The 71,475-nt window shown below is 53.3% G+C and overlaps 2 protein-coding genes across 3 annotated transcripts in view; both read left to right on the forward strand.

The window, feature by feature from the left end:
* The first annotated feature begins 455 nt into the window (after positions 1-455).
* Positions 456-25,293, forward strand: tufm (Tu translation elongation factor, mitochondrial). The gene is given in 12 exon segments (XM_069188331.1): positions 456-560; positions 1,708-1,757; positions 3,506-3,659; positions 3,738-3,904; positions 11,487-11,542; positions 11,544-11,634; positions 11,636-11,746; positions 15,029-15,161; positions 21,020-21,124; positions 22,327-22,478; positions 22,575-22,694; positions 23,898-25,293. Coding segments are annotated over 12 exon segments (1,407 nt in total). The 5' UTR covers positions 456-463; the 3' UTR covers positions 24,069-25,293.
* A 13,885-nt stretch (positions 25,294-39,178) lies between these two features.
* Positions 39,179-71,475, forward strand: part of LOC138238244 (sarcoplasmic/endoplasmic reticulum calcium ATPase 1) — a 51,715-nt gene continuing 19,418 nt past the window's right edge. For both annotated transcript variants that reach the window (XM_069188333.1, XM_069188332.1), the window contains exons 1-9: positions 39,179-39,359; positions 47,269-47,286; positions 48,717-48,799; positions 56,726-56,830; positions 58,179-58,317; positions 67,550-67,630; positions 68,291-68,376; positions 69,126-69,423; positions 70,571-70,737. In XM_069188333.1, the coding sequence (XP_069044434.1) occupies positions 39,242-39,359; positions 47,269-47,286; positions 48,717-48,799; positions 56,726-56,830; positions 58,179-58,317; positions 67,550-67,630; positions 68,291-68,376; positions 69,126-69,423; positions 70,571-70,737 (1,095 nt within the window). In that variant the 5' untranslated portion in view covers positions 39,179-39,241. The remainder of the gene's footprint in view (positions 39,360-47,268; positions 47,287-48,716; positions 48,800-56,725; positions 56,831-58,178; positions 58,318-67,549; positions 67,631-68,290; positions 68,377-69,125; positions 69,424-70,570; positions 70,738-71,475) is intronic.

Consider the following 71,475-nt stretch of genomic DNA (forward strand, 5'->3'; position numbering starts at 1 on the left):
TTTTTTCTAACCGCGAATTCCTCGGCTGTGAAGTGTCTATTTCTGTAGCTATTTTAATATTCTGTCTCCTTTTCTGTATTTCTGGTGTTTAAATAAAAACTTATTTAAAAAAAGACTCGTCCCACGCTGATAAAAAAACTAAAGGGATTCATTTGACAACACTGTACTGAACCACTCGAATCCTTCTGAGGAGCTCCTGTCGAGAAGCTTTGACTGCGACAATATTGTTGTATTCAAATTCTTTAAAAATATTGAAAAAAACAAAGTTGCAGAACTAATTTACATAAATCTCTTAGCTATAAGCTTCTTATTTAATATCCCCTTAGTTAATCTTCGTAATGTGACCGGTTCTAGTTGCCCTTGGTTGCTGTATTTTGTCCTTTGTATAATAAAAAAATGGGGGAAAAAAACCCCATCAGGGACACGAAGCCGAAGGGTCCTTTGTGGCTCTTGTCGCGGTTTGATGAGGTCACTTCCGGCCGGTGGAAGCGCTCCACCTGCCCGCAGGACCCTTTCCAAGATGGCTGCGCTGTTGGGACTCCGTGCGTGTGTGAGCTCCGGTAAGTAAGATGACGGCGGCGGACGGGTCGCGACGCTGCTACCCGCCCGGGGTCGGAGCGGCGGGGTGATGAACACGGGGGAAGGCAGGTCCGTGTGAGCTCGGGCAGCCCACGCGTGGGAGAGCGGCCGAGGGACGGAGCCTGCAGTAAAGGTCACGTCTCGTCGCGTCGCGCCAGGGTCTGCGTGTCCGGGGTCCGAGCCCAGCGGCCGGTCCGGTCCGGTCCGGAAAGCAGCGGCGGACTTGATCTAGAGTCCGTGAGCACCGTGCGGCCTGTGTGTGTTTGTGTGTGTGTTTGTGTCATTGAGACTGTGTGTGTGTGTGTGTTTGTGTGCGTGAGAGTGAGTGTGTGTGTTTGTGTGATTGAGACTGTGTGTTTGTGTGCGTGAGAGTGAGTGTGTATGTTTGTGTGCCAGTGAGACTGTGTCTGTGTTTGTGTGTCATTGAGAGTGAGTGTTTGTGTGCCAGTGAGACTGTGTGTGTGCGTGTGAGAGACAAAGTGGAAATGTTGAAAGTCTGTTTTACTATTGAAATTCAACAGCTTTATTGACATCGGTCAGCTTTTAGCATCACGTGGTCTAAGTCATCATTTCCGTACTGAAGATACTCAGATCTATGTCCATATTAAACCCGACACTGATGTGGCTGTCTCTGTTCTCTCTGTGACAAGACTTATTGACACCCCATCAGCTCTGTAGAGCCAGTGCTGTAAACCTGTCTGTGGAGGGTACTGTACCAGAGATCACACACTGTATTATTATTATTGAGAGACAAGCTCACTGTCTGTTCCTCAGGCTGGGACAGGAGATCACACACTGTATTATTATTATTGAGAGACAGGCTCACTGTCTGTTCCTCAGGCTGGGACAGGAGGTCACACACTGTATTATTATTATTGAGAGACAGGCTCACTGTCTGTTCCTCAGGCTGGGACAGGAGATCACACACTGTATTATTATTATTGAGAGACGGGCTCACTGTCTGTTCCTCAGGCTGGGACAGGAGATCACACACTGTATTATTATTATTGAGAGACGGGCTCACTGCCTGTTCCTCAGGCTGGGACAGGATCACTATGTGTGCATTCACCTGTCTCTCTCTCTCTGTGCAGTGTGCGTGTGTACTGACCTGTCTTTCTCTCTCTCCAGCTCTCCAGACCTCAGTCACTGGTCTCCTCCATGGCTCCACCAGGGCAGCAGTGAGTATCGGCCTGCAGTAGCAGGGTCACCAACAGGGGGAGACAGTGAGATGCTCACTTGAGAAATCGTATTCTCCTCGCCTGGATTCTACCCCCCAGCGCAGTCTCACCTCTCTCGGTGCAGTGTGTGTGCAGTAGCCTGTCTGTCTCTCTCTCGGTGCAGTGTGTGTGCAGTAGCCTGTCTGTCTCTCTCTCTCGGTGCAGTGTGTGTGCAGTACCCTGTCTCTCTCCCTCTCTCGGTGCAGTGTGTGTGCAGTAGCCTGTCTGTGTCTCTCTCTCGGTGCAGTGTGTGTGCAGTAGCCTGTCTGTCTCTCTCTCGGTGCAGTGTGTGTGCAGTAGCCTGTCTGTCTCTCTCTCGGTGCAGTGTGTGTGCAGTACCCTGTCTGTCTCTCTCGGTGCAGTGTGTGTGCAGTAGCCTGTCTGTCTCTCTCGGTGCAGTGTGTGTGCAGTAGCCTGTCTGTCTCTCTCGGTGCAGTGTGTGTGCAGTAGCCTGTCTGTGTCTCTCTCTCGGTGCAGTGTGTGTGCAGTAGCCTGTCTGTCTCTCTCTCGGTGCAGTGTGTGTGCAGTAGCCTGTCTGTGTCTCTCTCTCGGTGCAGTGTGTGTGCAGTAGCCTGTCTGTCTCTCTCTCGGTGCAGTGTGTGCAGTAGCCTGTCTGTGTCTCTCTCTCGGTGCAGTGTGTGTGCAGTAGCCTGTCTGTCTCTCTCTCGGTGCAGTGTGTGTGCAGTAGCCTGTCTGTGTCTCTCTCTCGGTGCAGTGTGTGTGCAGTAGCCTGTCTGTCTCTCTCTCGGTGCAGTGTGTGTGCAGTAGCCTGTCTGTCTGTCTCTCTCGGTGCAGTGTGTGTGCAGTAGCCTGTCTGTCTCTCTTTCTCGGTGCAGTGTGTGTGCAGTAGCCTGTCTGTCTCTCTTTCTCGGTGCAGTGTGTGTGCAGTAGCCTGTCTGTCTCTCTCTCGGTGCAGTGTGTGTGCAGTAGCCTGTCTGTGTCTCTCTCTCGGTGCAGTGTGTGTGCAGTAGCCTGTCTGTCTCTCTTTCTCGGTGCAGTGTGTGTGCAGTAGCCTGTCTGTCTCTCTCTCGGTGCAGTGTGTGTGCAGTAGCCTGTCTGTGTCTCTCTCTCGGTGCAGTGTGTGTGCAGTAGCCTGTCTGTGTCTCTCTCTCGGTGCAGTGTGTGTGCAGTAGCCTGTCTGTCTCTCTCTCGGTGCAGTGTGTGTGCAGTAGCCTGTCTGTGTCTCTCTCTCGGTGCAGTGTGTGTGCAGTAGCCTGTCTGTGTCTCTCTCTCGGTGCAGTGTGTGTGCAGTAGCCTGTCTGTGTCTCTCTCTCGGTGCAGTATGTGTGCAGTAGCCTGTCTGTCTCTCTCTCTCGGTGCAGTGTGTGTGCAGTAGCCTGTCTGTGTCTCTCTGTGCAGTGTGTGTGCAGTAGCCTGTCTGTCTCTCTCTCTGTGCAGTGTGTGTGCAGTACCCTGTCTGTGTCTCTCTCTTGGTGCAGTGTGTGTGCTGTAGCCTGTCTCTCTCTCGGTGCAGTGTGTGTGCAGTAGCCTGTCTGTCTCTCTCTCGGTGCAGTGTGTGTGCAGTAGCCTGTCTGTCTCTCTCTCGGTGCAGTGTGTGTGCAGTAGCCTGTCTGTCTCTCTCTCTCGGTGCAGTGTGTGTGCAGTAGCCTGTCTGTCTCTCTCTCTCGGTGCAGTGTGTGTGCAGTAGCCTGTCTGTCTCTCTCTCTCGGTGCAGTGTGTGTGCAGTAGCCTGTCTGTCTCTCTCTCAGTGTCCGGTGTCGCTGGTTGCCGGGCGGAGTGCGTGGCGTTTCTATGCGGTGGAGGCGAAGAAGGTGTTCACTCGGGACAAACCTCACGTCAACATCGGCACCATCGGACACGTGGATCACGGCAAGACCACACTGACCGCCGCCATCACCAAGGGTAACCACAGCCCATAATATCCCCCCCTCTCCCTCTCTCTCCCCCTCGGTCCGGCGTGCTCACCTCTCTCTCTCTCAGTGCTGGCGGAGGCAGGAGGGGCGCAGTACAAGAAGTATGAGGACATTGACAACGCGCCGGAGGAGAAGGCCCGGGGCATCACCATCAACGCCTCCCACGTGGAGTACAGCACCCCCAACCGGCACTACGCCCACACCGACTGCCCTGGGCACGCCGACTACGTCAAGGTGACCTCTCTCGAACCCGCGCCCTGAGGCAGGGACAGGAGATCACACACTATTATTATTATTGAGAGACAGGCTCACTGTCTGTTCCTCAGGCTGGGACAGGAGATCACACACTGTATTATTATTATTAAGAGACGGGCTCACTGTCTGTTCCTCAGGCTGGGACAGGAGATCACACACTGTATTATTATTATTGAGAGACAGGCTCACTGTCTGTTCCTCAGGCTGGGACAGGAGATCACACACTGTATTATTATTATTGAGAGACAGGCTCACTGTCTGTTCCTCAGGCTGGGACAGGAGATCACACACTGTATTCTTATTATTGAGAGACAGGCTCACTGTCTGTTCCTCAGGCTGGGACAGGAGATCACACTGTATTATTATTATTGAGAGACGGGCTCACTGTCTGTTCCTCAGGCTGGGACAGGAGATCACACACTATTATTATTATTGAGAGACGGGCTCACTGTCTGTTCCTCAGGCTGGGACAGGAGATCACACACTGTATTATTATTATTGAGAGACAGGCTCACTGTCTGTTCCTCAGGCTGGGACAGGAGATCACACTGTATTATTATTATTGAGAGACAGGCTCACTGTCTGTTCCTCAGGCTGGGACAGGAGATCACACACTGTATTATTATTATTGAGAGACGGGCTCACTGTCTGTTCCTCAGGCTGGGACAGGAGATCACACACTGTATTATTATTATTGAGAGACAGGCTCACTGTCTGTTCCTCAGGCTGGGACAGGAGATCACACACTGTATTATTATTATTGAGAGACAGGCTCTCTGTCTGTTCCTCAGGCTGGGACAGGAGATCACACACTGTATTATTATTATTGAGAGACAGGCTCACTGTCTGTTCCTCAGGCTGGGACAGGAGATCACACACTGTATTGTTATTATTGAGAGACAGGCTCACTGTCTGTTCCTCAGGCTGGGACAGGAGATCACACACTGTATTATTATTATTGAGAGACAGGCTCACTGTCTGTTCCTCAGGCTGACAGGAGATCACACACTGTATTATTATTATTGAGAGACGGGCTCACTGTCTGTTCCTCAGGCTGGGACAGGAGATCACACACTGTATTATTATTATTGAGAGACAGGCTCACTGTCTGTTCCTCAGGCTGGGACAGGAGATCACACACTGTATTATTATTATTGAGAGACAGGCTCACTGTCTGTTCCTCAGGCTGGGACAGGAGATCACACACTGTGTTATTATTATTGAGAGACAGGCTCACTGTCTGTTCCTCAGGCTGGGACAGGAGATCACACACTGTATTATTATTATTGAGAGACAGGCTCACTGTCTGTTCCTCAGGCTGGGACAGGAGATCACACACTGTATTATTATTATTGAGAGACAGGCTCACTGTCTGTTCCTCAGGCTGGGACAGGAGATCACACACTGTATTATTATTATTGAGAGACAGGCTCACTATCTGTTCCTCAGGCTGGGACAGGAGATCACACACTGTATTATTATTATTGAGAGACAGACTCACTGTCTGTTCCTCAGGCTGGGACAGGAGATCACACACTGTATTATTATTATTGAGAGACAGGCTCACTGTCTGTTCCTCAGGCTGGGACAGGAGATCACACACTGTATTATTATTATTGAGAGACAGGCTCACTGTCTGTTCCTCAGGCTGGGACAGGAGATCACACACTGTATTATTATTATTGAGAGACAGACTCACTGTCTGTTCCTCAGGCTGGGACAGGAGATCACACACTGTATTATTATTATTGAGAGACAGGCTCACTGTCTGTTCCTCAGGCTGGGACAGGAGATCACACACTGTATTATTATTATTGAGAGACGGGCTCACTGTCTGTTCCTCAGGCTGGGACAGGAGATCACACACTGTATTATTATTATTGAGAGACAGGCTCACTGTCTGTTCCTCAGGCTGGGACAGGAGATCACACACTGTGTTATTATTATTGAGAGACAGGCTCACTGTCTGTTCCTCAGGCTGGGACAGGAGATCACACTGTATTATTATTATTGAGAGACAGGCTCAGTGTCTGTTCCTCAGGCTGGGACAGGAGATCACACACTGTTATTATTATTATTGAGAGACGGGCTCACTGTCTGTTCCTCAGGCTGGGACAGGAGATCACACACTGTATTATTATTATTGAGAGACAGGCTCACTGTCTGTTCCTCAGGCTGGGACAGGAGATCACACACTGTATTATTATTACTGAGAGACGGGCTCACTGTCTGTTCCTCAGGCTGGGACAGGAGATCACACACTGTATTATTATTATTGAGAGACGGGCTCACTGTCTGTTCCTCAGGCTGGGACAGGAGATCACACACTGTATTATTATTATTGAGAGACGGGCTCACTGTCTGTTCCTCAGGCTGGGACAGGAGATCACACACTGTATTATTATTATTGAGAGACGGGCTCACTGTCTGTTCCTCAGGCTGGGACAGGAGATCACACACTGTATTATTATTATTGAGAGACAGGCTCACTGTCTGTTCCTCAGGCTGGGACAGGAGATCACACACTGTATTGTTATTATTGAGAGACGGGCTCACTGTCTGTTCCTCAGGCTGGGACAGGAGATCACACACTGTATTATTATTATTGAGAGACAGGCCCACTGTCTGTTCCTCAGGCTGGGACAGGAGATCACACACTGTATTATTATTATTGAGAGACGGGCTCACTGTCTGTTCCTCAGGCTGGGACAGGAGATCACACACTGTATTATTATTATTGAGAGACGGGCTCACTGTCTGTTCCTCAGGCTGGGACAGGAGATCACACACTGTATTATTATTATTGAGAGACAGGCTCACTGTTCCTCAGGCTGGGACAGGAGATCACACACTGTATTATTATTATTGAGAGACGGGCTCACTGTCTGTTCCTCAGGCTGGGACAGGAGATCACACACTGTATTATTATTATTGAGAGACAGGCTCACTGTCTGTTCCTCAGGCTGGGACAGGAGATCACACACTGTATTATTATTATTGAGAGACAGGCTCACTGTCTGTTCCTCAGGCTGGGACAGGAGATCACACTGTATTATTATTATTGAGAGACAGGATCACTGTCTGTTCCTCAGGCTGGGACAGGAGATCACACACTGTATTGTTATTATTGAGAGACAGGCTCACTGTCTGTTCCTCAGGCTGGGACAGGAGATCACACACTGTATTATTATTATTGAGAGACGGGCTCACTGTCTGTTCCTCAGGCTGGGACAGGAGATCACACACTGTATTATTATTATTGAGAGACGGGCTCACTGTTCCTCAGGCTGGGACAGGAGATCACACACTGTATTATTATAATTGAGAGACGGGCTCACTGTCTGTTCCTCAGGCTGGGACAGGAGATCACACACTGTATTATTATTATTGAGAGACAGGCTCACTGTTCCTCAGGCTGGGACAGGAGATCACACACTGTATTATTATTATTGAGAGACAGGCTCACTGTCTGTTCCTCAGGCTGGGACAGGAGATCACACACTGTATTATTATTACTGAGAGACGGGCTCACTGTCTGTTCCTCAGGCTGGGACAGGAGATCACACACTGTATTATTATTATTGAGAGACGGGCTCACTGTCTGTTCCTCAGGCTGGGACAGGAGATCACACACTGTATTATTATTATTGAGAGACGGGCTCACTGTCTGTTCCTCAGGCTGGGACAGGAGATCACACACTGTATTATTATTATTGAGAGACGGGCTCACTGTCTGTTCCTCAGGCTGGGACAGGAGATCACACACTGTATTATTATTATTGAGAGACAGGCTCACTGTCTGTTCCTCAGGCTGGGACAGGAGATCACACACTGTATTATTATTATTGAGAGACAGGCTCACTGTCTGTTCCTCAGGCTGGGACAGGAGATCACACACTGTATTATTATTATTGAGAGACGGGCTCACTGTCTGTTCCTCAGGCTGGGACAGGAGATCACACACTGTATTATTATTATTGAGAGACAGGCTCACTGTCTGTTCCTCAGGCTGGGACAGGAGATCACACACTGTATTATTATTATTGAGAGACGGGCTCACTGTCTGTTCCTCAGGCTGGGACAGGAGATCACACACTGTATTATTATTATTGAGAGACAGACTCACTGTCTGTTCCTCAGGCTGGGACAGGAGATCACACACTGTATTATTATTATTGAGAGACAGGCTCACTGTCTGTTCCTCAGACTGGGACAGATCACACACTGTATTATTATTATTGAGAGACAGGCTCACTGTCTGTTCCTCAGGCTGGGACAGGAGATCACACACTGTATTATTATTATTGAGAGACAGGCTCACTGTCTGTTCCTCAGGCTGGGACAGGAGATCACACACTGTATTATTATTATTGAGAGACGGGCTCACTGTCTGTTCCTCAGGCTGGGACAGGAGATCACACACTGTATTATTATTATTGAGAGACGGGCTCACTGTCTGTTCCTCAGGCTGGGACAGGAGATCACACACTGTATTATTATTATTGAGAGACGGGCTCACTGTCTGTTCCTCAGGCTGGGACAGGAGATCACACACTGTATTGTTATTATTGAGAGACGGGCTCACTGTCTGTTCCTCAGGCTGGGACAGGAGATCACACACTGTATTATTATTATTGAGAGACGGGCTCACTGTCTGTTCCTCAGGCTGGGACAGGAGATCACACACTGTATTATTATTATTGAGAGACAGGCTCACTGTCTGTTCCTCAGGCTGGGACAGGAGATCACACACTGTATTATTATTATTGAGAGACGGGCTCACTGTCTGTTCCTCAGGCTGGGACAGGAGATCACACACTGTATTATTATTATTGAGAGACGGGCTCACTGTCTGTTCCTCAGGCTGGGACAGGAGATCACACACTGTATTATTATTATTGAGAGACAGACTCACTGTCTGTTCCTCAGGCTGGGACAGGAGATCACACACTGTATTATTATTATTGAGAGACGGGCTCACTGTTCCTCAGGCTGGGACAGGAGATCACACACTGTATTATTATTATTGAGAGACAGGCTCACTGTCTGTTCCTCAGGCTGGGACAGGAGATCACACACTGTATTATTATTATTGAGAGACAGACTCACTGTCTGTTCCTCAGGCTGGGACAGGAGATCACACACTGTATTATTATTATTGAGAGACAGGCTCACTGTCTGTTCCTCAGACTGGGACAGATCACACACTGTATTATTATTATTGAGAGACAGGCTCACTGTCTGTTCCTCAGGCTGGGACAGGAGATCACACACTGTATTATTATTATTGAGAGACAGGCTCACTGTCTGTTCCTCAGGCTGGGACAGGAGATCACACACTGTATTATTATTATTGAGAGACGGGCTCACTGTCTGTTCCTCAGGCTGGGACAGGAGATCACACACTGTATTATTATTATTGAGAGACGGGCTCACTGTCTGTTCCTCAGGCTGGGACAGGAGATCACACACTGTATTATTATTATTGAGAGACGGGCTCACTGTCTGTTCCTCAGGCTGGGACAGGAGATCACACACTGTATTGTTATTATTGAGAGACGGGCTCACTGTCTGTTCCTCAGGCTGGGACAGGAGATCACACACTGTATTATTATTATTGAGAGACGGGCTCACTGTCTGTTCCTCAGGCTGGGACAGGAGATCACACACTGTATTATTATTATTGAGAGACAGGCTCACTGTCTGTTCCTCAGGCTGGGACAGGAGATCACACACTGTATTATTATTATTGAGAGACGGGCTCACTGTCTGTTCCTCAGGCTGGGACAGGAGATCACACACTGTATTATTATTATTGAGAGACGGGCTCACTGTCTGTTCCTCAGGCTGGGACAGGAGATCACACACTGTATTATTATTATTGAGAGACAGACTCACTGTCTGTTCCTCAGGCTGGGACAGGAGATCACACACTGTATTATTATTATTGAGAGACGGGCTCACTGTTCCTCAGGCTGGGACAGGAGATCACACACTGTATTATTATTATTGAGAGACAGGCTCACTGTCTGTTCCTCAGGCTGGGACAGGAGATCACACACTGTATTATTATTATTGAGAGACAGACTCACTGTCTGTTCCTCAGGCTGGGACAGGAGATCACACACTGTATTATTATTATTGAGAGACAGGCTCACTGTCTGTTCCTCAGACTGGGACAGATCACACACTGTATTATTATTATTGAGAGACAGGCTCACTGTCTGTTCCTCAGGCTGGGACAGGAGATCACACACTGTATTATTATTATTGAGAGACAGGCTCACTGTCTGTTCCTCAGGCTGGGACAGGAGATCACACACTGTATTATTATTATTGAGAGACGGGCTCACTGTCTGTTCCTCAGGCTGGGACAGGAGATCACACACTGTATTATTATTATTGAGAGACGGGCTCACTGTCTGTTCCTCAGGCTGGGACAGGAGATCACACACTGTATTATTATTATTGAGAGACGGGCTCACTGTCTGTTCCTCAGGCTGGGACAGGAGATCACACACTGTATTAGTTATTATTGAGAGACGGGCTCACTGTCTGTTCCTCAGGCTGGGACAGGAGATCACACACTGTATTATTATTATTGAGAGACGGGCTCACTGTCTGTTCCTCAGGCTGGGACAGGAGATCACACACTGTATTATTATTATTGAGAGACAGGCTCACTGTCTGTTCCTCAGGCTGGGACAGGAGATCACACACTGTATTATTATTATTGAGAGACGGGCTCACTGTCTGTTCCTCAGGCTGGGACAGGAGATCACACACTGTATTATATTATTGAGAGACAGGCTCACTGTCTGTTCCTCAGGCTGGGACAGGAGATCACACACTGTATTATTATTATTGAGAGACAGGCTCACTGTCTGTTCCTCAGGCTGGGACAGGAGATCACACACTGTATTATTATTATTGAGAGACAGGCTCACTGTCTGTTCCTCAGGCTGGGACAGGAGATCACACACTGTATTATTATTATTGAGAGACAGGCTCACTGTCTGTTCCTCAGGCTGGGACAGGAGATCACACACTGTATTATTATTATTGAGAGACAGGCTCACTGTCTGTTCCTCAGGCTGGGACAGGAGATCACACACTGTATTATTATTATTGAGAGACAGGCTCACTGTCTGTTCCTCAGGCTGGGACAGGAGATCACACACTGTATTATTATTATTGAGAGACAGGCTCACTGTCTGTTCCTCAGGCTGGGACAGGAGATCACACACTGTATTATTATTATTGAGAGACAGGCTCACTGTCTGCTCCTCAGGCTGGGACAGGAGATCACAGACACCCAGCTGTATGGGCGTTATTATCTTGAGAGACAGACTCACTGTCTGTTCCTCAGGCTGGGACAGGAGATCACACACTGTATTATTATTATTGAGAGACAGGCTCACTGTCTGTTCCTCAGGCTGGGACAGGAGATCACACACTGTATTATTATTATTGAGAGACAGGCTCACTGTCTGTTCCTCAGGCTGGGACAGGAGGTCACACACTGATCACACAGGCTCACTGCTCCTCTCTCTCTGTGAAGAACATGATCACAGGAACAGCCCAGCTGGATGGCTGTATATTGGTCGTAGCCGGAACTCGGACAGCAGCTCTCGGATCTCGAGGCTCCTCCAGCTCGGGTGACCTCGGGGTCGGGGCACGTCATCAACAAGGCCGACGCCGTGCCCGACCCCCGAGGTCACCGAGCTGGTGGAGATCGAGATCCGAGAGCTGCTGTCCGAGTTCGGCTACGATGGGGAGAACACGCCCGTGATCATCGGGTCAGCGCTGTGCGCCCTGGAGGTGAGGGAGAGGAGGAGGGAGGGGAGAACACGCCCGTGGTCATCGGGTCAGCGCTGTGCGCCCTGGAGGTGAGGGAGAGGAGGAGGGAGGGGAGAACACGCCCGTGGTCATCGGGTCAGCGCTGTGCGCCCTGGAGGTGAGGGAGAGGAGGAGAGAGGGGAGAAAACGCCCGTGATCATCGGGTCAGCGCTGTGCGCCCTGGAGGTGAGGGAGAGGAGGAGGGAGGGGAGAACACGCCCGTGGTCATCGGGTCAGCGCTGTGCGCCCTGGAGGTGAGGGAGAGGAGGAGGGAGGGGAGACACGCCCGTGGTCATCGGGTCAGCGCTGTGCGCCCTGGAGGTGAGGGAGAGGAGGAGGGAGGGGAGAGCAGGCCTGTGGTCATCGGGTCAGCGCTGTGCGCCCCGTGTGAGGGAGAGGAGGAGAGAGGGGAGAACAGGCCCGTGGTCATCGGGTCAGCGCTGTGCGCCCCGTGTGAGGGAGAGGAGGAGAGAGGGGAGAACACGTCCGTGGTCATCGGGTCAGCGCTGTGCGCCCTGGAGGTGAGGGAGAGGAGGAGGGAGGGGAGAACACACCCGTGATCATCGGGTCAGCGCTGTGCGCCCTGGAGGTGAGGGAGAGGAGGAGGGAGGGGAGAACAGGCCTGTGGTCATCGGGTCAGCGCTGTGCGCCCTGGAGGTGAGGGAGAGGAGGAGAGAGGGGAGAGCAGGCCCGTGGTCATCGGGTCAGCGCTGTGCGCCCTGGAGGTGAGGGAGAGGAGGAGGGAGGGGAGAACACACCTGTGATCATCGGGTCAGCGCTGTGCGCCCTGGAGGTGAGGGAGAGGAGGAGGGAGGGGAGAACACGCCGTGGTCATCGGGTCAGCGCTGTGCGCCCTGGAGGTGAGGGAGAGGAGGAGAGAGGGGAGAACACGCCCGTGATCATCGGGTCAGCGCTGTGCGCCCTGGAGGTGAGGGAGAGGAGGAGGGAGGGGAGAGCAGGCCTGTGGTCATCGGGTCAGCGCTGTGCGCCCTGGAGGTGAGGGAGAGGAGGAGGGAGGGGAGAACACACCTGTGATCATCGGGTCAGCGCTGTGCGCCCTGGAGGTGAGGGAGAGGAGGAGGGAGGGGAGAACACGCCCGTGGTCATCGGGTCAGCGCTGTGCGCCCTGGAGGTGAGGGAGAGGAGGAGAGAGGGGAGAACACGCCCGTGATCATCGGGTCAGCGCTGTGCGCCCTGGAGGTGAGGGAGAGGAGGAGGGAGGGGAGAGCAGGCCTGTGGTCATCGGGTCAGCGCTGTGCGCCCTGGAGGTGAGGGAGAGGAGGAGGGAGGGGAGAACAGGCCCGTGGTCATCGGGTCAGCGCTGTGCGCCCTGGAGGTGAGGGAGAGGAGGAGAGAGGGGAGAACACGCCCGTGGTCATCGGGTCAGCGCTGTGCACCCTGGAGGTGAGGGAGAGGAGGAGGGAGGGGAGAGCAGGCCTGTGGTCATCGGGTCAGCGCTGTGCGCCCTGGAGGTGAGGGAGAGGAGGAGAGAGGGGAGAGCAGGCCTGTGGTCATCGGGTCAGCGCTGTGCGCCCTGGAGGTGAGGGAGAGGAGGAGAGAGGGGAGAACAGGCCTGTGGTCATCGGGTCAGCGCTGTGCGCCCTGGAGGTGAGGGAGAGGAGGAGGGAGGGGAGAGCAGGCCCGTGGTCATCGGGTCAGCGCTGTGCGCCCTGGAGGTGAGGGAGAGGAGGAGGGAGGGGAGAACACGCCCGTGGTCATCGGGTCAGCGCCGTGCGCCCTGGAGGTGAGGGAGAGGAGGAGGGAGGGAGAGCAGGCCTGTGGTCATCGGGTCAGCGCTGTGCGCCCTGGAGGTGAGGGAGAGGAGGAGGGAGGGGAGAGCAGGCCTGTGGTCATCGGGTCAGCGCTGTGCGCCCTGGAGGTGAGGGAGAGGAGGAGGGAGGGGAGAACACGCCTGTGGTCATCGGGTCAGCGCTGTGCGCCCTGGAGGTGAGGGAGAGGAGGAGGGAGGGGAGAACAGGCCCGTGGTCATCGGGTCAGCGCTGTGCGCCCTGGAGGTGAGGGAGAGGAGGAGGGAGGGGAGAGCAGGCCTGTGGTCATCGGGTCAGCGCTGTGCGCCCTGGAGGTGAGGGAGAGGAGGAGGGAGGGGAGAGCAGGCCTGTGGTCATCGGGTCAGCGCTGTGCGCCCTGGAGGTGAGGGAGAGGAGGAGGAGGGGAGAGCAGGCCTGTGGTCATCGGGTCAGCGCTGTGCGCCCTGGAGGTGAGGGAGAGGAGGAGGGAGGGGAGAGCAGGCCTGTGGTCATCGGGTCAGCGCTGTGCGCCCTGGAGGTGAGGGAGAGGAGGAGGGAGGGGAGAGCAGGCCTGTGGTCATCGGGTCAGCGCTGTGCGCCCTGGAGGTGAGGGAGAGGAGGAGGGAGGGGAGAGCAGGCCTGTGGTCATCGGGTCAGCGCTGTGCGCCCTGGAGGTGAGGGAGAGGAGGAGGGAGGGGAGAGCAGGCCTGTGGTCATCGGGTCAGCGCTGTGCGCCCTGGAGGTGAGGGAGAGGAGGAGGGAGGGGAGAGCAGGCCTGTGGTCATCGGGTCAGCGCTGTGCGCCCTGGAGGTGAGGGAGAGGAGGAGGGAGGGGAGAGCAGGCCTGTGGTCATCGGGTCAGCGCTGTGCGCCCTGGAGGTGAGGGAGAGGAGGAGGGAGGGGAGAGCAGGCCTGTGGTCATCGGGTCAGCGCTGTGCGCCCTGGAGGTGAGGGAGAGGAGGAGAGAGGGGAGAGCAGGCCTGTGGTCATCGGGTCAGCGCTGTGCGCCCTGGAGGTGAGGGAGAGGAGGAGAGAGGGGAGAGCAGGCCTGTGGTCATCGGGTCAGCGCTGTGCGCCCTGGAGGTGAGGGAGAGGAGGAGGGAGGGGAGAGCGGGCCTGTGGTCATCGGGTCAGCGCTGTGCACCCTGGAGGTGAGGGAGAGGAGGAGAGAGGGGAGAGCAGGCCTGTGGTCATCGGGTCAGCGCTGTGCGCCCTGGAGGTGAGGGAGAGGAGGAGGGAGGGGAGAACACGCCTGTGGTCATCGGGTCAGCGCTGTGCGCCCTGGAGGTGAGGGAGAGGAGGAGGGAGGGGAGAGCAGGCCTGTGGTCATCGGGTCAGCGCTGTGCGCCCTGGAGGTGAGGGAGAGGAGGAGGGAGGGGAGAGCAGGCCTGTGGTCATCGGGTCAGCGCTGTGCGCCCTGGAGGTGAGGGAGAGGAGGAGGGAGGGGAGAGCAGGCCTGTGCTAGGCCCTGCGCTCTCCGGGCTGAACCAGCGCCTCTGTCTGTGTCTCTGGATCAGAACCGCGAGCCCGAGCTGGGGGTCAAGGCCGTGATGAAGCTCCTGGAGGTGGTGGACACCTGCATACCCCTGCCCCAGAGACAGCTGGACAAGCCCTTCCTGCTGCCCATCGAGGCTGTCTACTCCATCCCAGGTACTGTCCCTGACCCCTGACCCCTGACCCCTGACCCTGCCCCAGAGACAGCTGGACAAGCCCTTCCTGCTGCCCATCGAGGCTGTCTACTCCATCCCAGGTACTGTCCCGACCCCTGACCCCTGCCCCCTGACCCTGCCCCAGAGACAGCTGGACAAGCCCTTCCTGCTGCCCATCGAGGCTGTCTACTCCATCCCAGGTACTGTCCCTGACCCCTGACCCCTGCCCCCTGACCCTGCCCCAGAGACAGCTGGACAAGCCCTTCCTGCTGCCCATCGAGGCTGTCCACTCCATCCCAGGTACTGTCCCTGACCCCTGACCCCTGACCCCTGACCCCTGCCCCCTGACCCTGCCCCAGAGACAGCTGGACAAGCCCTTCCTGCTGCCCATCGAGGCTGTCTACTCCATCCCAGGTACTGTCCCTGACCCCTGACCCCTGACCCTGCCCCAGAGACAGCTGGACAAGCCCTTCCTGCTGCCCATCGAGGCTGTCTACTCCATCCCAGGTACTGTCCCTGACCCCTGACCCCTGACCCTGCCCCAGAGACAGCTGGACAAGCCCTTCCTGCTGCCCATCGAGGCTGTCTACTCCATCCCAGGTACTGTCCCTGACCCCTGACCCCGACCCTGCCCCAGAGACAGCTGGACAAGCCCGTCCTGCTGCCCATCGAGGCTGTCTACTCCATCCCAGGTACTGTCCCTGACCCCTGCCCCCTGACCCTACCCCAGAGACAGCTGGACAAGCCCGTCCTGCTGCCCATCGAGGCTGTCTACTCCATCCCAGGTACTGTCCCTGACCCCTGACCCCGACCCTGCCCCAGAGACAGCTGGACAAGCCCTTCCTGCTGCCCATCGAGGCTGTCTACTCCATCCCAGGTACTGTCCCTGACCCCTGACCCCTGACCCTGCCCCAGAGACAGCTGGACAAGCCCTTCCTGCTGCCCATCGAGGCTGTCTACTCCATCCCAGGTACTGTCCCTGACCCCTGACCCCTGCCCCCTGACCCTGCCCCAGAGACAGCTGGACAAGCCCTTCCTGCTGCCCATCGAGGCTGTCTACTCCATCCCAGGTACTGTCCCGACCCCTGACCCCTGACCCTGCCCCAGAGACAGCTGGACAAGCCCTTCCTGCTGCCCATCGAGGCTGTCTACTCCATCCCAGGTACTGTCCCTGACCCCTGACCCCTGCCCCCTGACCCTGCCCCAGAGACAGCTGGACAAGCCCGTCCTGCTGCCCATCGAGGCTTTCTACTCCATCCCAGGTACTGTCCCGACCCCTGACCCCTGCCCCCTGACCCTGCCCCAGAGACAGCTGGACAAGCCCTTCCTGCTGCCCATCGAGGCTGTCTACTCCATCCCAGGTACTGTCCCTGACCCCTGACCCCTGACCCTGCCCCAGAGACAGCTGGACAAGCCCGTCCTGCTGCCCATCGAGGCTGTCTACTCCATCCCAGGTACTGTCCCTGACCCCTGACCCCTGACCCCTGACCCTGCCCCAGAGACAGCTGGACAAGCCCTTCCTGCTGCCCATCGAGGCTGTCTACTCCATCCCAGGTACTGTCCCGACCCCTGACCCCTGACCCCTGACCCTGCCCCAGAGACAGCTGGACAAGCCCTTCCTGCTGCCCATCGAGGCTGTCTACTCCATCCCAGGTACTGTCCCTGACCCCTGCCCCCTGACCCTGCCCCAGAGACAGCTGGACAAGCCCTTCCTGCTGCCCATCGAGGCTGTCTACTCCATCCCAGGTACTGTCCCTGACCCCTGACCCCTGCCCCCTGCCCCCTGACCCTGCCCCAGAGACAGCTGGACAAGCCCTTCCTGCTGCCCATCGAGGCTGTCTACTCCATCCCAGGTACTGTCCCTGACCCCTGACCCCTGACCCCTGACCCTGCCCCAGAGACAGCTGGACAAGCCCTTCCTGCTGCCCATCGAGGCTGTCTACTCCATCCCAGGTACTGTCCCGACCCCTGACCCCTGACCCCTGACCCTGCCCCAGAGACAGCTGGACAAGCCCTTCCTGCTGCCCATCGAGGCTGTCTACTCCATCCCAGGTACTGTCCCTGACCCCTGACCCCTGACCCTGCCCCAGAGACAGCTGGACAAGCCCTTCCTGCTGCCCATCGAGGCTGTCTACTCCATCCCAGGTACTGTCCCTGACCCCTGACCCCTGCCCCCTGACCCTGCCCCAGAGACAGCTGGACAAGCCCTTCCTGCTGCCCATCGAGGCTGTCTACTCCATCCCAGGTACTGTCCCGACCCCTGACCCCTGCCCCCTGACCCTGCCCCAGAGACAGCTGGACAAGCCCTTCCTGCTGCCCATCGAGGCTGTCTACTCCATCCCAGGTACTGTCCCTGACCCCTGACCCCTGACCCCTGACCCTGCCCCAGAGACAGCTGGACAAGCCCGTCCTGCTGCCCATCGAGGCTGTCTACTCCATCCCAGGTACTGTCCCGACCCCTGACCCCTGCCCCCTGACCCTGCCCCAGAGACAGCTGGACAAGCCCTTCCTGCTGCCCATCGAGGCTGTCTACTCCATCCCAGGTACTGTCCCTGACCCCTGACCCCTGACCCTGCCCCAGAGACAGCTGGACAAGCCCGTCCTGCTGCCCATCGAGGCTGTCTACTCCATCCCAGGTACTGTCCCTGACCCCTGACCCCTGACCCCTGACCCTGCCCCAGAGACAGCTGGACAAGCCCTTCCTGCTGCCCATCGAGGCTGTCTACTCCATCCCAGGTACTGTCCCTGACCCCTGACCCCTGACCCTGCCCCAGAGACAGCTGGACAAGCCCGTCCTGCTGCCCATCGAGGCTGTCTACTCCATCCCAGGTACTGTCCCTGACCCCTGACCCCTGACCCCTGACCCTGCCCCAGAGACAGCTGGACAAGCCCTTCCTGCTGCCCATCGAGGCTGTCTACTCCATCCCAGGTACTGTCCCTGACCCCTGACCCCTGACCCCTGCCCCCTGACCCTGCCCCAGAGACAGCTGGACAAGCCCTTCCTGCTGCCCATCGAGGCTGTCTACTCCATCCCAGGTACTGTCCCGACCCCTGACCCCTGACCCCTGACCCTGCCCCAGAGACAGCTGGACAAGCCCTTCCTGCTGCCCATCGAGGCTGTCTACTCCATCCCAGGTACTGTCCCTGACCCCTGCCCCCTGACCCTGCCCCAGAGACAGCTGGACAAGCCCTTCCTGCTGCCCATCGAGGCTGTCTACTCCATCCCAGGTACTGTCCCTGACCCCTGACCCCTGCCCCCTGCCCCCTGACCCTGCCCCAGAGACAGCTGGACAAGCCCTTCCTGCTGCCCATCGAGGCTGTCTACTCCATCCCAGGTACTGTCCCTGACCCCTGCCCCCTGACCCTGCCCCAGAGACAGCTGGACAAGCCCTTCCTGCTGCCCATCGAGGCTGTCTACTCCATCCCAGGTACTGTCCCTGACCCCTGACCCCTGACCCCTGACCCTGCCCCAGAGACAGCTGGACAAGCCCTTCCTGCTGCCCATCGAGGCTGTCTACTCCATCCCAGGTACTGTCCCTGACCCCTGACCCCTGACCCTGCCCCAGAGACAGCTGGACAAGCCCGTCCTGCTGCCCATCGAGGCTGTCTACTCCATCCCAGGTACTGTCCCTGACCCCTGCCCCCTGACCCTGCTCCAGAGACAGCTGGACAAGCCCTTCCTGCTGCCCATCGAGGCTGTCTACTCCATCCCAGGTACTGTCCCTGACCCCTGACCCCTGACCCCTGACCCCTGACCCCTGACCCCTGACCCTGCCCCAGAGACAGCTGGACAAGCCCTTCCTGCTGCCCATCGAGGCTGTCTACTCCATCCCAGGTACTGTCCCGACCCCTGACCCCTGACCCCTGACCCTGCCCCAGAGACAGCTGGACAAGCCCTTCCTGCTGCCCATCGAGGCTTTCTACTCCATCCCAGGTACTGTCCCTGACCCCTGACCCCTGACCCTGCCCCAGAGACAGCTGGACAAGCCCTTCCTGCTGCCCATCGAGGCTGTCTACTCCATCCCAGGTACTGTCCCTGACCCCTGACCCCTGACCCCTGCCCCCTGCCCCCTGACCCTGCCCCAGAGACAGCTGGACAAGCCCTTCCTGCTGCCCATCGAGGCTGTCTACTCCATCCCAGGTACTGTCCCTGACCCCTGCCCCCTGACCCTGCCCCAGAGACAGCTGGACAAGCCCTTCCTGCTGCCCATCGAGGCTGTCTACTCCATCCCAGGTACTGTCCCTGACCCCTGACCCCTGCCCCCTGCCCCCTGACCCTGCCCCAGAGACAGCTGGACAAGCCCTTCCTGCTGCCCATCGAGGCTGTCTACTCCATCCCAGGTACTGTCCCTGACCCCTGCCCCCTGACCCTGCCCCAGAGACAGCTGGACAAGCCCTTCCTGCTGCCCATCGAGGCTGTCTACTCCATCCCAGGTACTGTCCCTGACCCCTGACCCCTGCCCCCTGCCCCCTGACCCTGCCCCAGAGACAGCTGGACAAGCCCTTCCTGCTGCCCATCGAGGCTGTCTACTCCATCCCAGGTACTGTCCCTGACCCCTGCCCCCTGACCCTGCCCCAGAGACAGCTGGACAAGCCCTTCCTGCTGCCCATCGAGGCTGTCTACTCCATCCCAGGTACTGTCCCTGACCCCTGACCCCTGACCCCTGACCCTGCCCCAGAGACAGCTGGACAAGCCCTTCCTGCTGCCCATCGAGGCTGTCTACTCCATCCCAGGTACTGTCCCTGACCCCTGACCCCTGACCCTGCCCCAGAGACAGCTGGACAAGCCCGTCCTGCTGCCCATCGAGGCTGTCTACTCCATCCCAGGTACTGTCCCTGACCCCTGCCCCCTGACCCTGCTCCAGAGACAGCTGGACAAGCCCTTCCTGCTGCCCATCGAGGCTGTCTACTCCATCCCAGGTACTGTCCCTGACCCCTGACCCCTGACCCTGCCCCAGAGACAGCTGGACAAGCCCTTCCTGCTGCCCATCGAGGCTGTCTACTCCATCCCAGGTACTGTCCCTGACCCCTGCCCCCTGACCCTGCCCCAGAGACAGCTGGACAAGCCCTTCCTGCTGCCCATCGAGGCTGTCTACTCCATCCCAGGTACTGTCCCGACCCCTGACCCCTGACCCCTGACCCTGCCCCAGAGACAGCTGGACAAGCCCTTCCTGCTGCCCATCGAGGCTGTCTACTCCATCCCAGGTACTGTCCCTGACCCCTGACCCCTGACCCTGCCCCAGAGACAGCTGGACAAGCCCTTCCTGCTGCCCATCGAGGCTGTCTACTCCATCCCAGGTACTGTCCCTGACCCCTGACCCCTGACCCCTGACCCCTGACCCTGCCCCAGAGACAGCTGGACAAGCCCTTCCTGCTGCCCATCGAGGCTGTCTACTCCATCCCAGGTACTGTCCCTGACCCCTGCCCCCTGACCCTGCCCCAGAGACAGCTGGACAAGCCCTTCCTGCTGCCCATCGAGGCTGTCTACTCCATCCCAGGTACTGTCCCTGACCCCTGACCCCTGCCCCCTGCCCCCTGACCCTGCCCCAGAGACAGCTGGACAAGCCCTTCCTGCTGCCCATCGAGGCTGTCTACTCCATCCCAGGTACTGTCCCTGACCCCTGCCCCCTGACCCTGCCCCAGAGACAGCTGGACAAGCCCTTCCTGCTGCCCATCGAGGCTGTCTACTCCATCCCAGGTACTGTCCCGACCCCTGACCCCTGCCCCCTGACCCTGCCCCAGAGACAGCTGGACAAGCCCTTCCTGCTGCCCATCGAGGCTGTCTACTCCATCCCAGGTACTGTCCCTGACCCCTGACCCCTGCCCCCTGACCCTGTGTCTCTCCTGTCTCCCTCCTAGGGCGAGGTACAGTGGTGACAGGCACTCTGGAGAGAGGATTGATCAAGAAGGGAGATGATTGTGAATTTGTGGGACACAACCGGTCTTTTAAATCGGTGGTAACTGGTAAGTGTCTGTATGAACCCCTCTCTCTCAGTGCAGTGTTAATGTACTGGAGTGTCCAGTCAGTGTGTGTGTATTAACCCCTCTCTCTCTCAGTGCAGTGTTAATGTACTGGAGTGTCCAGTCAGTGTGTCTGTATTAACCCCTCTCTCTCTCAGTGCAGTGTTAATGTACTGGAGTGTCCAGTCAGGGTGTGTGTATGAACCCCTCTCTCTCTCAGTGCAGTGTTAATGTACTGGAGTGTCCAGTCAGTGTGTCTGTATTAACCCCTCTCTCTCTCAGTGCAGTGTTCATGTACTGGAGTGTCCAGTCAGTGTGTCTGTATTAACCCCTCTCTCTCTCAGTGCAGTGTTAATGTACTGGAGTGTCCAGTCAGTGTGTCTGTATGAACCCCTCTCTCTCTCAGTGCAGTGTTAATGTACTGGAGTGTCCAGTCAGTGTGTCTGTATGAACCCCTCTCTCTCAGTGCAGTGTTAATGTACTGGAGTGTCCAGTCAGTGTGTGTGTATGAACCCCTCTCTCTCAGTGCAGTGTTAATGTACTGGAGTGTCCAGTCAGTGTGTGTGTATTAACCCCTCTCTCTCAGTGCAGTGTTCATGTACTGGAGTGTCCAGTCAGTGTGTGTGTATTAACCCCTCTCTCTCTCAGTGCAGTGTTAGTGTACTGGAGTGTCCAGTCAGTGTGTGTGTGTATTAACCCCTCTCTCTCTCAGTGCAGTGTTAATGTACTGGAGTGTCCAGTCAGTGTGTGTGTATTAACCCCTCTCTCACTCTCAGTGCAGTGTTAATGTACTGGAGTGTCCAGTCAGTGTGTCTGTATGAACCCCTCTCTCTCAGTGCAGTGTTAATGTACTGGAGTGTCCAGTCAGTGTGTGTGTATGAACCCCTCTCTCTCAGTGCAGTGTTAATGTACTGGAGTGTCCAGTCAGTGTGTGTGTATTAACCCCTCTCTCTCAGTGCAGTGTTCATGTACTGGAGTGTCCAGTCAGTGTGTGTGTATTAACCCCTCTCTCTCTCAGTGCAGTGTTAGTGTACTGGAGTGTCCAGTCAGTGTGTGTGTGTATTAACCCCTCTCTCTCTCAGTGCAGTGTTAATGTACTGGAGTGTCCAGTCAGTGTGTGTGTATTAACCCCTCTCTCTCAGTGCAGTGTTAATGTACTGGAGTGTCCAGTCAGTGTGTCTGTATGAACCATGTGTGTCTCTCAGGTGTTGAGATGTTCCACCAGTCCCTGGACAGAGCAGAGGCAGGGGACAATCTGGGCGCTCTGGTCCGAGGACTGAAGAGGGAGGATGTCCGGCGAGGCATGGTCATGAGCAAGCCTGGGTCCATCCAGCCACACCAGAAAGTGCAAGCTCAGGTGTGTGTGCTCGCTGTGGACAGCCTGTCTGTCTCTCCCTGCTGTGTCGCAGGTCTTCATCCACACTGACTCTCTCTCTCTATCTCGCTCCCTCAGGTGTATGTCCTCAGTAAGGAGGATGGGGGGCGCCACAAGCCCTTCGTGTCCAACTTCATGCCTGTGATGTTCTCTCTCACCTGGGACATGGCCTGTCGAATCGTCCTACCTGCAGGCAAGGTCAGATTCAACACTCTCTCTCGGTGCAGTGTTAATGTACTGGAGTGTCCAGTCAGTGTGTCTGTATGAACCCCTCTCTCTCTCAGTGCAGTGTTAATGTACTGGAGTGTCCAGTCAGTGTGTCTGTATTAACCCCTCTCTCTCTCTCAGTGCAGTGTTAATGTACTGGAGTGTCCAGTCAGTGTGTCTGTATGAACCCCTCTCTCTCTCTCAGTGCAGTGTTAATGTACTGGAGTGTCCAGTCAGTGTGTCTGTATGAACCCCTCTCTCTCTCAGTGCAGTGTTAATGTACTGGAGTGTCCAGTCAGTGTGTCTGTATTAACCCCTCTCTCTCTCAGTGCAGTGTTCATGTACTGGAGTGTCCAGTCAGTGTGTGTATTAACCCCTCTCTCTCTCAGTGCAGTGTTCATGTACTGGAGTGTCCAGTCAGTGTGTCTGTATTAACCCCCCTCTCTCTCTCAGTGCAGTGTTCCTGTACTGGAGTGTCCAGTGTGTGTATTAACCCCTCTCTCTCTCAGTGCAGTGTTAATGTACTGGAGTGTCCAGTCAGTGTGTCTGTATGAACCCCTCTCTCTCTCAGTGCAGTGTTAATGTACTGGAGTGTCCAGTCAGTGTGTCTGTATTAACCCCTCTCTCTCTCTCAGTGCAGTGTTAATGTACTGGAGTGTCCAGTCAGTGTGTCTGTATGAACCCCTCTCTCTCTCTCAGTGCAGTGTTAATGTACTGGAGTGTCCAGTCAGTGTGTCTGTATGAACCCCTCTCTCTCTCAGTGCAGTGTTAATGTACTGGAGTGTCCAGTCAGTGTGTGTGTATGAACCCCTCTCTCTCTCAGTGCAGTGTTAATGTACTGGAGTGTCCAGTCAGTGTGTCTGTATTAACCCCTCTCTCTCTCAGTGCAGTGTTCATGTACTGGAGTGTCCAGTCAGTGTGTGTGTATTAACCCCTCTCTCTCTCAGTGCAGTGTTAATGTACTGGAGTGTCCAGTCAGTGTGTCTGTATGAACCCCTCTCTCTCTCAGTGCAGTGTTAATGTACTGGAGTGTCCAGTCAGTGTGTGTATTAACCCCTCTCTCTCAGTGCAGTGTTAATGTACTGGAGTGTCCAGTCAGTGTGTCTGTATTAACCCCTCTCTCTCTCTCAGTGCAGTGTTAATGTACTGGAGTGTCCAGTCAGTGTGTCTGTATGAGCCCCTCTCTCTCTGCAGGAGATGGTGATGCCTGGTGAGGACACGTCTCTCACTCTGACTCTCAGACAGCCCATGGTGTTGGAGAAGGGTCAGCGCTTCACGCTGAGAGACGGGAACAAGACCATCGGTACTGGGCTGGTCACTGACATCCTCACGCCCACCGCTGAGGACAACATCAACTGGGGCTAGACTGACCAAGGCTGCCTGGACACCTGGACTGAACACAGGCTGACTGGACACCTGGACTGAACACAGGCTGCCTGGACACCTGGACTGAACACAGGCTGACTGGACACCTGGACTGAACACAGGCTGACTGGACACCTGGACTGACCAAGGCTGCCTGGACACCTGGACTGACCAAGGCTGCCTGGACACCTGGACTGAACACAGGCTGACTGGACACCTGGACTGAACACAGGCTGACTGGACACCTGGACTGAACCACAGACTGCCTGGACAGCTGGACTGGGTATAGAGAGATTGACCACAGACAGACTGGACAGCTGGACTGAGTCCCCAGGTCTCCTCCCCCTCTGAGAGTCTCTCTGCTCCTGGATGAATCTTCATTCCTGCTTGTGTCTGTGTGTGTCCACACTGGTGCGTTAGATACTGAGGCAGCACTCACACAGACGGGTCTCTCTGTCCTGGGAGGAGACAGACAGACAGACAGACAGACAGACAGACAGACAGACAGACAGACAGACAGACAGACAGGTCTCTCTGTCCTGGGAGGAGACAGACAGGTCTCTCTGTCCTGGGAGGAGACAGACAGGTCTCTCTGTCCTGGGAGGAGACAGACAGACAGACAGACAGACAGGTCTCTCTGTCCTGGGAGGAGACAGACAGACAGACAGGTCTCTCTGTCCTGGGAGGAGACAGACAGACAGACAGACAGACAGGTCTCTCTGTCCTGGGAGGAGACAGACAGACAGACAGACAGACAGGTCTCTCTGTCCTGGGAGGAGACAGACAGACAGACAGACAGGTCTCTCTGTCCTGGGAGGAGACAGACAGACAGGCAGGTCTCTCTGTCCTGGGAGGAGACAGACAGACAGGCAGACAGACAGGTCTCTCTGTCCTGGGAGGAGAGAGACAGACAGACAGACAGACAGACAGACAGACAGACAGACAGACAGACAGACAGACAGACAGACAGACAGGTCTCTCTGTATTGGGAGGAGATAGACAGACAGACAGACAGGTCTCTTTGTCCTGGGAGGAGACAGACAGACAGGTCTCTCTGTCCTGGGAGGAGATAGACAGACAGACAGACAGGTCTCTTTGTCCTGGGAGGAGACAGACAGACAGACAGACAGGTCTCTCTGTCCTGGGAGGTGTGGGTCAGACATGATGTTTTTGTAAAGGATGAACTGTGATGTACTGGGAATGTAATAAAATGTATTTAATAATGTCTGGATCTCCGGAGTCTTGTCTTGCTTCCCTGTCGATCCAGCTGGGTGCAGTGGTCACTGTCTCCCAGCGTCCGGTCGCCCCAGTGTTTGTCAGGGTGACCAGCACAGATCCCGGCCCGCGGCCCTCTGGGTGACCACCAGGTGGCAGCCAGTGACCGGAGTTGGGCCTGGTCGCTGTCCTGACCACCGGGGGGCAGCGGCGGGTCGTCTGAGCCGAGCTTGTGGCTGACGGAGTGTCCTCGCGCCAGCTGGGAGTTTCTGTTTCTGCGCTCGGTCCCGAGTCAAGCCTCAGTCAAGACCGTCCTGACTCTCTGTGCTCATTAACAATCTCGGGGTGTCTCTATAAAAGAGTCGGGGTGTTACTCAGTGTCCCCCTGGTCTTGACCAGTCCTGGCCTCCTAATGACCTCTGACCTGTCCTCATCGCCCTGAGAGCTGCTGTGTGTGAGCGCACTGGTGGGGCACCACACTGCTGCTGCTGGAGGGGATCCCCACCACCAGCGGGGTGTCCAGAAAGGCGCTATATAAGGGTGAGGATATTAATGACCCCTAATGACCTCTGACCTGTCCTCATTGCTCTGAGAGCTGCTGTGTGGGAGATAACTGGAGCATCATCCAGGTGGGGTACACACTGCTGGGGGTGGAGGGGATCCCCAGGACTGGTAAAGACCAGGGGAAACTGGGGTAACGCCCCTACTCTTATAGAAACACCCCCGGATTTTAAATGCCCACAGAGAGTCAGGACCTCGGTTTTACGTCTCAGCCAAAAGACGGAGCCCGTTTACAGCCAGCAGCCAGATCACCCTGCAACTCCCAGCTCACAGCCCACTGGAGCCCAGCAGGGGGCACTGTCTCCCAGCTCACGGCCCACTGGAGCCCAGCAGGGGGCGCCCTCACCCAGCTCACAGCCCACTGGAGCCCAGCAGGGGGCACTGTCTCCCAGCTCACGGCCCACTGGAGCCCAGCAGGGGGCGCCCTCACCCAGCTCACGGCCCACTGGAGCCCAGCAGGGGGCGCTCTCACCCTGTGCTCTGATGCCCCAGTCCAGTGATGGTGAGCTATAAAAGAGTAGGGCTGGACACTGACGGGGACACTGGACTGTAAACAGGCGCCGTCCTTCTGATGAGACATGAAGCCGATGTCCTGACTCTCTGTGCTCATTAACAATCCCTCCTCCCCACTGAGAGCTGCTGTGTGGGAGAGGACTGGAGCCTCATCCAGGTGGGGTACACACTGCTGGGGGTGGGGGGGATCCCCATGACCTGTACAGCACTTTGAGTGGGGTGTCCAGACAGGCGCTATATAAGGGTCAGCAATTATTATTCCAGTCCAGTGTCCCTGTCAGTGGTGAGTGGAGAGTGTCAGGAAATATTATTACTGTACTGGGACTGTAGCTCCTATTGTAACAGGACTGGTCTACTGTACTGGGACTGTAGCCCCTATTGTAACAGACTGGTCTACTGTACTGGGACTGTAGCTCCTATTGTAACAGACTGGTCTACTGTACTGGGACTGTAGCCCCTATTGTAACAGACTGGTCTACTGTACTGGGACTGTAGCTCCTATTGTAACAGACTGGTCTACTGTACTGGGACTGGAGCTCCTATTGTAACAGACTGGTCTACTGTACTGGGACTGGAGCCCCTATTGTAACAGGACTGTTCTACTGTACTGGGACTGTAGCTCCTATTGTAACAGACTGGTCTACTGTACTGGGACTGGAGCTCCTATTGTAACAGACTGGTCTAATGTACTGGGACTGTAGCCCCTATTGTAACAGGACTGGTCTACTGTACTGGGACTGTAGCCCCTATTGTAACAGACTGGTCTACTGTACTGGGACTGGAGCTCCTATTGTAACAGACTGGTCTACTGTACTGGGACTGTAGCCCCTATTGTAACAGGACTGTTCTACTGTACTGGGACTGTAGCTCCTATTGTAACAGACTGGTCTACTGTACTGGGACTGGAGCTCCTATTGTAACAGACTGGTCTAATGTACTGGGACTGTAGCCCCTATTGTAACAGACTGGTCTACTGTACTGGGACTGGAGCCCCTATTGTAACAGACTGTCCTACTGCACTGGGACTGTAGCTCCTATTGTAACAGACTGGTCTACTGTACTGGGACTGGAGCTCCTATTGTAACAGGACTGTTCTACTGTACTGGGACTGTAGCTCCTATTGTAACAGACTGGTCTACTGTACTGGGACTGGAGCTCCTATTGTAACAGACTGGTCTAATGTACTGGGACTGTAGCCCCTATTGTAACAGACTGGTCTACTGTACTGGGACTGGAGCCCCTATTGTAACAGACTGTCCTACTGCACTGGGACTATAGCTCCTATTGTAACAGACTGGTCTACTGTACTGGGACTGGAGCTCCTATTGTAACAGACTGGTCTAATGTACTGGGACTGTAGCCCCTATTGTAACAGACTGGTCTACTGTACTGGGACTGGAGCCCCTATTGTAACAGACTGCCCTACTGCACTGGGACTGTAGCTCCTATTGTAACAGACTGGTCTACTGTACTGGGACTGTAGCCCCTATTGTAACAGACTGGTCTACTGTACTGGGACTGGAGCCCCTATTGTAACAGACTGCCCTACTGCACTGGGACTGTAGCTCCTATTGTAACAGACTGGTCTACTGTACTGGGACTGGAGCCCCTATGGTATCACACACACTCTCTCACACTCACAATCACAAACACTCTTACACTCTGTCACTGACAATCACACACACTCCTACACACTCTCTCTCACACTCACAATCACAAACACTCTCACACTCTCTCTCTCTCTCCCGCAGCCTGGAGCAGCTGAAGGAAATCACACAGCTGAGTGTAACTCAATAGGACACAACTGGGAGCTTAATTATTATTAGAAAAATAGTTAAAGTGCTGTTTGTGCGATTGTTTCCCTGCGTCTGCGACACCTGCTGCAGTCGTGTTCAGTGACAGCGATTCTGCTGAAAATACCCTGACCCCCGGTCCCACCCGCGCCCGCAGAGCACAGGGCGACTCGTTCATCACCTTCATCCCCCTCCTCCTCTTCACCATCACCATCACTGGTGTTACTGCGGCCACTGGTCACAGAACATTTTAGGAACAACAGCCACACGGCAGAAGTAAAATGAAAGTCCCACGGTGGAAATGACAAAACCAAGAAAAATGAGACTTGGCGATAAAACCCGAGACGCGCAGAGACGGGGCTCGAAGCGAGTCTTGCAAATGGCTGCCGCCGCCCCGGGGTCCCGGTGTGTTTTTGTGCGGTTGTGGTTTGTAATCCGTCGTGGGGCGTGAATATGTGAACTATAACGGGGCCACAGCCGGCCGCTGGCCGGTCTCACCGGCCTCTCTTGCGGTAACGGGCCCGAGTGGCGCGGCGCTCCGCCGGCCTCGGAGCACAAACAGCGTCGCCTGGCAACCCGGCGCGGCGCAGCGGGGCCTGCTCGGGCCTTGTAAGGCGCGGGGCTCGGCGGGGCGGCGGGGTCGAGGTGCGGGACCCGTCGGCCGGGATAAAAATAACTCGGGGGAGGCGGGGGGCCCGGGCAGGGGTCGTGTGTGTGTGTTTCGGATGGGAGGGGGGAGTTCGGAAAATTCTCCCCGGCTTCAAGGGGATCTCCTTCCCCTGCGATACTCAAGGACGCCCCTGGTATTTATTCGCGAAGCGGCTGTTGTGCGGCTTGTCGTACGAATCGCTTTTCTGACGTCCGTCTGCTGCCGCTGCTCATTGAGGGGAATGCTCGTCATCTGGAAGCCCAAGGAGTTGTAAACCAAATATCACGAGGTGTTTTTTCCTCACGTTTTCATTTAATCCCGCGGCAGTGCTTTTGTGTGTTTGTTTCAGACAGCAATACTAAAAAACAAAACAAAAAAAAGACCTGAAATCAGACGATTTGGATAATAGTTTCACACATTAGAGACGGAAAAATCCAGCTCCCAGTCCAGCCTGGAGAGTCTCAGACTGCTCTGTCAGTGTCAGTGGAGTCTGATTATAATCCCAGTTCAGAACTCATCCAGCTCCCAGTCCAGTCAGTCCAGTCCAGCCTGGAGAGTCTCAGACTGCTCTGTCAGTGTCAGTGGAGTCTGATTATAATCCCAGTTCAGAACTCATCCAGCTCCCAGTCCAGTCAGTCCAGTCCAGCCTGGAGAGTCTCAGACTGCTCTGTCAGTGTCAGTGGAGTCTGATTATAATCCCAGTTCAGAACTCATCCAGCTCCCAGTCCAGTCAGTCCAGTCCAGCCTGGAGAGTCTCAGACTGCTCTGTCAGTGTCAGTGGAGTCTGATTATAATCCCAGTTCAGAACTCATCCAGCTCCCAGTCCAGTCAGTCCAGTCCAGCCTGGAGAGTCTCAGACTGCTCTGTCAGTGTCAGTGGAGTCTGATTATAATCCCAGTTCAGAACTCATCCAGCTCCCAGTCCAGTCAGTCCAGTCCAGCCTGGAGAGTCTCAGACTGCTCTGTCAGTGTCAGTGGAGTCTGATTATAATCCCAGTTCAGAACTCATCCAGCTCCCAGTCCAGTCGGACCAGTCCAGCCTGGAGAGTCTCAGACTGCTCTGTCAGTGTCAGTGGAGTCTGATTATAATCCCAGTTCAGAACTCATCCAGCTCCCAGTCCAGTCAGTCCTGTCCAGCCTGGAGAGTCTCAGTCTCAGTGGGATTCTCATGGTAAACCGGTCCAGTGTCATATCTACTAGGGCTGGTGTCCCTGCTTTTGGAAGTAAAATAATAATAATAATAATAATAATAATAATAATAATAATAATAATAATAGCTTACACTTATATAGCGCTTTTCTGGACACTCCACTCAAAGTGCTTTACAGGTAATGGGGATCCCCTCCACCACCACCAGAGTGCAGCCCCACCTGGATGATGTGACAACAGCCATAGTGATCCAGAACGCTCACCACACACCAGCTCTCAGTGGGGAGGAGAGCAGAGGGATGAAGCCAATTCATAGAGGGGGATTATTAGGAGGCCATGATTGGTAAGGGCCAATGGGAAAATTTGGCCAGGACGCCGGGGTTACACCCCTACTCTTCTTGAGAAACACCCTGGGATTTTTAATGACCACAGAGACCTCGGTTTTACGTCTCATCCGAAGGACGGCGCCTGTTTACAGTCTAGTGTCCCCGTCTCTATACTGGGGCATTAAGACCCACACAGACTGCGGGGTGAGCACCCCCTGCTGGCCCCACTAACACCTCTTCCAGCAGCTGCCTTAGTTTTTCCCAGGAGGTCTCCCATCCAGGTACTGACCAGGCTCATCAAAATAGACATGAGAACAGAGAGGAGCTTGCCACTATACAGTCTGGAACTGTGTATGAGTGAGTGTGTTTGTGTGAGAGTGTGTGTGTGAGACAGTGTGTCTGTCTGTGTGAGAGTATGTGAAAGAGTGTGTGTCTGTGTGAGAGAGCGTGTGTGTACCAGTGTGTCTGTGTGAAAGTGTGTGTGTGAGAGAGATCCCCACAGGAAGGATCCTCTGGACGGTCTGTTGATTCTCTGTAACCCTGTGATCCATTTCCACATCATTTCCACAAATACGATAAGAGTCTAAGGGATATCCCTGTAAATAAAACAACTCCCGGCTGTGTGTGTGTGTGTGTGTGCGTGCGTGCATGTGTGTGTGAGTGTATGGGTGTGTGTGTGTGTGTGTGAGTGTATGGGTGTGTGTGTGTGCGTGCGTGCGTGTGTGTGTGTGAGTGTATGGGTGTGTGCGTGTGTGTGTGTGTGTGAGTGTATGGGTGTGTGTGTGTGTGTGTGAGTGTATGGGTGTGTGTGTGTGTGTGTGTGAGTGTATGGGTGTGTGTGTGCGTGCGTGCGTGCGTCCGTGTGTGTGTGAGTGTATGGGTGTGTGTGTGTGCGTGCGTGCGTGTGTGTGTGTGTGTGTGAGTGTATGGGTGTGTGCGTGCGTGTGTGTGTGTGTGTGAGTGTATGGGTGTGTGTGTGTGCGTGCGTGCGTGTGTGTGTGTGTGAGTGTATGGGTGTGTGCGTGCGTGTGTGTGTGTGTGTGTGTGTGTGTGAGTGTATGGGTGTGTGTGTGTGTGTGTGTGAGTGTATGGGTGTGTGTGTGCGTGCGTGCGTGTGTGTGCGCGTGTACAGTGACACGGCTGCCCTTCAATACTGCAGCAGGCCTGTGAGTACAGAATACAGGAGGCGTGCCAGCTGGACTCAGGAAACTCCAGAACTATTATCACCATGCCGACAGGACACCTGTCGCACACCTGCCAATACTTCACTCTCTGTGTGTGTGTACAATGATCTAGTCTCACGCTGGCGCTGTGTGTGTGTACAATGATCTAGTCTCACGCTGGCGCTGTGTGTGTACAGTTATGATCTAGAGTCTCACGCTGACTCTGTGTGTATACAGTTATGATCTAGTATCTCACACTGGCGCTGTGTGTGTGTACAATGATCTAGTGTCTCACGCTGGCACTGTGTGTGTGTACAATGATCTAGAGTCTCACGCTGGCGCTGTGTGTGTGTACAGTTATGATCTAGTATCTCACACTGGCGCTGTGTGTGTACAATGATCTAGAGTCTCACGCTGGCGCTGTGTGTGTACAGTTATGATCTAGTATCTCACACTGGCGCTGTGTGTGTGTGTACAGTTATGATCTAGAGTCTCACGCTGGTGCTGTGTGTGTGTACAGTTATGATCTAGAGTCTCACGCTGGCTCTGTGTGTGTACAGTTATGATCTAGAGTCTCACGCTGGCTCTGTTTGTGTGTACAGTTATGATCTAGAGTCTCGAGCTGGCTCTGTGTGTGTGTACAGTTATGATCTAGAGTCTCACGCTGGCGCTGTGTGTGTGTGCACAGTTATGATCTAGTGTCTCACGCTGGCGCTGTGTGTGTGTGTGTACAGTTATGATCTAGTATCTCACACTGGCGCTGTGTGTGTGTGTGTACAGTTATGATCTAGAGTCTCACGCTGGTGCTGTGTGTGTGTACAGTTATGATCTAGAGTCTCACGCTGGCTCTGTGTGTGTACAGTTATGATCTAGAGTCTCACGCTGGCTCTGTTTGTGTGCACAGTTATGATCTAGAGTCTCACGCTGGCTCTGTGTGTGTGTACAGTTATGATCTAGAGTCTCACGCTGGCCCTGTGTGTGTGTACAGTTATGATCTAGAGTCTCACGCTGGCTCTGTGTGTGTGTACAGTTATGATCTAGAGTCTCACGCTGGCCCTGTGTGTGTGTACAGTTATGATCTAGAGTCTCACGCTGGCGCTGTGTGTGTGTACAGTTATGATCTAGAGTCTCACGCTGGCGCTGTGTGTGTGTAGAGTTATGATCTAGTGTCTCACGCTGGCGCTGTGTGTGTGTACAGTTATGATCTAGAGTCTCACGCTGGCTCTGTGTGTGTACAGTTATGATCTAGAGTCTCACGCTGGCCCTGTGTGTGTGTACAGTTATGATCTAGAGTCTCACGCTGGCGCTGTGTGTGTACAGTTATGATCTAGAGTCTCACGCTGGCGCTGTGTGTGTGTACAGTTATGATCTAGAGTCTCACGCTGGCGCTGTGTGTGTACAGTTATGATCTAGAGTCTCACGCTGGCCCTGTGTGTGTGTACAGTTATGATCTAGAGTCTCACGCTGGCGCTGTGTGTGTGTACAGTTATGATCTAGAGTCTCACGCTGGCTCTGTGTGTGTACAGTTATGATCTAGAGTCTCACGCTGGCCCTGTGTGTGTGTACAGTTATGATCTAGAGTCTCACGCTGGCGCTGTGTGTGTGTACAGTTATGATCTAGAGTCTCACGCTGGCGCTGTGTGTGTGTACAGTTATGATCTAGAGTCTCACGCTGGCCCTGTGTGTGTGTACAGTTATGATCTAGAGTCTCACGCTGGCCCTGTGTGTGTGTACAGTTATGATCTAGAGTCTCACGCTGGCTCTGTGTGTGTGTACAGTTATGATCTAGAGTCTCACGCTGGCGCTGTGTGTGTGTACAGTTATGATCTAGAGTCTCACGCTGGCTCTGTGTGTGTACAGTTATGATCTAGAGTCTCACGCTGGCGCTGTGTGTGTGTACAGTTATGATCTAGAGTCTCACGCTGGCGCTGTGTGTGTGTACAGTATTAATCAGTTTAATTATAATCTTATTACAGAAATCCACGCCCTCCTTCCCTGCTCCTATATATAACCAGGCTGGTCCTTCTGCATCTCCCTGCCCTGCTGTCTGTCCTGTTAGTGTCTCTGTTGCTTCATCTGTCTCGTTGTCATCGCCGGGTGTGTGTCTGCCCTCACCTAATAAGGCAGAAAGACATCCGCGCTGCTGGATGGAGATCTATATACTGTACATCCCCAGCTGTGATGGGGTACTCTGCTGGCTAAATATCACTCTACACATATCCTGTCATCTGCACACTGCGCATTGGGGAAATCTCTGAATGTATAAACACTGTATACAACAGGTGTGAGTCTGTACTCCAGGTGTGTGAGTCCATCCTCCAGGTGTGTGTGTCTATACAGTGAGTCTGTACTCCAGGTGTGTGTGTGTGTCTATACAGTGAGTCTGTACTCCAGGGGTGTGTGTGTCTATACAGTGAGTCTGTACTCCAGGTGTGTGTGTGTGTCTATACAGTGAGTCTGTACTCCAGGTGTGTGTCTATACATTGTGTCTGTATTCCAGGTGTGTGTGTGTCTATACAGTGAGTCTATGCTTCAGGTGTGTGTGTGTGTCTATACAGTGAGTCTGTACTCCAGGTGTGTGTGTGTGTGTCTATACGGTGAGCCTGTACTTCGGGTGTGTGTGCGTCTATGCAGTGTGTCTGTACTCCAGGTGTGTGTGTGTCTATACAGTGGTTATATCCTCCAGGTGTGTGTGTGTGTGTGTGTGTGTGTGTGTGTGTGTGTGTGTGTGTGTGTGTGTCTGTACAGTGTGTATATCCTCCAGGTGTGTGTGTGTGTGTGTGTGTGTGTCTGTACAGTGTGTGTGTGTGTGTGTGTGTGTGTGTGTGTGTCTGTACAGTGTGTATATCCTCCAGGTGTGTGTGTGTGTGTGTGTGTGTGTGTGTGTGTGTGTGTGTGTCTGTACAGTGTGTATATCCTCCAGGTGTGTGTGTGTGTGTGTGTGTGTGTGTGTCTTTACAGTGTGTATTTCCTCCAGGTGTGTGTGTGTGTGTGTGTGTGTGTGTGTGTGTGTGTGTGTGTGTCTGTACAGTGTGTATATCCTCCAGGTGTGTGTGTTTTTCAGATCTGTAGCAGAGAGAGGGGAGAGGATGAGAATGACACTGTGTGTCCTGGGTGAAGTGTTACACATCCGCCATTACATAATCCCCTGACCTAGTGGCCACGGTCAAAGGTCAGCTGACCAAAATAGACCCGCTAATCCAGAAGTCATGACAGCATAGCGACACAGACCCACTGCTCGACGACACACCGATATTGACAAGGACATAAGTAACGATCTGAACACTAAGAAAGACTACTGCACAGACCACAACCACACTGATAGACTTAGAGAGGGGTTAATACAGACACACTGACTGGACACTCCAGTACATTAACACTGCACTGAGAGAGAGAGGGGTTAATACACACACACTGACTGGACACTCCAGTACATTAACACTACACTGAGAGAGAGAGGGGTTCATACACACACACTGACTGGACACTCCAGTACATTAACACTGCACTGAGAGAGAGAGGGGTTAATACAGAAACACTGACTAGACACTCCAGTACATTAACACTACACTGAGAGAGAGAGGGGTTATTACAGACACACTGACTGGACACTCCAGTACATTAACACTGCACTGAGAGAGAGAGGGGTTAATACAGACACACTGACTGGACACTCCAGTACATTAACATTATGTACACGACACACAAGTTTCAGTACATCTGACACACTGAGAGAGAGGGGCAGTAATTCAATCTGTCTTCAATGTTGAGTTAAATGTCAATTTGTGTCCCTGAGGAACATGTTGACAGCATGACACTGTGACCTGAAAGGTCAGAGGTCACTTGTATACAGCACAGCGAAGGAAACATGGATCAAATAACACACACAGACATTGAGAAATAGAGACAATTTACAGACACACACAAAGCTACAATTCAGACACACTGTATAAACAAACACACCAGGAGTACAGACTCAGTGTATAGAAACACACACACACACCTGGAGTACAGACTCACTGTACAGACACACACACACACCTGGAGTACAGACCCACTTTATAGACACACACACCCCTGGAGTACAGACTCACTGTATAGACACACACACACACCTGGAGTACAGACTCACTGTATAAACAAACACACCAGGAGTACAGACTCACTGTATAGACACACACACACACCTGGAGTACAGACTCACTGTATAAACAAACACACCAGGAGTACAGACTCAGTGTATAGAAACACACACACACACCTGGAGTACAGACACACTGTACAGACACACACACACACACCTGGAGTACAGACACACTGTATAGACACACACACACACCTGGAGTACAGACTCACTGTATAGACACATATACACACACCTGGAGCACACACACACACACACACTGTATAGACACACACACACACCTGGAGTACAGACTCACTGTATAGACACACACACCTGGAGTACAGACTCACTGTATAGACACACAAACACACCTGGAGTACAGACACACTGTATAGACACACACACACACACCTGGAGTACGGACTCACTGTATAGACACACACACACACCTGGAGTACAGACTCACTGTATAGACACACACACCTGGAGTACAGACTCAGTGTATAGACACACACACACACACACACACCTGGAGTACGGACTCACTGTATAGACACACACACACACCTGGAGTACAGACTCACTGTATAGACACACACACCTGGAGTACAGACTCAGTGTATAGACACACACACACCTGGAGTACAGACTCACTGTATAGACACACACACACACACACACACACACACCTGGAGTACAGACTCACTGTGTAGACATATACACACACACACACCTGGAGTACAGACTCACTGTGTAGACATACACACACACACACACCTGGAGTACAGACTCAGTGTATAGACACACACACACACACACCTGGAGTACAGACTCACTGTATAGACACACACACCCCTGGAGTACAGACTCACTGTATAGAGACAGACACACACCTGGAGTACAGACTCACTGTATAGACACACACACACACACACCTGGAGTACAGACTCACTGTATAGACACACACACACCTGGAGTACAGACTCACTGTATAGACACACACACCTGGAGTACAGACTCACTGTATAGACACACACACACACCTGGAGTACAGACTCACTGTATAGACACACACACCTGGAGTACAGACTCACTGTATAGACACACACACACACCTGGAGTACAGACTCACTGTATAGACACACACACACACACCTGGAGTACAGACTCACTGTATAGAGACACACACACACCCCTGGAGTACAGACTCACTGTATAGAGACAGACACACACCTGGAGTACAGACTCACTGTATAGACACACACACACACCTGGAGTACAGACTCACTGTATAGACACACACACACACCTGGAGTACAGGCTCACTGTATAGAGACAGACACACACCTGGAGTACAGACTCACTGTATAGACACACACACACACACCTGGAGTACAGACACACTGTATAGACACACACACACACCTGGAGTACAGACTCAGTGTATAGAAACACACACACACCTGGAGTACAGACTCACTGTATAGAGACAGACACACACCTGGAGTACAGACTCACTGTATAGACACACACACACACCCCTGGAGTACAGACTTACTGTATAGACACACACTCACACACACACCTGGAGTACAGACTCACTGTATAGACACACACATCTGGAGTACAGACTCACTGTATAGACACACACACCTGGAGTCCAGACTCACTGTATAGACACACACACACACACCTGGAGTACAGGCTCACTGTATAGAGACAGACACACACCTGGAGTACAGACTCACTGTACAGAGACAGACACACACCTGGAGTACAGGCTCACTGGAGAGCTCAGTGTCTGTGTTTTAGGCCAGTACACCCTCTGGGCCACATGGAGGCCTATTGTAACATTCACACATCCTGCGATCTCAGATTCCACCCTCTGTGCTGAAGGAGGCTTAAGTGAACTTTCAGCTGAAATACCACACGAGCCCCTCCCCCTCTTTCTCTGTCCCTCGCACACTGTAGAGTTAATGGACTGGAGTGTCCAGTCAGTGTGTCTGTATGAACCCCTCTCTCTCTCTCAGTGCAGTGTTAATGTACTGGAGTGTCCAGTCAGTGTGTGTGTATGAACCCCTCTCTCTCTCAGTGCAGTGTTCATGTACTGGAGTGTCCAGTCAGTGTGTCTGTATGAACCCCTCTCTCTCTCTCAGTGCAGTGTTAATGTACTGGAGTGTCCAGTCAGTGTGTCTGTATTAACCCCTCTCTCTCTCAGTGCAGTGTTAATGTACTGGAGTGTCCAGTCAGTGTGTCTGTATTAACCCCTCTCTCTCAGTGCAGTGTTAATGTACTGGAGTGTCCAGTCAGGTGTGTATTAACCCCTCTCTCTCTCTCAGTGTAGTGTTAATGTACTGGAGTGTCCAGTCAGTGTGTCTGTATTAACCCCTCTCTCTCTCAGTGCAGTGTTAATGTACTGGAGTGTCCAGTCAGTGTGTGTGTATTAACCCCTCTCTCTCAGTGCAGTGTTAATGTACTGGAGTGTCCAGTCAGTGTGTCTGTATGAACCCCCCTCTCTCAGTGCAGTGTTTATGTACTGGAGTGTCCAGTCAGTGTGTCTATTAACCCCTCTCTCTCTCAGTGCAGTGTTAATGTACTGGAGTGTCCAGTCAGTGTGTCTGTATTAACCCCTCTCTCTCAGTGCAGTGTTAATGTACTGGAGTGTCCAGTCAGGTGTGTATTAACCCCTCTCTCTCTCTCAGTGTAGTGTTAATGTACTGGAGTGTCCAGTCAGTGTGTCTATTAACCCCTCTCTCTCTCAGTGCAGTGTTAATGTACTGGAGTGTCCAGTCAGGTGTGTATTAACCCCTCTCTCTCTTTCAGTGTAGTGTTAATGTACTGGAGTGTCCAGTCAGTGTGTCTGTATTAACCCCTCTCTCTCTCTCAGTGTAGTGTTAATGTACTGGAGTGTCCAGTCAGTGTGTCTGTATTAACCCCTCTCTCTCAGTGCAGTGTTAATGTACTGGAGTGTCCAGTCAGTGTGTGTATAAACCCCTCTCTCTCAGTGCAGTGTTAATGTACTCTAGTGTCCAGTCAGTGTGTCTGTATTAACCCCTCTCTCTCTCTGTGCAGTGATAATGTACTGGAGTGTCCAGTCAGTGTGTGTGTATTAACCCCCTTCTCTCTCACTGTGTATCAATCTCCCTCTCTCTCAGTGTGTCTGTATTAACCCCCTCTCTCTCAATGTGTATTAACCCCTCTCTCTCTCTCAGTGTGTCTGTATGAACCCCTCTCTCTCTCAGTGTGTCTGTATTAACCCCTCTCTCTCAGTGTGTCTGTATGAACCCCTCTCTCTCTCAGTGTGTCTGTATGAACCCCTCTCTCTCTCAGTGTGTCTGTATTAACCCCTCTCTCTCTCAGTGTGTACTGACCCTCTTCCTCCTCTCCTGGAGAGACACACTTGACCTGTCACTCACTCCCTCCTCCCTCCTCCCTCCTCCTCGCTCTGCTCTCCTGTCCCCCCTGTTCTCCTGACGCGGCACTTTCCAAAAACAGATCGGGGCGCGATCCCTGTGTCCCGGCCCGGCCCGGCCCCTCTGCCCTCGCGCGGCCAATGGCGCGCGCCGGCGGGGGGGCCGCGCGCGCCGGGCTGGTATAAGAGCCGCGCAGCCCCTCAGAGCCCTCGCACTTTCTGTCTCCTGGCTTCTCGCTGTGTGTGCGTGAACAGACAGGGAGCAGCATGGACAACGGTCACAGCAAGACCACCGAGGAGTGCCTGGCGTACTTCGGGGTGAACGAGAACACGGGGCTGTCCCCCGAGCAGGTCAAGAAGAACCTGTCTAAGTACGGTTTCAACGGTGAGTCCCAGAGACAGAGACGGGTCAGGGCCTGGGGCAGAGAGAGAGAGACAGAGACGGGTCAGGGCCTGGGGCAGAGAGAGAGAGAGAGAGAGAGACGGGTCAGAGTCTGGGGCAGAGAGAGAGAGAGACGGGTCAGAGTCTGGGGATAGAGAGAGAGAGAGACGGGTCAGGGCCTGGGGCAGAGAGAGAGAGACAGAGACGGGTCAGGGCCTGGGGCAGAGAGAGAGAGACAGAGAGAGAGAGAGACGGGTCAGAGTCTGGGGCAGAGAGAGAGAGAGGGAGAGACGGGTCAGGGCCTGGGGCAGAGAGAGAGAGAGAGAGAGACGGGTCAGAGTCTGGGGCAGAGAGAGAGAGACAGAGAGAGACGGGTCAGAGTCTGGGGCAGAGAGAGAGAGAGAGAGAGACGGGTCAGAGTCTGGGGATAGAGAGAGAGAGAGAGACGGGTCAGAGTCTGGGGCAGAGAGAGACAGAGACGGGTCAGGGACACGGAGAGAAAGAGACAGATCGGGGACTGAGAGAGAGACAGGTCAGGAACAGAGAGAGAGAGACACATCAGGTACTGAGAGAGAGACAGGTCAGGAACAGGGAGAGAGACAGATCAGGGACTGAGAGAGAGACAGGTCAGGAACAGAGAGAGAGATGGATAGAGGGAGAAAGATGGAGAGGTAGGGAGAGGGATGAGACGGGCAGGGACTGCATGTTCACTTGGAAAATACAACCATTTCTGTGACTGTGACTGTGATTGATGAAAATCAATTTCTCCTGAACTTCTCCTGAACTGGTGCAAGGAACTTCTCTCAAAACATCTTAGAGATGAATTACTGCTGAATTACAGACAAAGCTGTTCCTGTAAAAGAGCTGTGTCTCTGTGTGACAATAACAGAGATCAGTGCTGTAAGAGAGTTGTGTCTCTGTGTGGGACAGTAATAGAGATCAGTGCTGTAAAAGAGCTGTGTCTCTGTGTGGGACAGTAATAGAGATCAGTGCTGTAAGAGAGCTGTGTCTCTGTGTGGGACAGTAATAGAGATCAGTGCTGTAAGAGAGCTGTGTCTCTGTGTGACAGTAATAGAGATCAGTGCTGTAAGAGAGTTGTGTCTCTGTGTGGGACAGTAATAGAGATCAGTGCTGTAAGAGAGCTGTGTCTCAGTGTGGGACAGTAATAGAGATCAGTGCTGTAAGAGAGCTGTGTCTCTGTGTGGGGACAGTAATAGAGATCAGTGCTGTAGGAGAGTTGTGTCTCTGTGTGGGACAGTAATAGAGATCAGTGCTGTAAGAGAGCTGTGTCTCTGTGTGGGACAGTAATAGAGATCAGTGCTGTAAAAGAACTGTGTCTCTGTGTGGGACAGTAATAGAGATCAGGGCTGTAAAAGAGCTGTGTCTCTGTGTGGGACAGTAATAGAGATCAGGGCTGTAAAAGAGCTGTGTCTCTGTGTTTGACAGCGATAGAGATCAGTGCTGTAAAAGAGCTGTGTCTCTGTGTGGGACAGTAATAGAGATCAGTGCTGTAGGAGAGCTGTGTCTCTGTGTGGGACAGTAATAGAGATCAGTGCTGTAAAAGAACTGTGTCTCTGTGTGGGGACAGTAATAGAGATCAGTGCTGTAGGAGAGCTGTGTCTCTGTGTGACAGTAATAGAGATCAGTGCTGTAAAAGAGCTGTGTCTCTGTGTGGGACAGTAATAGAGATCAGTGCTGTAAAAGAACTGTGTCTCTGTGTGGGGACTGTAATAGAGATCAGTGCTGTAGGAGAGCTGTGTCTGTGTGGGACAGTAATAGAGATCAGTGCTGTAAGAGAGCTGCGTCACTGTGTGGGACAGTAATAGAGATCAGGGCTGTTAAAGAGCTGTGTCTCTGTGTTTGACAGCGATAGAGATCAGTGCTGTAAAAGAGCTGTGTCTCTATGTGTGACAGTAATAGAGATCAGTGCTGTAAGAGAGCTGTGTCTCTGTGTGGGACAGTAATAGAGATCAGTGCTGTAAGAGAGCTGTGTCTCTGTGTGGGACAGTAATAGAGATCAGTGCTGTAAGAGAGCTGTGTCTCTGTGTGGGACAGTAATAGAGATCAGTGCTGTAAGAGAGCTGTGTCTCTGTGTGGGACAGTAATAGAGATCAGTGCTGTAAGAGAGCTGTGTCTCTGTGTGACAGTAATAGAGATCAGTGCTGTAAGAGAGTTGTGTCTCTGTGTGGGACAGTAATAGAGATCAGTGCTGTAAAAGAGCTGTGTCTCTGTGTGGGACAGTAATAGAGATCAGTGCTGTAAGAGAGCTGTGTCTCTGTGTGGGACAGTAATAGAGATCAGTGCTGTAAGAGAGCTGTGTCTCTGTGTGACAGTAATAGAGATCAGTGCTGTAAGAGAGTTGTGTCTCTGTGTGGGACAGTAATAGAGATCAGTGCTGTAAGAGAGCTGTGTCTCAGTGTGGGACAGTAATAGAGATCAGTGCTGTAAGAGAGCTGTGTCTCTGTGTGGGGACAGTAATAGAGATCAGTGCTGTAGGAGAGTTGTGTCTCTGTGTGGGACAGTAATAGAGATCAGTGCTGTAAGAGAGCTGTGTCTCTGTGTGGGACAGTAATAGAGATCAGTGCTGTAAAAGAACTGTGTCTCTGTGTGGGACAGTAATAGAGATCAGGGCTGTAAAAGAGCTGTGTCTCTGTGTGGGACAGTAATAGAGATCAGGGCTGTAAAAGAGCTGTGTCTCTGTGTTTGACAGCGATAGAGATCAGTGCTGTAAAAGAGCTGTGTCTCTGTGTGGGACAGTAATAGAGATCAGTGCTGTAGGAGAGCTGTGTCTCTGTGTGGGACAGTAATAGAGATCAGTGCTGTAAAAGAACTGTGTCTCTGTGTGGGGACAGTAATAGAGATCAGTGCTGTAGGAGAGCTGTGTCTCTGTGTGACAGTAATAGAGATCAGTGCTGTAAAAGAGCTGTGTCTCTGTGTGGGACAGTAATAGAGATCAGTGCTGTAAAAGAACTGTGTCTCTGTGTGGGGACTGTAATAGAGATCAGTGCTGTAGGAGAGCTGTGTCTGTGTGTGACAGTAATAGAGATCAGTGCTGTAAGAGAGCTGTGTCTGTGTGGGACAGTAATAGAGATCAGTGCTGTAAGAGAGCTGCGTCACTGTGTGGGACAGTAATAGAGATCAGGGCTGTTAAAGAGCTGTGTCTCTGTGTTTGACAGCGATAGAGATCAGTGCTGTAAAAGAGCTGTGTCTCTATGTGTGACAGTAATAGAGATCAGTGCTGTAAGAGAGCTGTGTCTCTGTGTGGGACAGTAATAGAGATCAGTGCTGTAAGAGAGCTGTGTCTCTGTGTGGGACAGTAATAGAGATCAGTGCTGTAAGAGAGCTGTGTCTCTGTGTGGGACAGTAATAGAGATCAGTGCTGTAAAAGAGCTGTGTCTCTGTGTGACAGTAAAAGAGATCAGTGCTGTAAAAGAGCTGTGTCTCTGTGTGACAGTAATAGAGATCAGTGCTGTAAGAGAGCTGTGTCTCTGTGTGGGACAGTAATAGAGATCAGTGCTGTAAAAGAGCTGTGTCTCTGTGTGGGACAGTAATAGAGATCAGTGCTGTAAGAGAGTTGTGTCTCTGTGTGGGACAGTAATAGAGATCAGTGCTGTAAGAGAGGTGTGTCTCTGTGTGACAGTAATAGAGATCAGTGCTGTAAGAGAGCTGTGTCTCTGTGTGGGACAGTAATAGAAATCAGTGCTGTAAGAGAGCTGTGTCTCTGTGTGGGACAGTAATAGAGATCAGTGCTGTAATAATAATAATAATAATAGTAATAATAATAATAATAATAATAATAATAATAATAATAATCAACTTTATTTTATACAGTGCCTTAAAAAGTAAGTTCTAAAAAAGTTTATCTCCAAAGACAGGAGATAAGTAAATAAGCACAATTAAAGACAAGGATTAAGAGTGCAGAGGAGGATACAAGGAGACTTCAATTAAATACGAGCCTTTCTGAAGGTTTTGGGTCTGAATGCGAACAAGCTGAGAGAAGGAGACTCTCTGATGTCCTTGGGGAGAGAGTCCAGAGCTTGGGGGCGCAGCAGGAGAAGCCCTGTCACCCCTAGAGTGTCGAGGGGCCTGGGGGACAGACAGGAGAGCAGAATCAGAGGAGCGAAGGTGGTGAGGTGGGGAGCAGGGCGACAGCAGCTCAGACAAGCAGAGCCTTACAGGCGAGCAGGAGGATTTGGAAGTCGACACGAAACCTGACGGGAAGCCAGTGCAGGGACTCCAGGACAGGAGTGATGGGATTACTTGCACTGGACCTGGTCAGGATTGTGGCTGGCGGATTCTGGACAGACTGGAGTTTGTTCAGTGTGGATTTAGAAACCCCAGAGAGTAGAGCATTGCAGTAGTCGATTCAGGAGAAGACGAAAGTGTTGATGCGCTTTTCAGCCACAGTTAGGAATAACACAGGGCGTAGTCTAGAGATGATTCTGAGGTGGAAGAAAGATGTTTTGACAGGATGCTGCACGTGTGGGTCAGACGTCAAGCCTGAATCAAATATCACCCCCAGGTTCTTCAATTTAGATGGGAACTTAAGACCAGCAGCTCCCGCAGACGAGATTGTTAATGAGCACAGAGAGTCAGGACCTCGGTTTCACGTCTCACCCGAAGGACAGCGCCTGTTTACAGTCCAGTGTCCCCGTCAGTGTCCAGCCCTACTCTTTTATAGCTCACCATCACTGGACTGGGGCATCAGGACCCACACAGAGCGCAGGGTGAGAGCGCCCCCTGCTGGCCCCACTCACACCTCTCCCAGGGGTCTCCCCTCCAGGTTCTGGCCAGGCTCCCCCTGCTGGGCTCCAGTGGGCTGTGAGCTGGGGGACAGCGCCCCCTGCTGGGCTCCAGTGGGCTGTGAGCTGGGGGACAGCGCCCCCTGCTGGGCTCCAGTGGGCTGTGAGCTGGGTGAGGGCTTCCCTCGCTGGGCTCCAGTGGGCTGAGAGCTGGGGGACAGCGCCCCCTGCTGGGCTCCAGTGGGCTGGGAGCTGGGTGAGGGCGCCCCCTGCTGGGCTCCAGTGGGCTGAGAGCTGGGTGAGGGCTCCCCCTGCTGGGCTCCAGTGGGCTGTGAGCTGGGTGAGGGCTCCCCTCGCTGGGCTCCAGTGGGCTGAGAGCTGGGGGACAGCGCCCCCTGCTGGGCTCCAGTGGGCTGTGAGTTGGGTGAGGGCGCCCCCTGCTGGGCTCCAGTAGCTGCCAGTTGTGAGTTGCAGGTTGACATGGATGATTGGTAAGGGCCACATGATCTTAATAGCACACCAAGTGGGATCATGTAAATGTTAATTAGTAGGGTTCCCCAGTATTGGTTATGGCCTCGCTCTGACACTGCCCCCCACAGGCCTGGAGGACCAGCTGCACCTGATGTCACCTGCAGGAGAGAGGAGTCACAGTCAGACTCCTGTGTCTCTGAGTCCAGACAGTGAAGCCCCTCAGAGTCTCACCGCTGGGCTCCAGCAGAGCTCAGGGCTGAGTCTGTAGGGGCTGCAGTCTGACCCCCGACCCCAGACATTGACTCTCACACACAGTCAGGGTCACACTGACCCCCCACCCCAGACACTGACTCTCACACACAGTCAGGGTCACACTGACCCCACAGGCCCGGACACTGACTCTCACACACAGTCAGGGTCACACTGACCCCACAGGCCCAGACACTGACTCTCACACACAGTCAGGGTCACACTGACCCCACAGGCCCAGACACTGACTCTCACACACAGTCAGGGTCACACTGACCCCACAGGCCCAGACACTGACTCTCACACACAGTCAGGGTCACACTGACCCCACAGGCCCGGACACTGACTCTCACACACAGTCAGGGTCACACTGACCCCACAGGCCCGGACACTGACTCTCACACACAGTCAGGGTCACACTGACCCCACAGGCCCAGACACTGACTCTCACACACAGTCAGGGTCACACTGACCCCACAGGCCCAGACACTGACTCACACACACAGTCAGGGTCACACTGACCCCCACAGGCCCAGACACTGACTCTCACACGCAGTCAGGGTCACACTGCCCCCACAGGCCCAGACACTGACTCACACACACAGTCAGGGTCACACTGACCCCCACAGGCCCAGACACTGACTCTCACACACAGTCAGGGTCACACTGACCCCACAGGCCCGGACACTGACTCTCACACACAGTCAGGGTCACACTGACCCCACAGGCCCGGACACTGACTCTCACACACAGTCAGGGTCACACTGACCCCACAGGCCCGGACACTGACTCTCACACACAGTCAGGGTCACACTGACCCCACAGGCCCGGACACTGACTCTCACACACAGTCAGGGTCACACTGACCCCCACAGGCCCAGACACTGACTCTCACACACAGTCAGGGTCACACTGACCCCACAGGCCCAGACACTGACTCTCACACACAGTCAGGGTCACACTGACCCCCACAGGCCCAGACACTGACTCTCACACACAGTCAGGGTCACACTGACCCCCACAGGCCCAGACACTGACTCACACACACAGTCAGGGTCACACTGACCCCACAGGCCCAGACACTGACTCACACACAGTCAGGGTCACACTGACCCCACAGGCCCGGACACTGACTCACACACACAGTCAGGGTCACACTGACCCCACAGGCCCAGACACTGACTCTCACACACAGTCGGGGTCACACTGACCCCACAGGCCCGGACACTGACTCTCACACACAGTCAGGGTCACACTGACCCCCACAGGCCCGGACACTGACTCACACACACAGTCAGGGTCACACTGACCCCACAGGCCCGGACACTGACTCTCACACACAGTCAGGGTCACACTGACCCCACAGGCCCGGACACTGACTCTCACACACAGTCAGGGTCACACTGACCCCACAGGCCCGGACACTGACTCTCACACACAGTCAGGGTCACACTGACCCCCACAGGCCCAGACACTGACTCTCACACACAGTCAGGGTCACACTGACCCCCACAGGCCCAGACACTGACTCTCACACACAGTCAGGGTCACACTGACCCCCACAGGCCCAGACACTGACTCACACACACAGTCAGGGTCACACTGACCCCCACAGGCCCAGACACTGACTCACACACACAGTCAGGGTCACACTGACCCCACAGGCCCAGACACTGACTCACACACAGTCAGGGTCACACTGACCCCACAGGCCCGGACACTGACTCACACACACAGTCAGGGTCACACTGACCCCACAGGCCCAGACACTGACTCTCACACACAGTCGGGGTCACACTGACCCCACAGGCCCGGACACTGACTCTCACACACAGTCAGGGTCACACTGACCCCCACAGGCCCGGACACTGACTCACACACACAGTCAGGGTCACACTGACCCCACAGGCCCGGACACTGACTCTCACACACAGTCAGGGTCACACTGACCCCACAGGCCCGGACACTGACTCTCACACACAGTCAGGGTCACACTGACCCCACAGGCCCGGACACTGACTCTCACACACAGTCAGGGTCACACTGACCCCACAGGCCCAGACACTGACTCACACACAGTCAGGGTCACACTGCCCCCACAGGCCTGGAGGACCAGCTGCACCTGATGTCACCTGCAGGAGAGAGGAGTCACAGTCAGACTCCTGTGTCTCTGAGTCCAGACAGTGAAGCCCCTCAGAGTCTCACCGCTGGGCTCCAGCAGAGCTCAGGGCTGAGTCTCGTCCTCACAGCTCAGAGGTGAACTCTGTAACACTTGAATAACAGAACAAACTCTGTCCACTGTCTTGTACTGAAGAAGAATGAGGTATGAATGAATGATAATGAGCCTGATGATGATGAGGATGACAGTTTCGAAGTGGAGGCTAACCTGTTGTGCTTCTGTCTCCCTCTCTCTGTCTCCTGCCTGTCGCTGCTCCACGGTCCCTCTCCAGAGCTGCCAGCAGAAGAAGGTATTTCATTCACTACCTGCTTGACTAACAGTTCATATCACTGTCGACGTTTTCATCTGAATCGCTGTCACCATCTCCTGTACACTGGAGTTTCCAGTGTGTCTGTATGAACCCCCCTCTCTCTCTCAGTGCAGTGTTAATGTACTGGAGTGTCCAGTCAGTGTGTGTGTATTAACCCCTCTCTCTCTCAGTGCAGTGTTAATGTACTGGAGTGTCCAGTCAGTGTGTGTGTATTAACCCCTCTCTCTCTCAGTGCAGTGATACTGTACTGGAGTGTCCAGTCAGTGTGTGTGTATTAACCCCTCTCTCTCTCAGTGCAGTGTTAATGTACTGGAGTGTCCAGTCAGTGTGTGTGTATTAACCCCTCTCTCTCTCAGTGCAGTGATACTGTACTGGAGTGTCCAGTCAGTGTGTGTGTATTAACCCCTCTCTCTCTCAGTGCAGTGTTAATGTACTGGAGTGTCCAGTCAGTGTGTGTGTATTAACCCCTCTCTCTCTCAGTGCAGTGTTAATGTACTGGAGTGTCCAGTCAGTGTGTGTATGAACCCCTCTCTCTCTCAGTGCAGTGTTAATGTACTGGAGTGTCCAGTCAGGGTGTCTGTATGAACCCCCCTCTCTCTCTCAGTGCAGTGATACTGTACTGGAGTGTCCAATCAGTGTGTCTGTATGAACCCCTCTCTCTCTCAGTGCAGTGTTAATGTACTGGAGTGTCCAATCAGTGTGTCTGTATGAACCCCTCTCTCTCTCAGTGCAGTGTTCATGAACTGGAGTGTCCAGTCAGTGTGTGTGTATTAACCCCTCTCTCTCTCAGTGCAGTGTTAATGTACTGGAGTGTCCAGTCAGTGTGTCTGTATTAACCCCTCTCTCTCTCAGTGCAGTGTTAATGTACTGGAGTGTCCAGTCAGTGTGTGTGTATTAACCCCTCTCTCTCTCAGTGCAGTGTTAATGTACTGGAGTGTCCAGTCAGTGTGTCTGTATGAACCCCTCTCTCTCTCTCAGTGCAGTGTTAGTGTACTGGAGTGTCCAAACAGTGTCTGTATTGACCCCTCTCTCTCTCAGTGCAGTGTTAATGTACTGGAGTGTCCAGTCAGTGTGTCTGTATGAACCCCTCTCTCTCTCAGTGCAGTGTTAATGTACTGGAGTGTCTAGTCAGTGTCTGTATTGACCCCTCTCTCTCTCAGTGCAGTGTTAATGTACTGGAGTGTCCAGTCAGTGTGTCTGTATTAACCCCTCTCTCTCTCAGTGCAGTGTTAATGTACTGGAGTGTCCAGTCAGTGTGTCTGTATTAACCCGTCTCTCTCTCAGTGCAGTGTTAATGTACTGGAGTGTCCAGTCAGTGTGTCTGTATTAACCCCTCTCTCTCTCAGTGCAGTGTTAATGTACTGGAGTGTCCAGTCAGTGTCTGTACTGACCCCTGTCTCTGTGTTCAGGTAAGACATTATGGGAGCTGGTCATCGAGCAGTTTGAGGATCTCCTGGTCAGAATTTTGCTGCTGGCCGCCTGCATCTCCTTCGTAAGTCTCTGCTCCACCTCCTGCAGCGTGTGTCTCTGTCTTGACCTGACTGTGTTGGTCTCTCTTTCTCCATGTCTCTCTCTCCTCTCTCCTGTCTCAGCCTGTCTCCCCCTCTCCCCTCTCTCCTCTCTCCTATCCCTCCTCTATCCCTCTCCTCTCTCCTCTCTCCTATCCCTCCTCTATCCCTCTCCTCTCTCTCCTCTCTCCTATCCCTCCTCTATCCCTCTCCTCTCTCCTATCCTCCTCTATCCCTCTCCTCTCTCTCCTCTCTCCTATCCCTCCTCTATCCCTCTCCTCTCTCCTATCCCTCCTCTATCCCTCTCCTCTCTCCTCTCTCCTATCCCTCCTCTATCCCTCTCCATTGTCTCCCTCTCTCTCTCCTCTCTCTCTCTTCTCTCTCCCCTCTCTCTCTCCCCTCTCTCTCTCTCCTCTCTCTCTCCTCTCAATTCAATTCAATTCAGTTCAAGGTGCTTTATTAGCATGACTGATGGGTACAATCAGTGTTGCCAAAGCAAATAAAAATAATATAATTAACATGGAACAAGACAAAAAATAGAAGTAAAATAAAATCTACAGACATGTTACAGACATTTACAACAAAGACATATTATAAAATATTGACATATACTGTAGGCGGCTGGAGCATTATTGGGAGACGGACTCACTGTTCCTCAGGCTGGGACAGGAGATCACATACTGGGCTGCCAGATCAACTGAGTTCCCTCCTCCCTCTCCCAGTAGGATTGGGACCCGTTGTGATTCTGGCAGGTGTGGGAACTCTGGGATTAGATTTCTGAGTTTAGGGAAGACTGTTTCTCTAATCCCAGAGTATCTGTCACAGTGCAGTAGGAAGTGCACCTCTGTCTCTATTTCTCCCTGCTGGCAGTGGGAGCACAGCCTGTCCTCTCTGGGCAGCCAGGTCTGCCTGTGTCCAGTGTGTGTGTCCAGGCTGTGGTCACTGAGCCTGTCCTCTCTGGGCAGCCAGGTCTGCCTGTGTCCAGTGTGTGTGTCCAGGCTGTGGTCACTGAGCCTGTCCTCTCTGGACAGCCAGGTCTGCCTGTGTCCAGTGTGTGTGTCCAGGCTGTGGTCACTGAGCCTGTCCTCTCTGGGCAGCCAGGTCTGCCTGTGTCCAGTGTGTGTGTCCAGGCTGTGGTCACTGAGCCTGTCCTCTTTGGACAGCCAGGTCTGCCTGTGTCCAGTTTCTATGGCCAGGCTGTGGTCACTGAGCCTGTCCTCTCTGGACAGCCAGGTCTGCCTGTGTCCAGTTTCTATGGCCAGGCTGTGGTCACTGAGCCTGTCCTCTCTGGACAGCCAGGTCTGCCTGTGTCCAGTGTGTGTGTCCAGGCTGTGGTCACTGAGCCTGTCCTCTCTGGGCAGCCAGGTCTGCCTGTGTCGCCCAGTTTCTATGGCCAGGTTGTGGTCACTGAGCCGGTACTTCGTCAGGGTCTGTTTCTGTTTTGTTGTTTCTTATCTTGGTCAGATATTCGGCTAGTGTGTATTGTCTGTTTAGGGTTCTGTAGCATTCCAGTTGATGTTGTGTTTGTGTGTGTGTGTCCCAGTGTGTGAGATATTGCTGTTTGATCTGTGCTGTGATGTGGTTGAGTCTGGGTTGTGGTGCTCTAGCAGTGCTGTCCTGAGGCTGGTTAGTGTCGGTGTTGCTCAGGTCGGTGAGCCTCAGGACCAGCTGGCTCAGGGGGCTCTGTTTAGGGCTCAGCTCTTGGCTCAGCAGGGCTTTGTGGTGGTAGGAATTTTGGTGGTAGGAAAGTCTATCTCTGTCCTCTCTCCTCATTCTCCTCTGTCCCTCTGCTCTCTCCTCTATCCTTCTCCTTTGTCTCCTCTCCTCTCTCCTCTCACCTCTCTCTCCTCTATTCCCTGTCCTCTCTCCCATCTCTCTCCTCTCTCTCATCTATCCCTCCCATCTCTTTCCTCTCTCCCATCTCTCTCCTCTCCTCTGTCCCTGTCCTCTCTCTCTCTCATCTCACTCCTCTCTCTCATCTATCTCTCTCCTCTCTCTCCTCTGTCCCTGTCCTCTCTCCCATCTCTCTCCTCTCTCCCATCTCTCTCCTCTCTCTCCTCTGTCCCTGTCCTCTCTCCCATCTCTCTCCTCTCTTCCATCTCTCTCCTCTCTCCTCTGTCCCTGTCCTCTCTCTTTCCCATCTCTCTCCTCTCTCTCATCTATCCCTCTCCTCTCTCTCCTCTGTCCCTGTCCTCTTTCCCATCTCTCTCCTCTGTCCCTGTCCTCTCTCTCTCATCTATCCCTCTCCTCTCTCTCCTCTGTCCCTGTCCTCTTTCCCATCTCTCTCCTCTCTCTCATCTATCCCTCTCCTCTCTCTCCTCTCTCTCCTCTGTCCCTGTCCTCTTTCCCATCTCTCTCCTCTCTCTCATCTATCCCTCTCCTCTCTCTCCTCTGTCCCTGTCCTCTCTCCCATCTCTCTCCTCTCTCCCATCTCTCTCCTCTCTCTCCTCTGTCCCTGTCCTCTCTCCCATCTCTCTCCTCTCTCCCATCTCTCTCCTCTCTCTCCTCTGTCCCTGTTCTCTCTCTCTCCCATCTCTCTCCTCTCTCTCATCTATCCCTCTCCTCTCTCTCCTCTGTCCCTGTCCTCTTTCCCATCTCTCTCATCTGTCCCTGTCCTCTCTCTCTCATCTATCCCTCTCCTCTCTCTCCTCTGTCCCTGTCCTCTTTCCCATCTCTCTCCTCTCTCTCATCTATCCCTCTCCTCTCTCTCCTCTGTCCCTGTCCTCTCTCCCATCTCTCTCCTCTCTCCCATCCCTCTCCTCTCTCTCCTCTGTCCCTGTCCTCTCTCCCATCTCTCTCCTCTCTCTCCTCTGTCCCTGTCCTCTTTCCCATCTCTCTCCTCTCTCTCATCTATCCCTCTCCTCTCTCTCCTCTCTCTCCTCTGTCCCTATCCTCTCTCCCATCTCTCTCCTCTCTCTCCCCTGTCCCTGTCCTCTCCCTCTCCCATCTCTCTCCTCTCTCTCATCTATCCCTCCTCTCTCTCTCCTCTCTCTCCTCTGTCCCTGTCCTCTCTCTCTCCCATCTCTCTCCTCTCTCTCATCTATCCCTCTCCTCTCTCTCCTCTGTCCCTGTCCTCTTTCCCATCTCTCTCCTCTCTCTCATCTATCTCTCTCCTCTCTCTCCTCTGTCCCTGTCCTCTCTCTCTCTCTCCCATCTCTCTCCTCTCTCTCTTCTATCCCTCTCCTCTCTCTCCTCTCTCTCCTCTGTCCCTCTCCTCTCTCCCATCTCACTCCTCTCTCTCATCTATCCCTCTCTCTCCTCTGTCCCTGTCCTCTCCCCCAACTCTCTCCTCTCTCTCATCTATCCCTCTCCTCTCTCTCCTCTCTCTCCTCTGTCCCTCTCCTCTCTCCCATCTCTCTCCTCTCTCTCATCTATCCCTCTCCTTTCACCCATCTCTCTCCTCTCTCTCCTCTGTCCCTGTCCTCTCTCTCTCCCATCTCTCTCCTCTCTCTCATCTATCCCTCTCCTCTCTCTCATCTATCCCTCTCCTCTCACCCATCTCTCTCCTCTCTCTCCTCTGTCCCTGTCCTCTCAATTCAATTCAATTCAAGGTGCTTTATTAGCATGACCGATGGGTACAATCAGTGTTGCCAAAGCAAATAAAAAATAATAAAATTAACATGGAACAAAACAAAAAATAGAAGTAAAATAAAATCTACAGACATGTTACAGACATTTACAACAAAGACATATTATAAAATATTGACATATACTGTAGGCGGCTGGAGCATTATTGGGAGACAGACTCACTGTTCCTCAGGCTGGGACAGGAGATCACATACTGGGCTGCCAGATCAACTGAGTTCCCTCCTCCCTCTCCCAGTAGGATTGGGACCCATTGTGATTCTGGCAGGTGTGGGAACTCTGGGATTAGATTTCTGAATTTCGGGAAGAATGTTTCTCTAATCCCAGAGTATCTGTCACAGTGCAGTAGGAAGTGCACCTCTGTCTCTATTTCTCCCCGCTGGCAGTGGGAGCACAGCCTGTCCTCTCTGGGCAGCCAGGTCTGCCTGTGTCCAGTGTGTGTGTCCAGGCTGTGGTCACTGAGCCTGTCCTCTCTGGACAGCCAGGTCTGCCTGTGTCCAGTGTGTGTGTCCAGGCTGTGGTCACTGAGCCTGTCCTCTCTGGACAGCCAGGTCTGCCTGTGTCGCCCAGTTTCTATGGCCAGGTTGTGGTCACTGAGCCTGTACTTCATCAGGGTCTGTTTCTGTTTGTTATTTTTTATTTTGGTCAAATATTCAGCTAGTGTGTATTGTCTGTTTAAGGTTCTGTAGCATTCCAGTTTATGTTGTGTTTGTGTGTGTGTGATATTGCTGTTTGATCTGTGCTGTGATGTGGTTGAGTCTGGGTTGTGGTGCTCTAGCAGTGCTGTCCTGAGGCTGGTTAGTGTTGGTGTGGCTCAGGTCGGTGAGCCTCAGGACCAGCTGGCTCAGGGGTTCTCTCTCCCATCTCTCTCCTCTCTCTCATCTATCCCTCTCCTCTCTCTCCTCTGTCCCTGTCCTCTCTCTCTCCCATCTCTCTCCTCTCTCTCATCTATCCCTCTCCTCTCTCTCCTCTGTCCCTGTCCTCTCTCCCATCTCTCTCCTCTCTCTCATCTATCCCTCTCCTCTCTCTCTTCTGTCCCTGTCCTCTCTCCCATCTCTCTCCTCTCTCTCCTCTGTTCCTGTCCTCTCTCCCATCTCTCTCCTCTCTCTCATCTATCCCTCTCCTCTCTCTCCTCTCAGTGCAGTGTTAATGTACTGGAGTGTCCAGTCAGTCTGTCTGTATTAACCTCTCTCTCAGTGCAGTGTTAATGTACTGGAGTGTCCAGTCAGTGTGTCTGTATTAACCCCTCTCTCTCTCAGTGCAGTGTTAATGTACTGGAGTGTCCAGTCAGTGTGTCTTTATTAACCCCTCTCTCTCTCTCAGTGCAGTGTTAATGTACTGGAGTGTCCAGTCAGTGTGTCTGTATTAACCCCTCTCTCTCTCAGTGCAGTGTTAATGTACTGGAGTGTCCAGTCAGTGTGTCTGTATTAACCCCTCTCTCTCTCAGTGCAGTGTTCATGTACTGGAGTGTCCAGTCAGTGTGTCTGTATTAACCCCTCTCCCTCTCAGTGCAGTGTTAATGTACTGGAGTGTCCAGTCAGTGTGTCTTTATTAACCCCTCTCTCTCTCAGTGCAGTGTTCATGTACTGGAGTGTCCAGTCAGTGTGTCTGTATTAACCCCTCTCTCTCTCAGTGCAGTGTTAATGTACTGGAGTGTCCAGTCAGTGTGTCTTTATTAACCCCTCTCTCTCTCTCAGTGCAGTGTTAATGTACTGGAGTGTCCAGTCAGTGTGTCTTTATTAACCCCTCTCTCTCTCAGTGCAGTGTTCATGTACTGGAGTGTCCAGTCAGTGTGTCTGTATTAACCCCTCTCCCTCTCAGTGCAGTGCTAAAGTCTATAAAGAGTGTGTTTACATCTCTCACTCTCTTTAACGAGAGAACAGACTGAGACAGGGGTGCTGTCACTGTGTCCTTACAAGGAGATCTTTTAGGTGTTAGACTGGCACATGGGACTTGTGTGCTGGGGGCGTTATTTTAAGATGTGTTCCAGCGAAGCAACGAAATTGAATCCTGCAGGAAAGGTCAGATAGTTAAGGAGCTGAGGAACAAGTGGGGAGAACACACACACACACACAGGGCAAGGATCTGGGACTCTGAGACTGAGTATCAACACATGATTAGAGCTCTGATCTGGCTCACACTGGCACTGTGTGTGTGTACAGTTATGATCTAGAGTATCACCCTGACGCTGTGTCTGTGTGTACAGTTATGATCTAGAGTCTCACGCTGGCACTGTGTGTGTGTACAGTTATGATCTAGAGTCTCACACTGGCGCTGTGTGTGTGCGCACAGTTACGATCTAGTGTCTCACGCTGGCGCTGTGTGTGTGTACAGTTATGACCTAGAGTCTCACGCTGGCGCTGTGTGTGTGTACAATTATGATCTAGAGTCTCACACTGGTGCTGTGTGTGTGTACAGTTATGATCTAGTATCTCACACTGGCGCTGTGTGTGTGTGTGTACACTTATGATCTAGAGTCTCACGCTGGCGCTGTGTGTGTGCAGTTATGATCTAGAGTCTCACACTGCCGCTGTGTGTGTGTACAATTATGATCTAGAGTCTCACACTGGTGCTGTGTGTGTGTACAGTTATGATCTAGAGTCTCACGCTGGCTCTGTGTGTGTGTACAGTTATGATCTAGTATCTCACACTGGCGCTGTGTGTGTGTGTGTGTACACTTATGATCTAGAGTCTCACGCTGGCTGTGTGTGTGTACACTTATGATCTAGAGTCTCATGCTGGCGCTGTGTGTGTGTACAGTTATGATCTATTGTCTCATGCTGGCGCTGTGTGTGTGTACAGTTATGATCTAGAGTCTCACACTGGCGCTGTGTGTGTACAGTTATGATCTAGAGTCTCACTCTGGCTCTGTGTGTGTGTACAGTTATGATCTAGAGTCTCACAGTGGCGCTGTGTGTGTGTACAGTTATGATCTAGAGTCTCACACTGGCGCTGTGTGTGTGTACAGTTATGATCTAGAGTCTCACGCTGGCTCTGTGTGTGTACAGTTATGATCTAGAGTCTCACGCTGGCGCTCTGTGTGTGTACAGTTATGATCTAGAGTCTCACGCTGGCTCTGTGTGTGTGTGTACAGTTATGATTTAGAGTCTCAGGCTGGCTCTGTGTGTGTGTGTGTACAGTTATGATCTAGAGTCTCACGCTGGCGCTGTGTGTATGTACAGTTATGATCTAGAGTCTCACGCTGGCGCTGTGTGTGTGTACAGTTATGATCTAGAGTCTCACACTGGCGCTGTGTGTGTACAGTTATGATCTAGAGTCTCACGCTGGCTCTGTGTGTGTGTACAGTTATGATCTAGAGTCTCACGCTGGCGCTGTGTGTGTGTACAGTTATGATCTAGAGTCTCACGCTGGCGCTGTGTGTGTGTACAGTTATGATCTAGAGTCTCACGCTGGCGCTGTGTGTGTGTACAGTTATGATCTAGAGTCTCACGCTGGCTCTGTGTGTGTGTACAGTTATGATCTAGAGTCTCACGCTGGCGCTGTGTGTGTGTACAGTTATGATCTAGAGTCTCATGCTGGCGCTGTGTATGTACAGTTATGATCTAGAGTCTCACGCTGGCGCTGTGTGTGTACAGTTATGATCTACTGTCTCACGCTGGCGCGGTGTGTGTGTAAAGTTATGATCTAGAGTCTCACGCTGGCGCTGTGTATGTACAGTTATGATCTAGAGTCTCACGCTGGCGCTGTGTGTGTGTGTACAGTTATGATCTAGAGTCTCACGCTGGCGCTGTGTGTGTGTACAATAATGATCTAGAGTCTCGAGCTGGCTCTGTGTGTGTGTACAGTTATGATCCAGAGTCTCACGCTGGCGCTGTGTGTGTGTACAGTTATGATCTAGAGTCTCAAGCTGGCGCTGTGTGTGTACAGTTATGATCTAGAGTCTCACGCTGGCGCTGTGTGTGTGTACAGTTATGATCTAGAGTCTCACGCTGGCGCTGTGTATGTACAGTTATGATCTAGAGTCTCACGCTGGCGCTGTGTGTGTGTACAGTTATGATCTAGAGTCTCATGCTGGCGCTGTGTGGGTATACAGTTATGATCTAGAGTCTCACGCTGGCACTATGTGTGTGTGTAAAGTTATGATCTAGAGTCTCACGCTGGCTCTGTGTGTGTGTACAGTTATGATCTAGAGTCTCACGCTGGCGCTGTGTGTGTGTACAGTTATGATCTAGAGTCTCACGCTGGCTCTGTGTGTGTGTACAGTTATGATCTAGAGTCTCAGACTGGTGTGTTTAATCAATGTGTCTGTATTAACCTCTCTCTCAGTAATGTGTTAATCGATTTTAACCCAATTTCTCCTGCAGGTGCTTGCCTGGTTTGAAGAAGGTGAGGAAACAGTCACTGCCTTTGTTGAGCCCTTCGTCATTCTCCTCATCCTCATCGCCAATGCAGTTGTCGGTGTGTGGCAGGTTAGTCGCTCAACAATGTCACAGCATTAACTGCACAACTGGCTACAGTCCCAGTACAGTAGACCAGTCTGTTACAATAGGAGCTACAGTCCCAGTACAGTAGACCAGTCCTGTTACAATAGGAGCTACAGTCCCAGTACAGTAGACCAGTCCTGTTACAATAGGGGCTACAGTCCCAGTACAGTAGACCAGTCTATTACAATAGGAGCTACAGTCCCAGTACAGTAGACCAGTCCTGTTACAATAGGGGCTTCAGTCCCAGTACAGTAGACCAGTCCCATAACAATAGGAGCTTCAGTCCCAGTACAGTAGACCAGTCCTGTTACAATAGAAGCTACAGTCCCAGTACAGTAGACCAGTCTGTTACAATAGGGGCTACAGTCCCAGTACAGTAGAACAGTCTGTTACAATAGGAGCTACAGTCCCAGTACAGTAGACCAGTCTGTTACAATAGATGCTCCAGTCCCAGTACAGTAGAACAGTCCTGTTACAATAGGTGCTGCAGTCCCAGTTCAGTAGACCAGTCCTGTTACAATTGGGGCCACAGTCCCAGTACAGTAGACCAGTCTGTTACAATAGGAGCTCCAGTCCCAGTACAGTAGACCAGTCCTGTTACAATAGGAGCTCCAGTCCCAGTACAGTACACCAGTCTGTTACAATAGGGGCTACAGTCCCAGTTCAGTAGACCAGTCCTGTTACAATTGGGGCTACAGTCCCAGTACAGTAGACCAGTCTGTTACAATAGGAGCTCCAGTCCCAGTACAGTACACCAGTCTGTTACAATAGGAGCTCCAGTCCCAGTACAGTAGACCAGTCCTGTTACAATAGGTGCTGCAGTCCCAGTTCAGTAGACCAGTCCTGTTACAATAGGGGCTACAGTCCCAGTCCAGTAGACCAGTCTGTTACAATAGGAGCTACAGTCCCAGTACAGTAGACCAGTCTGTTACAATAGGAGCTACAGTCCCAGTACACTAGACCAGTCCTGTTACACTAGGTGCTACAGTCCCAGTACAGGAGACCAGTCTGTTACAATAGGAGCTACAGTCCCAGTACAGGGGACCAGTCTGTTACAATAGGAGCTACAGTCCCAGTACAGTAGGACAGTCTGTTACAATAGGAGCTACAGTCCCAGTACAGTAGACCAGTCTGTTACAATAGGAGCTACAGTCCCAGTTCAGTAGAACAGTCCTGTTACAATAGAAGCTACAGTCCCAGTACAGTAGACCAGTCTGTTACAATAGGAGCTACAGTCCCAGTACAGGAGACCAGTCCTGAATCAATGTAAAAGAGATGCAGTGCTAAATTATTGATGGGAGGAACTCATGTTCTGCGGTGTGTGTTTCCTCAGGAGCGCAATGCAGAGAGCGCCATCGAGGCCCTGAAGGAGTATGAGCCTGAGATGGGGAAGGTATACCGGACGGACAGGAAGAGCGTCCAGAGGATCAAGGCCCGAGAGATCGTCCCCGGAGACATCGTGGAGGTGGCAGGTGAGTCAGTGTGGGCAGTCACAGGACACTGAGAGGGTGGACAGTGTGGTCATTCTCAGTGTGGGCAGTCACAGGACACTGAGAGGGTGGACAGTGTGGTCAGTCACAGGGCAGTGAGAGGGTGGACAGTGTGGTCAGTCTCAGTATGGTCAGTCACAGGACACTGAGAGGGTGGACAGTGTGGTCAGTCACAGGACACTGAGAGGGTGGACAGTGTGGTCAGTCACTGGGCAGTGAGGGGGTGGACAGCGTGGTCAGTCTCAGTGTGGTCAGTCACAGGAAAGTGAGAGGGTGGACAGCATGGTCAGTCTCAGTGTGGTCAGTCACAGTGCAGTGAGAGGGTGGACAGTGTGGTCAGTCTCAGTGTGGTCAGAGTGGAGTGTAGTGACAGTGTGGTCAGTCTCAGTGTGGTCAGTCTCAGTGTGGTCAGAGTGGAGTGTAGTGACAGTGTGGTCAGTCTCAGTGTGGTCAGTGACAGTGTGGTCAGAGTGGAGTGTAGTGACAGTGTGGTCAGTCTCAGTGTGGTCAGTCTCAGTGTGGTCAGAATGGAGTGTAGTGACAGTGTGGTCAGTCTCAGTGTGGTCAGTGACAGTGTGGTCAGAGTGGAGTGTAGTGACAGTGTGGTCAGTCTCAGTGTGGTCAGTGACAGTGTGGTCAGAGTGGAGTGTAGTGACAGTGTGGTCAGTCTCAGTGTGGTCAGTCTCAGTGTGGTCAGAATGGAGTGTAGTGACAGTGTGGTCAGTCTCAGTGTGGTCAGTGACAGTGTGGTCAGAGTGGAGTGTAGTGACAGTGTGGTCAGTCTCAGTGTGGTCAGTGACAGTGTGGTCAGAGTGGAGTGTAGTGACAGTGTGGTCAGTCTCAGTGTGGTCAGTCTCAGTGTGGTCAGAATGGAGTGTAGTGACAGTGTGGTCAGTCTCAGTGTGGTCAGTGACAGTGTGGTCAGAGTGGAGTGTAGTGACAGTGTGGTCAGTCTCAGTGTGGTCAGTGACAGTGTGGTCAGAGTGGAGTGTAGTGACAGTGTGGTCATTCTCAGTGTGGTCAGTCACAGGGCAGTGAGGGGGTGGACAGCGTGGTCAGTCTCAGTGTGGTCAGTCACAGGGCAGTGAGAGGGTGGACAGCATGGTAAGTGAGGGGGTGGACAGTGTGGTCAGTCTCAGTGTGGTCAGAGTGGAGTGGAGTGGAGTGACCGTGTGGTCAGTCTCAGTGTGGTCAGTGACAGTGTGAAATTCTGACATGGGAAGTACCGGTTTCAGCTCTGCGGGTGACATGCTGGACACAGGAAGTAATTCCTTTCACCCCTGGGTGACTTCCTGTGTGGGGGCGGGGGCAGGGAGCCGTGAAGACAGGGTCTCTCCTTGTATGGCCGCGTGTGTGTGGAGCACAGCAGGGGCCCAGATCACAATCTGCTGAGCACAGCGTCTCAGATTGGTCAAGGAGCTGAGAGTAAAAATACACACCAGCACCTGTCAGCCCCCCCTCCCTGCAGTATCACTGACACCTGCCTCCCTCCATCAGTGTGTTCTCTGTCACAGTGAGACACACTGACCCTCTGTCCCAGTGAGACACACTGACCCTCTCTGTCACAGTGAGACAGCACACTGACCCTCTGTCCCAGTGAGACAGCACACTGACCCTCTGTGACAGTGAGACAGCACACTGACCCTCTGTGTCACAGTGAGACACACTGACCCTCTGTCACAGTGAGACAGCACACTGACCCTCTCTGTCACAGTGAGACACACTGACCCTCTCTGTCACAGTGAGACACACTGACCCTCTCTGTCACAGTGAGACACACTGACCCTCTCTGTCACAGTGAGACAGCACACTGACTCTCTGTCACAGTGAGACAGCACACTGACCCTCTCTGTCACAGTGAGACACACTGACCCTCTCTGTCACAGTGAGACACACTGACCCTCTCTGTCACAGTGAGACACACTGACCCTCTGTCACAGTGAGACACACTGACCCTCTCTGTCACAGTGAGACAGCACACTGACCCTCTGTCACAGTGAGACAGCACACTGACCCTCTCTGTCACAGTGAGACACACTGACCCTCTCTGTCACAGTGAGACACACTGACCCTCTCTGTCACAGTGAGACACACTGACCCTCTGTCCCAGTGAGACAGCACACTGACCCTCTGTCCCAGTGAGACAGCACACTGACCCTCTGTCACAGTGAGACACACTGACCCTCTCTGTCACAGTGAGACACACTGACTCTCTCTGTCACAGTGAGACAGCACACTGACCCTCTCTGTCCCAGTGAGACAGCACACTGACCCTCTGTCACAGTGAGACACACTGACCCTCTCTGTCACAGTGAGACAGCACACTGACCCTCTGTGTCACAGTGAGACAGCACACTGACCTTCTGTGTCACAGTGAGACAGCACACTGACCCTCTGTCACAGTGAGACACACTGACCCTCTGTCCCAGTGAGACAGCACACTGACCCTCTGTGTCACAGTGAGACAGCACACTGACCCTCTGTCACAGTGAGACAGCACACTGACCCTCTCTGTCACAGTGAGACACACTGACCCTCTGTCCCAGTGAGACAGCACACTGACCCTCTGTCACAGTGAGACACACTGACCCTCTGTCCCAGTGAGACAGCACACTGACCCTCTGTCACAGTGAGACACACTGACCCTCTGTCACAGTGAGACACACTGACCCTCTGTCCCAGTGAGACAGCACACTGACCCTCTCTGTCACAGTGAGACACACTGACCCTCTGTCCCAGTGAGACACACTGACCCTCTGTCACAGTGAGACAGCACACTGACCCTCTGTCACAGTGAGACAGCACACTGACCCTCTGTCCCAGTGAGACAGCACACTGACCCTCTGTCCCAGTGAGACAGCACACTGACCCTCTGTCCCAGTGAGACAGCACACTGACCCTCTCTGTCACAGTGAGACACACTGACCCTCTCTGTCACAGTGAGACAGCACACTGACCCTCTCTGTCACAGTGAGACACACTGACCCTCTGTCCCAGTGAGACAGCACACTGACCCTCTGTCACAGTGAGACACACTGACCCTCTCTGTCACAGTGAGACACACTGACCCTCTGTCCCAGTGAGACAGCACACTGACCCTCTCTGTCACAGTGAGACACACTGACCCTCTGTCCCAGTGAGACAGCACACTGACCCTCTGTCACAGTGAGACACACTGACCCTCTCTGTCACAGTGAGACACACTGACCCTCTGTCCCAGTGAGACAGCACACTGACCCTCTGTCACAGTGAGACAGCACACTGACCCTCTCTGTCACAGTGAGACAGCACACTGACTCTCTGTCACAGTGAGACAGCACACTGACCCTCTGTGTCACAGTGAGACAGCACACTGACCCTCTGTCACAGTGAGACAGCACACTGACCCTCTCTGTCCCAGTGAGACAGCACACTGACCCTCTGTGTCACAGTGAGACAGCACACTGACCCTCTCTGTCCCAGTGAGACAGCACACTGACCCTCTGTCACAGTGAGACACACTGACCCTCTCTGTCACAGTGAGACAGCACACTGACCCTCTCTGTCACAGTGAGACACACTGACCCTCTCTGTCACAGTGAGACAGCACACTGACCCTCTGTCCCAGTGAGACAGCACACTGACCCTCTCTGTCACAGTGAGACAGCACACTGACCCTCTGTCACAGTGAGACAGCACACTGACCCTCTCTGTCACAGTGAGACACACTGACCCTCTGTCCCAGTGAGACAGCACACTGACCCTCTGTGTCACAGTGAGACAGCACACTGACCCTCTGTCACAGTGAGACAGCACACTGACCCTCTCTGTCACAGTGAGACAGCACACTGACCCTCTGTGTCACAGTGAGACAGCACACTGACCCTCTCTGTCCCAGTGAGACAGCACACTGACCCTCTGTCACAGTGAGACACACTGACCCTCTCTGTCACAGTGAGACAGCACACTGACCCTCTCTGTCACAGTGAGACACACTGACCCTCTCTGTCACAGTGAGACAGCACACTGACCCTCTGTCCCAGTGAGACAGCACACTGACCCTCTCTGTCACAGTGAGACAGCACACTGACCCTCTGTCACAGTGAGACAGCACACTGACCCTCTCTGTCACAGTGAGACACACTGACCCTCTCTGTCACAGTGAGACACACTGACCCTCTCTGTCCCAGTGAGACAGCACACTGACCCTCTGTCACAGTGAGACAGCACACTGACCCTCTCTGTCACAGTGAGACACACTGACCCTCTCTGTCACAGTGAGACAGCACACTGACCCTCTGTCACAGTGAGACAGCACACTGACCCTCTCTGTCACAGTGAGACACACTGACCCTCTCTGTCACAGTGAGACACACTGACCCTCTCTGTCACAGTGAGACAGCACACTGACCCTCTGTCACAGTGAGACAGCACACTGACCCTCTCTGTCACAGTGAGACACACTGACCCTCTCTGTCACAGTGAGACACACTGACCCTCTCTGTCCCAGTGAGACAGCACACTGACCCTCTGTGTCACAGTGAGACAGCACACTGACCCTCTGTCACAGTGAGACAGCACACTGACCCTCTGTCACAGTGAGACAGCACACTGACTCTCTCTGTCACAGTGAGACACACTGACCCTCTCTGTCACAGTGAGACAGCACACTGACCCTCTGTCACAGTGAGACAGCACACTGACCCTCTGTGTCACAGTGAGACACACTGACCCTCTGTCACAGTGAGACACACTGACCCTCTCTGTCACAGTGAGACAGCACACTGACCCTCTCTGTCACAGTGAGACACACTGACCCTCTCTGTCACAGTGAGACACACTGACCCTCTGTCACAGTGAGACAGCACACTGACCCTCTGTCACAGTGAGACAGCACACTGACTCTCTCTGTCACAGTGAGACACACTGACCCTCTCTGTCACAGTGAGACAGCACACTGACCCTCTGTCACAGTGAGACAGCACACTGACCCTCTGTGTCACAGTGAGACACACTGACCCTCTGTCACAGTGAGACACACTGACCCTCTCTGTCACAGTGAGACAGCACACTGACCCTCTCTGTCACAGTGAGACACACTGACCCTCTCTGTCACAGTGAGACAGCACACTGACCCTCTGTGACAGTGAGACAGCACACTGACCCTCTCTGTCCCAGTGAGACAGCACACTGACCCTCTGTGTCACAGTGAGACAGCACACTGACCCTCTCTGTCACAGTGAGACAGCACACTGACCCTCTGTCACAGTGAGACACACTGACCCTCTCTGTCACAGTGAGACAGCACACTGACCCTCTGTCACAGTGAGACACACTGACCCTCTGTCACAGTGAGACAGCACACTGACCCTCTGTCACAGTGAGACACACTGACCCTCTGTCACAGTGAGACAGCACACTGACCCTCTGTGTCACAGTGAGACAGCACACTGACCCTCTGTCACAGTGAGACAGCACACTGACCCTCTGTGTCCCAGTGAGACACACTGACCCTCTGTCACAGTGAGACACACTGACCCTCTCTGTCACAGTGAGACAGCACACTGACCCTCTCTGTCACAGTGAGACACACTGACCCTCTCTGTCACAGTGAGACACACTGACCCTCTGTCACAGTGAGACAGCACACTGACCCTCTGTCACAGTGAGACAGCACACTGACTCTCTCTGTCACAGTGAGACACACTGACCCTCTCTGTCACAGTGAGACAGCACACTGACCCTCTGTCACAGTGAGACAGCACACTGACCCTCTGTGTCACAGTGAGACACACTGACCCTCTGTCACAGTGAGACACACTGACCCTCTCTGTCACAGTGAGACAGCACACTGACCCTCTCTGTCACAGTGAGACACACTGACCCTCTCTGTCACAGTGAGACAGCACACTGACCCTCTGTGACAGTGAGACAGCACACTGACCCTCTCTGTCCCAGTGAGACAGCACACTGACCCTCTGTGTCACAGTGAGACAGCACACTGACCCTCTCTGTCACAGTGAGACAGCACACTGACCCTCTGTCACAGTGAGACACACTGACCCTCTCTGTCACAGTGAGACAGCACACTGACCCTCTGTCACAGTGAGACACACTGACCCTCTGTCACAGTGAGACAGCACACTGACCCTCTGTGTCACAGTGAGACAGCACACTGACCCTCTGTCCCAGTGAGACAGCACACTGACCCTCTCTGTCACAGTGAGACAGCACACTGACCCTCTGTCACAGTGAGACAGCACACTGACCCTCTCTGTCCCAGTGAGACAGCACACTGACCCTCTCTGTCACAGTGAGACAGCACACTGACTCTCTGTCACAGTGAGACAGCACACTGACCCTCTCTGTCACAGTGAGACACACTGACCCTCTCTGTCACAGTGAGACACACTGACCCTCTCTGTCCCAGTGAGACAGCACACTGACTCTCTGTCCCAGTGAGACAGCACACTGACCCTCTGTGTCACAGTGAGACAGCACACTGACCCTCTGTCACAGTGAGACAGCACACTGACCCTCTGTCACAGTGAGACAGCACACTGACTCTCTCTGTCACAGTGAGACACACTGACCCTCTCTGTCACAGTGAGACAGCACACTGACCCTCTGTCACAGTGAGACAGCACACTGACCCTCTGTGTCACAGTGAGACACACTGACCCTCTCTGTCACAGTGAGACACACTGACCCTCTCTGTCACAGTGAGACACACTGACCCTCTGTCACAGTGAGACACACTGACCCTCTCTGTCACAGTGAGACAGCACACTGACCCTCTGTGACAGTGAGACAGCACACTGACCCTCTGTGTCACAGTGAGACAGCACACTGACCCTCTGTCACAGTGAGACACACTGACCCTCTCTGTCACAGTGAGACAGCACACTGACCCTCTGTGTCACAGTGAGACACACTGACCCTCTGTCACAGTGAGACACACTGACCCTCTCTGTCACAGTGAGACACACTGACCCTCTCTGTCACAGTGAGACACACTGACCCTCTGTCACAGTGAGACACACTGACCCTCTCTGTCACAGTGAGACAGCACACTGACTCTCTGTCACAGTGAGACAGCACACTGACCCTCTGTCACAGTGAGACACACTGACCCTCTCTGTCACAGTGAGACACACTGACCCTCTCTGTCCCAGTGAGACAGCACACTGACCCTCTGTGTCACAGTGAGAGAGCACACTGACCCTCTCTGTCACAGTGAGACACACTGACCCTCTCTGTCACAGTGAGACAGCACACTGACCCTCTGTGACAGTGAGACAGCACACTGACCCTCTCTGTCCCAGTGAGACAGCACACTGACCCTCTGTGTCACAGTGAGACAGCACACTGACCCTCTCTGTCACAGTGAGACAGCACACTGACCCTCTCTGTCACAGTGAGACAGCACACTGACCCTCTGTCACAGTGAGACACACTGACCTTCTCTGTCACAGTGAGACAGCACACTGACCCTCTGTCACAGTGAGACACACTGACCCTCTGTCACAGTGAGACAGCACACTGACCCTCTGTGTCACAGTGAGACAGCACACTGACCCTCTGTCACAGTGAGACAGCAGACTGACTCTCTGTGTCACAGTGAGACAGCACACTGACCCTCTGTGTCCCAGTGAGACAGCACACTGACCCTCTGTGTCACAGTGAGACAGCACACTGACCCTCTGTCACAGTGAGACACACTGACCCTCTCTGTCACAGTGAGACAGCACACTGACCCTCTGTGTCACAGTGAGACAGCACACTGACTCTCTGTGTCACAGTGAGACAGCACACTGACCCTCTCTGTCCCAGTGAGACAGCACACTGACCCTCTGTGTCACAGTGAGACAGCACACTGACCCTCTGTGTCACAGTGAGACAGCACACTGACCCTCTGTGTCCCAGTGAGACAGCACACTGACCCTCTGTCACAGTGAGACAGCACACTGACCCTCTGTCACAGTGAGACACACTGACCCTCTGTGTCACAGTGAGACAGCACACTGACTCTCTGTCACAGTGAGACACACTGACCCTCTGTGTCACAGTGAGACAGCACACTGACCCTCTGTCACAGTGAGACACACTGACCCTCTGTCACAGTGAGACAGCACACTGACCCTCTGTGTCCCAGTGAGACAGCACACTGACCCTCTGTGTCACAGTGAGACACACTGACCCTCTCTGTCACAGTGAGACAGCACACTGACCCTCTGTCACAGTGAGACAGCAGACTGACTCTCTGTGTCACAGTGAGACAGCACACTGACCCTCTGTCACAGTGAGACAGCACACTGACCCTCTGTGTCACAGTGAGACAGCACACTGACTCTCTGTGTCACAGTGAGACAGCACACTGACCCTCTCTGTCCCAGTGAGACAGCACACTGACCCTCTGTGTCACAGTGAGACAGCACACTGACCCTCTGTGTCCCAGTGAGACAGCACACTGACCCTCTGTCACAGTGAGACAGCACACTGACCCTCTGTCACAGTGAGACACACTGACCCTCTGTGTCACAGTGAGACAGCACACTGACTCTCTGTCACAGTGAGACACACTGACCCTCTGTGTCACAGTGAGACAGCACACTGACCCTCTGTCACAGTGAGACACACTGACCCTCTGTCACAGTGAGACAGCACACTGACCCTCTGTGTCCCAGTGAGACAGCACACTGACCCTCTGTGTCACAGTGAGACACACTGACCCTCTCTGTCACAGTGAGACAGCACACTGACCCTCTCTGTCACAGTGAGACAGCACACTGACCCTCTGTGTCACAGTGAGACAGCACACTGACTCTCTCTGTCACAGTGAGACACACTGACCCTCTGTGTCACAGTGAGACAGCACACTGACCCTCTGTCACAGTGAGACACACTGACCCTCTGTCACAGTGAGACAGCACACTGACCCTCTGTGTCCCAGTGAGACAGCACACTGACCCTCTGTGTCACAGTGAGACACACTGACCCTCTCTGTCACAGTGAGACAGCACACTGACCCTCTGTCCCAGTGAGACAGCACACTGACCCTCTGCTCTCTGTCACAGTGATTCGACACACTGACCCTCTGGGACTGGGTATTGGTCGTGTGTGTGTGTCAGAATTAACACACATGCTTGTGTCAGGTGTGTGCTGGTGTCCTGCCCTCAGTGGTCTGTCCTTCATCCTCCTCTCCTACCTCTGTAATCTCTCCCTCTGTCTCTAGTTGGTGACAAAGTTCCTGCTGACATTAGACTCACTGCTATTCGCTCCACAACACTGCGTGTAGATCAGTCCATCCTGACTGGTAAGTCTGTCACAGCGCTGTGTTAATGTACTGGAGTGTCCAGTCAGTGTGTCTGTATTAACCCCTCTCTCTCTCAGTGCAGTGTTAATGTACGGGAGTGTCCAGTCAGTGTGTGTGTATTAACCCCTCTCTCTCTCAGTGCAGTGTTAATGTACTGGAGTGTCCAGTCAGTGTGTGTGTATTAACCCCTCTCTCTCTCAGTGCAGTGTTAATGTACTGGAGTGTCCAGTCAGTGTGTCTGTATTAACCCCTCTCTCTCTCAGTGCAGTGTTAATGTACTGGAGTGTCCAGTCAGTGTGTGTATGAACCCCTCTCTCTCTCTCAGTGCAGTGTTAATGTACTGGAGTGTCCAGTCAGTGTGTCTGTATTAACCCCTCTCTCTCTCAGTGCAGTGTTAATGTACTGGAGTGTCCAGTCAGTGTGTGTGTATGAACCCCTCTCTCTCTCTCAGTGCAGTGTTAATGTACTGGAGTGTCCAGTCAGTGTGTCTGTATGAACCCCTCTCTCTCTCAGTGCAGTGTTAATGTACTGGAGTGTCAGCCAGTGTGTGTGTATTAACCCCTCTCTCTCTCAGTGCAGTGTAAATGTACTGGAGTGTCAGTCAGTGTGTCTGTATGAACCCCTCTCTCTCTCAATGTGTATTTACCCCTCTCTCTCCAGGTGAGTCTGTCAGTGTGATTAAACACACTGATCCTGTTCCTGACCCCAGAGCTGTAAATCAGGATAAGAAGAACATGCTGTTCTCTGTAAGTAAACCCCCTCTCTCCTGCTCTGTCCACCTCTCCTCTCTGTCCAGCATGTCCACCTCTCCTCTCTCCTGCTATGTCCAGCATGTCCACCTCTCCTCTCTCCTGCTCTGTCCAGCATGTCCACCTTTCCTCTCTCCTCCATCCAGCAGTGTCCAACAGTGTCCACCTCTCCTCTCTCCTGCGCTGTCCAGCATGTCCACCTCTCCTCTCTCCTCCATCCAGCAGTGTCCAACAGTGTCCACCTCTCCTCTCTCCTCCTCTGTCCAGCATGTCCACCTCTCCTCTCTCCTGCTATGTCCAGCATGTCCACCTCTCCTCTCTCCTGCTCTGTCCAGCATGTCCACCTCTCCTCTCTCCTCCATCCAGCAGTGTCCAACAGTGTCCACCTCTCCTCTCTCCTGCGCTGTCCAGCATGTCCACCTCTCCTCTCTCCTCCATCCAGCAGTGTCCAACAGTGTCCACCTCTCCTCTCTCCTCCTCTGTCCAGCATGTCCACCTCTCCTCTCTCCTGCTATGTCCAGCATGTCCACCTCTCCTCTCTCCTGCTCTGTCCAGCATGTCCACCTCTCCTCTCTCCTCCATCCAGCAGTGTCCAACACTGTCCACCTCTCCTCTCTCCTGCTCTGTCCAGCATGTCCACCTCTCCTCTCTCCTGCTCTCTCCTGCTCTGTCCAGCAGTGTCCACCTGTCCTCTCTCCCGCTCTGTCCAGCGTGTCCAGCAGTCTCACTGTCGCCCCCTCTCTCAGGGCACCAACATTGCGGCGGGCAAGGCCATCGGCGTGGTGGTGTCCACGGGCGTGTCCACCGAGATCGGGAAGATCCGTGACCAGATGGCGGCCACGGAGCAGGAGAAGACGCCGCTGCAGCAGAAGCTGGACGAGTTCGGCGAGCAGCTGTCCAAGGTCATCTCGCTGATCTGCGTGGCCGTCTGGCTCATCAACATCGGCCACTTCAACGACCCCGTGCACGGCGGCTCCTGGATCCGCGGCGCCGTCTACTACTTCAAGATCGCCGTGGCGCTGGCCGTGGCCGCCATCCCTGAGGGTGAGAGACAGGAGAGAGAGAGGGGAGAGGAGAGAGAGAGAGGGGAGAGAGGGGAGAGAGGAGAGGGGAGAGGGGAGAGAGGGGAGAGAGGAGAGAGGAGAGAGGAGAGGGGAGAGAGGAGAGAGAGAGGAGAGGGGAGAAAGAGAGGGGAGAGAGGGGAGAGAGGGGAGAGAGGAGAGAGGAGAGAGGGGAGGAGAGAGAGGAGAGAGGGGAGAGAGGGGAGAGAGGAGAGAGGAGAGAGGAGAGAGAGGAGAGAGGAGAGAGGAGAGAGGAGAGGGGAGAGGAGAGAGAGGGGAGAGAGGAGAGAGAGGGGAGAGAGGGGAGGTGAGAGGAGAGAGAGGAGAGAGAGGAGAGGGGAGAGAGGAGAGAAAGGGGAGAGAGGGGAGAGAGGGGAGAGGAGAGAGGGGAGAGAGAGGAGAGGGGAGAGGGGAGAGAGGGGAGAGGAGGGGGAAGAGAGGAGAGAGGAGAGAGAGGGGAGAGAGGAGAGGGGAGAGAGGGGGGAGATGAGAGAAGGAGAGAGAGAGGAGAGAGGAGAGAGTGGAGAGAGGGGAGGAGAGAGAGGAGAGGGGAGAGGAGAGAGAGGAGAGAGGGGAGAGAGGGGAGAGAGGAGAGAGGAGAGAGGAGAGAGGAGAGAATTGAATTGAATTGAGAGGAGAGGGGAGAGAGGGGGAGATGAGAGAAGAGAGGAGAGAGAGAGGGGGGAGAGAGGAGAGATGAGAGAAGGAGAGGAGAGAGAGGAGAGGGGAGACAGGGGAGACAGGAGAGACAGGAGAGAGGAGAGAGGGGAGAGAGGAGACAGGAGAGAGGAGAGAGGGGAGAGAGGAGAGAGGAGAGAGGGGAGAGAGGAGAGAGGAGACAGGAGAGAGGAGACAGGGGAGACAGGAGAGACAGGAGAGAGGAGAGAGGGGAGAGAGGAGAGAGGGGAGAGAGGAGAGAGGGGAGAGGGGAGAGAGGAGAGAGGGGAGAGAGGAGAGAGGGGAGAGAGGAGAGAGGAGAGAGGGGAGAGAGGAGAGAGGAGAGAGGGGAGAGAGGAGAGAGGAGACAGGGGAGACAGGAGAGACAGGGGAGACAGGGGAGACAGACTGTCCGAGGGAGGCAGGGGCTCGGCTGTCCAGCTGACTGGGTCTGGGTCTGGTCTGTCTGCCAGGGCTGCCCGCTGTCATCACCACCTGCCTGGCCCTGGGCACCCGCAGGATGGCCAAGAAGAACGCCATCGTGCGCAGCCTGCCCTCCGTGGAGACCCTGGGCTGCACCTCCGTCATCTGCTCCGACAAGACTGGCACCCTCACCACCAACCAGATGTGTGTCTGCAAGGTGAGGGGGACAGGCAGGGACACAGGCAGGGACACAGACAAGGACTGACAGGGGCAGACAGGGACACAGACAGGGGGACAGACAGGGGCTGAGGGACAGACAGGGACACAGACAGGGACAGGGGGACAGACAGGGGCTGAGGGACAGACAGGGACACAGACAGGGACAGGGGGACAGACAGGGACTGAGGGACAGACAGGGACACAGACAGGGGCACAGACAAGGACTGACAGGGGCAGACAGGGGCAGACAGGGGGACAGAGAGAGAGACAGAGTTTTATTATTTTTATTTGCTTTGGCAACACTGATTGTACCCATCGGTCATGCTAATAAAGCACCTTGAACTGAACTGAGAAAGAGAGGGATATATATATGAGAGGGAGAGAGAGACAGGGGTGATATATTATATATATATATCAGAGGGAGAGACAGAGAGACAGGGGTGATATATTATATATATACATCAGAGGGAGAGACAGAGAGACAGGGGTGATATATTATATATATATCAGAGGGAGAGAGAGACAGGGGTGATATATTATATATATACATCAGAGGGAGAGACAGAGAGACAGGGGTGATATATTATATATATATCAGAGGGAGAGACAGAGAGACAGGGGTGATATATTATATATATATATCAGAGGGAGAGACAGAGAGACAGGGGTGATATATTATATATATATATCAGAGGGAGAGACAGAGAGACAGGGGTGATATATTATATATATACAT

This window comes from Lepisosteus oculatus, chromosome 4 (assembly GCF_040954835.1).
Source record: "Lepisosteus oculatus isolate fLepOcu1 chromosome 4, fLepOcu1.hap2, whole genome shotgun sequence".
Lineage (NCBI taxonomy): Eukaryota > Metazoa > Chordata > Actinopteri > Semionotiformes > Lepisosteidae > Lepisosteus > Lepisosteus oculatus.